Genomic DNA, 60,948 nt, shown 5'->3' on the forward strand with positions numbered 1-60,948 from the left:
TATCACTTCTTAAGATAAAAAATGCAAATAGTTTCATTAAAAAAAGATTCAGCCAATTAGTTATACCTATTCATCACTCTAGATCTTTAGATGCTGAACATGATTAACTGAATTTTTTTCTCGCATGCTTTATGTCTCCCTTCCGTGGCTCATATTCCTCCCGGCAAACTAACCGTTGCTAAAAGAAGAGATCTAACTCAGTGGCACAGAACAGGCTGTGTTAAAGTGCCTGGTTTTGGGTCTCTGGGCATACCCATTACTAAATGGGTATTTCTAGAAGCAGCACAATCTGTCTCAGTCTGTTGCTATGCTTTACGTCTCAGAAATCAAAAAGTGCTGATCTTACCTTTTCCTTGACCAGCTCGATTTCTGAATGTTAAGTAAATATCTTTACCTTGATAAGTGGAAGAGATCCCATTTTATGTATAAAACAAATGTAGGAAATAGGCCTAGAAGAGATCTCTTGGTTTATCAAGCCCATATTGTGCTTCCTACCTCCAGCCAACATCATATGTAATGTTAATTATAACTAGATCCATCTAGAAAAAAAAGGTATGTAAGGGTCAAAAGGCCCCAGAAGCTGGGGTAAGAACCCCAAAGCTTCACATATTAACCCATGTATACAATTTCAAGAAGATATTTGGAGACAAATATTCATTTTTATTGACTTTCCTGTGTGTGAGTGTTAGTATTCATAATACTAGGACTCTCCAGCTAACTGCTTGGTCTTGATCCATACCCTAACTGGGTCCACCCTGCACAACAGAGGAAGGCTCCTGCCCTCTGAGAAAGTGAAGAACCCCAACATCTATTTGCATGAGGGATGAGCAGAGATGAAGTATGTTTGCATTTGTATCTTCTTTTAGACAGCCATTAATTGTGGATCACTTGACCTTATAACTTCAACTTTCTTTTACTGGAATATAATATCTGTAATTACTATTAATGCAGCACTAAAAAGGTTTCTGGGGTAAGTGGAACGAAAGGTTTTGAATGTCTTGACTGTTTATTTTTTCCTGTAAAATGTCTGGCAAAATTCGGGGGTGGTATGACACAAGATCAGAGGTTTTTTTGAAGCCTTTGCTCTGTCTAAAGATGAAAAGCAAATGGGACAGAAACTCTTCTCAATTTCAGCTTTATGCTGACATAGAGACCAAGAAAAAAATAATCCAGCAGCTCCAGCAGTCACAGCAGCACTGCTGAGTGTTGCACAGTGGAAGGGGTTTTCTAGCACTGCCTTTCATTTTTAGTCAAACCAGCTTTCTACAGCTGGAGTAGGGGAGAAGACTGTGATCCCTATGTTTCATATGGAGGTTAACACTGGCTATGATGTCAGCTTTGGGCTACACTTCAGCTGTTTTGAAGCTGGGAGCCTTCTAGATCCATTCTCAGAGCTGAATAAGATTTAGGGAGCCCACAAAGTGGGAAAAGCTTCCTGAACACCTGACACTCTCCTAGAAGTCTTATTTCACCCTGGCATATGCAGCATACATACACACATATGTACATACTTACATATGCAGTACTCAATGCTCTCAGCTTGTCCTGGAAAAAAAAAAAAAAATCTTTATTTCTGTAAGATGCCATTAAGAATTTTTTGGGGAAAAGTTTTATTTTTCCTTTGTTTAATCCAAAGAGTTGCTGAGCACAGAGAATTTGCCCTTAACCTGAATTTCCTCAAAGGTGCTGAAGTAAAGTAAGGGAAGAAGTATACTTTAAACTCCCTTATCTCTCCATCCTGCAAGTTATAATTGTTGTGGATCTTTTTAATCACATTAATTCCTTTGTCTGCACAGAGATTGAAAATTATTAACTGATAATTATTATGTCTTTTTACGTTTTAATTGAAAAGTTAACTGCCATGGGTAAGTGCCAAGTACCATCTGAATGCTATACACTTTCACATCCCCTGGCTTACGCAAAACAAAGCCAATCAAAGAGTCAAAACTCACAACATTCTTCAGACTTCGAAAGGTTTAGGGAAGTCGGTTTAATCTGAGAATGCTGTTCGTTTTTTTTGCACCAGAGTTAAGGACACATCTTTCAAACGTCTTCAGCCGGACCGAAGAATCGACACTTATATTTGGGTGGGTTGGGTTTTTTTTGTAGGACAGATGACTCACACTGCACAAGAAGTCATGTCATGTAACTCTCATGAGAAAAAACTCTGTTTTTCCAAATTATATTGGTTATTTTTGTTGCACTGGCAGCTATAGGATTTTGTTGGAATCACTGACTCATTCCTCTTGCATGGGAACAAAGGTTAGATTGTAACAAAGGCCCTAAGGCCCAGATCTCCAAAGGTATTTTGTCTCTTAACTACCAAAACCTATTAGCTTCTTCATTAGAAAGTAGAAAGGCATACTAATGGGAGTTCAGCCTGTGGAAACTGTCTTTTTTCTGCATTTTACATGTTTTACTTGGGCAAATTGGCTGATATGTATCGTATGACCAGACATACATCCTACAGTGTCTAGGGCTATGCTTGTTAAATCTATTACTATCAAAGAGCAAACCAAAGGCTATAATTACAGCATATTTTCTGTAATTTAGGTCATGTTCCACATCCCCTTCTATTTTCCAGCATTCAAAGGCGCGGGTCTTTCTGAAATGAAAGCTTCCTGTTTGAAATCCACATTGTTTATTTCAGCTGCAATGCAGGCTTCTTTTTCTCCCTTTTTTTTTTTTTTTTTTCCAGAAGCTTATGTGAAATTGTTCCTTCTCTTTAAAAATTCATAGAGTGCAAAGCCAGCAAGAGGCATAAGTTTCATTTCTCTTCGGCGAACCGATCTCAAGTGCTGGGAAATTTCAGTTTTTGCAGTGACAGTCAAAATTAAAATATATTTGACGAAAGGGGGTGGCTCTGCCCTGATGGAATATGGAACACCTTTCAAGACAACCGTGTTTTCATTTTGTTCTTTTTCAGTTTGATTTGATTAGAGTTAAATTTTGACTGAAAAATATAACCACCTAAGCAGTCATCTTCCTCTGCATTCCGCATTACCGTGTCTTCTGGAGGGATTCTGCTGCTAACCGTACTTTTAACAAAGCCACTTCACTTCATGGACACCTGCAATAGAGCGATCTAAAGTAAAGCAAGACCATGCACTTGTGTGTTATTGCCGGTTACAAAGGGTGATCATACAAATAGCTCTTTCATTACATAAGTGCAACACATGGTTCTTCAATTAATGGACTACATAGTCTTGCAGAGCAGAGCTGTCTTCAGTCCCTTTAGATGGATGAAACTCTTTGGAAGCCTGTGAACCTTTCTGCTTCAGTATCCAGCTCAGATGCTCTCTCCTCTCTGCTAAGTCTTTCAGTTAAGTGGGAGTAAAAGGCAGTAAAATTGCAGTCATATGCCAGCAGACAAGATTGAACACATACTGAGTGCAGACATGATGAATAAGGAGGTGGTATTTTAATAGTCAATTTTCAAGATATAACAGCTCTTGAAAATAGATTAGCTTAGAACATTTTCTCTATTTAGAAGTGTCACTACTTATCTGTGCACTTAAGTAAAATTGAGCTTTGAGGCACCTAAAGGATAGGTCAGAAAGGCTGCCAGTGAAGGGATACCTCAAAACTAAAACCTGGTGCTACGAGACAGCATAAATGACACGCTGTAAATATAATAAATATCAATAAGATCTTTCTGAAAATTCAAGTTACTGTTGCATTTACAGAACTCAAGATATGTGAAGTTAAGCTGGCTCATAAATGGAAACATCAGAGCTCAGGTTTCACCCAAGATGAGGACATATCTATGCATCTCTGTGTGTATACATTCAAGAGATAGTAAATTCAGTAGGTCCACTCAGAGAAGTGGGTGAAGCAGATAGCATTTCAGCCCACAGCTGATATCTAGATTGTTTTGGTTGGCTATGGAATCTTTCTCCAGTTTATGATATGCAAACCTGGGAGGGAGCTGATAAGACTGGTTCTGAAGGAAAGAGAGAGAAAGAACAGATGTATCTCTGCAGGTCAAGGGCTTTCACTGGGGAGAGAGGAGTCGGTGCTCACTCAGGAGCCTGTCTGAGGGCAGCTTACGTGGCTTATACTGCTACTGCAGGCTACAATATATGCAAGTTGTCCTCAGAGTAGAAAGTCATTACATGGAGGGCACTGCCATTGCCATGAGCACTATTGCTCTGGAAGAAGAGATCATGCCTGGTGCTGTATTTGAAAAGGGTGGCAACCTGGCTATGAACTCAAATTTAACATAGGACCTGGAGAAGGGAGGGATTTCCACCATCCTCTTTTCCCACTAGGTGGGAATTCCAGCTCATTCCTCAAAAATGCCAGCTCACATAAATCATACCTACAGGTACTGAACTGGGACCACAGGGATGTCATGCAGTGGGTGATACTGAGGACATGGGACTAAATGGCAGTGGACTCTGGGCTTCGCCAGACACAGCTCAGTCTGCTTTCTAGTGTGCCTGTCTTGAAAGCTATGAACTCCTCAAAACAGGTCAGAAAAGAAGAACACTGTATGTTCCCCTGCTGAATCTAGTGCAAAGAGCCTTCACTGCCAACATGCTTCTCTGTGCACAGTGGCATGCACAGGCTGAATTATCACCATGTGAGTTTCTTCTTGAATTTGACACATTTATTTTGATAAGGAAGAGCGAGCCCAATACGACTCCTATCAGTGTCAGTGGGAACGGAAAAGATTTTCTCAGCTGTCTGTATTGTTTACCATATGATTATAGGGCCTTTAGTCAGAAATACCCCTTTAATGATTTGTGTTAGCATTGTGCTTTGTATCCATAAGCTGACACACTGTTGCACTCCTGTCAGAATAAAAATCTTAGTTCATTGTACCCATAATTACTTTTCACTGGAAAAAGTTGTCATATAATACATAGCTTCTTCAGGGGCTAAACTCCATCATAGTCACTTTGGACCCTTGCACTGTATTGTCCTGAAGCTACTCGCACAGTGAACTCTTACCATGCCTATTGCCCATTTGGTTCACTCACAAAAGAGCTGGGATAATGAGTATCTCTTTTAAAAATGCCAGATGCTGGTGGAGGTCCTGGGAATAATAGCATGATGAAAGACTACCAAAGATGGCGTTTTAAATGAGGTTTTCTCCCTCCTTTGTTATCACTAGTAACCTGGAGAAGTCTCAGAAAAGCCCCAAAGTGGGGTGTGGGGAGAACCTTGTTCAGACTTCAAACATTCATAACAACTAGAGTCCCTGCAATGTCGAGATCCCCATTTGTGAATGTCAGGACTCATACTTAACCTATACCTATTAATCACACAACCAGGCAATCCATGTGTTTAGTGGGATGATTCTTCTTTAGCCACCTCATGTTGTGAACTCATTTTTAAAGAAACTATTTGTATCTGCAAATGTGGCACTAGCTCAGGTTAAAGAAGATAAAATACTAGTCACATAATGTCACAAACTGCAAATATGACGCTGTATTTAATAGGGCAAAAGAAAGTCCTCTGCTTGCTGCTGAAACAATGCTGCGTGGGTTCACACAATGCAGCCACCCCTCCGCTTCCTTGCAAGACTGGCATCCCAGATATCCTTACTCAAAATCAAGACCATGAAAGTTACAGTGGCTAATTTAGACTAGTAATCACATCAGTGTCTGAGAAGAACTGCTGCACTGACTTTTACCTTGTCAGGAACCAGCAAATTTCCCCAGAACAAGGATAAATCATGATTTAGCATTTTACTCTTGCCCAGAAGCCAGGGCAACAAGTTTCTGAGCTGATACAATAACGTGTTTATCAGTTCAAGCAGAAGGGTATGAATGGATTTACAAAGGTAGGAAGGTCAGCTCTTGCCAACCTGGGAGCCCAGAAGAGATAAAAGGCAGGGCTCTTCCTTTTTCCTCAGATAAGTAGTGAATCAACTGCACCACTCTGCTTAGTGTCACCTGCAAACTTCCTGAAGGTGCCGTCAATCCCACTGTCTAGGTTGTTAATGAAGATATTAGATAGTATTGGTCCCAGTACAGAAACCTGAAGGATACCACTCTTTACTGGCTTCCACCTGGACATCAAGACATTGACTGTTACTCTTCCGATGTGGCTGTCCAGCCAATTTCTTATGCAACAGTCCATCTGCCAAACCTATATTTCTCTGATTTAACCGCAGTAATAATATGGGGGACCATATAAAAGGCCTTTCATAAGTCCAGGTAGATGACATGTGTAGCTCTTCCCTTGCCCATTGATGAAGCCACTCCATTGTAGAAGGCCACTAGATTAGTCAGGCATGATTTGCCCTGGTGAAGCCATGTTGGCTGTCTCTAATCACCTTCCCTGTGTTTTGACATATCTTCCAGGAGGATCTGTTCCATGATCTTACTGGACACTGAGGTGAGGCTGATCCTGGGTCTGTAGTTCCCAGCATCCTCCTTTTTACCCTTTTGAATCATGTGTGTGATATTTCTTATTCTCCAGTCACAGGGGACTTTGCCTGACTGCCAATTGCCTCAGTACCCTGGGATGCACCTTGTCAGGCGCCATGAACTTGTCTGTTCAGGTTCTTCAGGTGGTCTCTCACCTGAACTTTATTTTCAACATGAGAGACTTCATTCCCCCAGTCTCTGCATTGAGGTTCAGGGGTTTGACAGATGTGGGAAAAGAAATGAAACTAACGCAAGAGAACCATTGAAAACTGATGAAAACGTGTTGAGTAGCTCAGCCTTCTCCATGTTGGTTGTCACCAGCTTTCCTGTTTTGTTTACCAGACGCATAAATTTTCTTTTATCTATTTTTTGGCCAATGTACCTGTGGAAGCCCTTCTTACTATTCTTCACATCCCTTGCCAAATTCAGTTCCAGCTGTGCCTCAGGTTCTTCAGCCCCATCTCTACCTATCTGGGCAGCATCCCTATATTCTTCCCAGGACACATATCCCTGGTTCCACTGCCTGTGGAGCCTCCTTATCCTCAGGTGGAGGACCCCGGCCCAGGCCTTCTGGTGATAAGCGCCGGAAGGAGCATGGCCCAGGCATTCAGGCAGGAGCAGACTGAAAGCTGTGGCGGTGGTGACTGCAATGGGAGAGGTCCATGTGCTCCTCTGTTACTGAGCATCTGCAGGACCCATCCCTGGCAGTGTTCAAGGCCAGGTTTGGATGAGGCTTTGAGCAACCTAGACCAATGGAAGGTGTCCCTGCCCATGGCAGGGGTTGGAACTGGATGATCTTTAAGTTCCATTCCAATCCCAACCACGGTGGTAGGGGAAGGTGGTAGGGGAAGATGAAGCTGCAGTGACTGTGCCTCTGTGACGCAGAGGGGAAAGGCAGTTTCCAGAAAAGCCTCACAAAATTTATTTCACTGTCTCTGCTAAGATTGGCCCTGAATATAGATTTTGTTGAAGAGAAGAGGCTGCTGCAAGGTAGTCTCTGGAAGCGGAAGGGTTTGGCAAGCTTCTTGGGCTCTCCAAAATAATGCGTTAACTTTTTTATTGATTCGAGAAAAATTTGAGGAAGTTAAATGCATTCCCAGACCAAATTGAATCTATATTTCTTCACGGATAACATGAGTCAGAGCATCTGAATTTGTACTGCCCAATATAGTAACCGTGCTCCATCAAAAGAGGGATGCTGGAGTAGAACAGTGCACTTTCCAAAGTTCTGTTTTAATTACTCTCTCAGAAAAATGATCAAAAAGAAAGACTCTTTCCTGTATATCTGTGACAGCAGATGGATGAAGAACAGAAGAGGCAGTGAGACTTGTGTGACAACCTGCTGAGCCCTCAGCAACACCGAGCAGCCCCAGGTGGTAAAGACAGCTGTGGAACTTTGACAATTTAACCTAACGCACTGGAGGGAAGGGATGCCATCCATAGGGACTTGGACACACTTCAGAGATGGGCCAGTGACCCCATGAAGTTCAACAAGGAACTTTGAGCATCCAGGTTTAGTGGGAGGTGTCCCTGCCCATGGCAGGGGGGTTGGAACCAGATGATGTTTAAGGTCCCTTCCAACCCAAACCAGCCTATGATCCTGTGACTCTAAGATTCTATGATCCACACGCATTAAGTCGCGCTTTCAAGCCCCCTCCAGCACACAGTTTGAAGGGTGCCTAAGCTGACAGCCGAGCTCCTGGTCTGTCTGTCCCAGGGACGGCTGCTCTCCCCTCCACCCCCCGAGGGGAGCGCTGTTGGTGCCGGCCTCCCGGGAAAAGCGCCGGTCCCTCTCCTTGTAACCGCTGTGTTCTGAGGTCGAGACGGGTAAAGCGGCGGCGGGGTCCGCGCTGTGCGGGGTAGGGAGCGCCGGGGCCCGGGTACCCGCTGCCGCCCGCAGGGAGCCGCCGCCGCCGCCAGGGGGCGCGGCGCTCTCTCGGATGGGGGAGCCGGGGCGGGGTGGTGGCGAGGGGACGCGTCGCGGGCGCGTCGCTGATTGGCTGGCGCGGGCCAGGCTGGTCGCGGGGCGCCGGTTCTTAACGCTCGGTGCGGGGCGGCGGGAGCGCTTTGCCGGTTGGGCTGTTGCGAGCCGGGCTGCCGCCGCCGCCGCTGCTGCGCGACATGAGCGAGGTGAGCCCCGCGGAGGGACCGGGGGTGCCTGTGGGGAGCGCTCGGCAGTGAGCGTCACCTTCCCTTTGGGAGAGCCCCTCGGGACGCGCTGCCCGGGCTGGGGGCCGGGTGAGCATCTGCTGTGCCTCACACGGGTCCCGGGCTGGGTGGGGAGTCGGAAACGTGTAGCTTCCGTTGAACCCTGCCCTCTGATAAGCATCCCTCCCCAGGTGCGTATGCCCCTTCAGAGCATAAAGCGAGGGGGTGTTTTGCCTTTTGAAGGACCATATGCACCAGTGCAGAATAATTAACCCCCCCTGCCAATTAATAATCTAAAGATGCTTTTAATGCTTTCCTGTGCAGAAGGAAGGATTTAATAAGTTGTGTTAAAGTTATCTGCTAGAGCTCATGGAAAAAAAATGCCCTGTTTGTAGTTAGATGCTGATGTAAACTTTATAAATAGTGTTCTGGGAAGGATTACAATTAAGGAAAAAATGTAAATAGTGCCAGCCATGTAAGGATCACTCATACTCTCATAAAGGAATAAGCTGAGAACTTTCACTTGTGCTCTGTGGGTTGTTTCTTCTTTCTTTCTTTCTTTTTTTTTCCCTGTGGAGAAGTTATGTGGGGCACCGCAGAATTCTTGTGAACAGTGTTGTCATGCATGATGGCTACCTGACAGCACGGTCAATCAGCTGCCAGGCAGGTTCAGCTGGTAGATCTCACAATCTCCAGTGCGTCTCTTCCGTTAGGAATCAGTAGAGATGCCTGTAACTGTGCCTTACCCAGCACCTGTTATTCAGAGGCTACTTTCTCTTATAAAAGGCCTGCTACTTCATTAATGAATGGGTATCCCTTTCTTAGCAGCAAGAGTAAAATTAAGAGCAACACCAAAGAAGCTCTAACTAGCTGTTGTGCTGGTGTTAAGATCAGCTGTATTTTTAGATGGGGTGTAAACTTGGATAAAAAGCAGTGTATGGGGATTTATGAGGACAAGCTTGCATCCTGGCTTGCAGGTCAGGCCAGATGGGGAGAGAAGAGGAAATCATCATTGTGTTTTTTTTTTTGGTGCTTGAGGGGATCAGGCTGTCTAGGTGTAGTGCATCAGGCTGTCCGTGACCTCTCCTTGGCTGCTGCCTGTATTTACATCAACTGGATAGAGTGCATGCATTGTGGGGTTGTTTTTTGCAGTCTCTGCCCCCTTGGCTTCCAGGCTAGCTGAAGTATTGTGTGAGATGAAATACTGCTGTTCTACTTCTTAAGATAGCATTCAGGGAAAAATCTTCTAGTGAGGAGTAGTGAATAGGTGATATAGATATACTTACTATAACTGTGCAGAGCACTTTTTTGTTACAGCCTTGTACTGGGTTGGATTTACTCAGCAAGTACCCCTTAATGGTTTGAATTGGGTTGCTTGCCTTTTGGGTTTTATAAGTCTCAATGAACATCAAGGTCATCCCTAATACCAGCATAGAGGTTCTCTATTTGCAATATGTTTCCCTTTGGCTCAGAGCACTATACCTAGCAAACCCTCGGAGCTGGAAAATGTCTCTTTCTCTGGCATAGCACTAAGCCCTGCATGTATGACACTTAGCACTGCACTTGGTGTCTTCAGTGCTGCTGTCATTCAACTGATGATATCGGAGAGTGTATCTCTCACAGCTCCAATGAAGAAAAGCTTTCTTGCTGTTACTTTGCCTGTCAGCGATGCTCAAAAGACTGTTCTTTTTCCAAAAGGCAGATTAAAGCAAGTGGACCACCCCAAGCCACCTCACTGTAAAAGACTGTCAAAAAAGGAGGAAAAAAAAAAGATTAGCAGAATGCAAGCTCCTTAAATATCTGTTTGTAATATTTGGATGGGTATCTTGGTGTATTTCACATGTAATGCTGTAACTGAAAAATATTTGTTTTCTTTGTTTTATTCTGCTGGAAAATATGAGGGCAGAGTGATTGACAAGAGGCTCAACTACAGCCATTAAAAGATTATCCCAATAGAATGGTGTTGGGAGGGTGAGGAGGTTTTTTGCTGTATGTTAACGCTTGTCAGGATTTGAGTGGAGCTTGAAATGTTGCACAAATCTCTGAAGAGAGCTTTCATGTCCCTCAAGTTATTTGCTGAGACTTTGCATGGATTCTTAGTTTGCTGCTCCAAGCAAAATTAACTTATTTCCTGTTTATGGGCAGTGATTACCAGTCTGGTGATGGAGAAAGCTGAACAGAAGCAGCTGTTATTCTGACTGTAATACTTTTATATTTTGTAGCAGCTAACTTATTTTTTCATCAGGAAGGATAAAGACATTTTCTACAGAAAACCTTTACGCTTCTTCCCCTGCAATATTTGCCTTAGAATGTGTTTAAGATGCCCTGTCTCTGGGCAAAAGTCTGGCCCTGTAACTAGTCACAGGGAGCTTGTGGTATAAGACTTTACCTAATACCACTGTGAAACATGATTAGCGCTTTCTGCAGCTTGGTTTCAGTGCAGGTAGATCTCTTAGCTGTATGGGGATCTTCTCCATAAAGTCACTGTATGCCAAAATGAAATTCTAGGTGTCAAAGTAGCTTTGAAAAATCTGTCCTCAAATAACTAAGGAGCCTTTTCTTTAGGTCTTTAGGTGGTTTTGGTTATTTTAATGAGTCTACAGAGAAGAGCCGCACTGAAAAATATCAGCTACTACCACAGTGAGCACCCATGAGATGCACTCCTTCCGTTGAAGATCTCTGGTCACATAGGGTAAACTGGGAGAAGTAGTGTTGGTTAATGGGCTCACAGACCAATGCCAAATCGCTGCTCACAGTCAGTTTAGCTCTAGACCTGCAACTGGCATAAACTTGATACACCACAGGGAATCCTGTCATCAGTCATTTAAGTATGTGATGTTGCAGATGATGTCGGGTCATGGTGACAGTAGGGCACAAAGGTTCACAGGAAATGTTTTGGCACACAAACATTTTTACAACATTCACTGCCCCTCTTGCCTCCTGTGTTGAATGATTCTGGCTGTCATCAGGAAACAATATGGTGTTGCACCCCTGGTTCAGGGATGAAGCACAGGTGTCAGGAGTTGGACCTTAAAATAGCATTAGCATCGGTTGCCTTGTTGGATGCATTTATTTACTTTTGGTCTTAAGGATCAGAGCGGTACCGCTGGCATAGGGAAGGAGCTGAGCTTTAACAGGTGCCTGATTTTGAGAGAGCCACCGGCCCACGTGCCTGATGCACCTGTGACTTAAGAGCTTGCGTTGGAAGAGCATTACGCAGAGTGAAGTGCTGTGCTGATTGCCAGGGTGCTGATGTGCACCACTTAAGGCAGAGTTTGAGCCAGCAGCTTTGTATATTTGAAGAGCAGCCTAGGTACCAGACGGTAGCAAGAATATTCTATCTTTCATCTAAAATAGGTGTCAAGCAACCAGGCATGTGGAATTTGTAAGACGGGAGAGAGCTGTTAGGGCTTGATTCCATAGTGTGCTTAGGTCTCTTAGCTGGTGACTTAATCTCTGTCTGAATGCAGGGTTTTGGTCAGGCTTTGAATAAAGAACACCAGGTCTTGTTTCCTGGGGCTGCAGCAAGCTTTCCCTTTGCCATATATTGTTTCCGGGCTCTTGGATCCTGCCGCAATTGCTGCGTTGTGTCCACCTTCTGAAGGATCATGAAGCTTGTTCGTTTGCCCTGTAATAGTGGTGCACAGAGCACACGTCATGTGCTCATCCAGTTAGCTCTCCACTGCAGCCTGGAGTACTGAATCTTTGTCCTGGAGCTGAGATCAGCTTCAGTGGGAGATACTTAGCTAGTCAACTTGGTGAAGATGGAAGCTTCACTGGAAAGCTGACATAATATAACAAAGGCGTCTTTCTGAAAATTGAGCTTCACCAGTCCTTGAGGTGTGTGTGCAAGATACCAATCATCAAGGCAGTCTCTGCTGTGGCTGTTCTCGAAACCAGTAGTACCACCTGGCCTTTTCATTTGGGCATGCCCCTAAGCTAGAAGAGTAACCGTGAGTGTCCTCTTCCTTCAAGATTGAGGGAAGAACCTGGAACATGCCTCTATGACTCTGGGCATGTGTGCCCAACGGGAGCCTGTTGGAGAAGGAGAGGCACATGTTAGAGCATGTAACATTAGATATATGTAGAGGCTTCTGTCTGAAACTGTAGCTGCTTTAGGTAGTTAAATAGGAAAACTGGTGCTCTTTCATGAGCTGCTCTCCTGAGTTCAGTTGGAACCATACCACTGGAACTGTATTTCAGGTTTTAGAACCAGATGTATCTAAACACTGAAGGGAGGATTGTACACCGATAATCCTGGTAGCACTAAACCAACTGGTGTTTGCTGGGGAAACACATGCTCTGTTTGCTTGGAGGAGCTCCTGTTCTCCTGTGTCGTGCTTGCAGCTCTGGGGGTGTGTCTGAGTCAGCCAGTCATCTTGAGTGGTGGAGGGGCCCTTCTGGATGCACTTTTCAGGTACTGCTGTGGTCCCCAACTGTTAGTTATTGGCCTCACAGAGGCTGTACCCACAATAAGCTCAAAACTGTACAGATCTAAGAAGTGCAGCAAGAACATGGCAGGGTGGAGGAGGAAATTTTGCAGCTGTTACAGGATGGGGGTGGGACAGCTAAGGCACATGAACATCAATTTTTAATTTTAGCCCACATCTATTTATTAGCTGAGTGGTAAATTGCAGCTCAAAACAGAAGGAGAAAAGGAGAATAATAAGTTTTAAATTGGTCACTTTGCCTACTCCTTTCAACAGTGTGGTTTCAGTGGGATCAAGCATCTTCTAAAACAGCATTTAGAAGTGATGCTGGAAATTGATTTTCATTTGGTGAAACTGGCAGATGTGCCTTTTAGAAGTGCATGGGCTTTCTTGCAATGTTTAGAATGCCAGAAGATTCAAACACCACGACACTTTAATAAAAGATGGTTAGTTTTAATTGTATGCTGCAGATGTCATGCTTCCCTGCAAAAGAGTAACTTAAAGCAAAATATCTGCATTTGTAAAATGGGAAACTTCCATCCTTCCTACTGCTGCACTTGATAATAGGATATCATTTCAGGTTGTAAAAGTGTATTATTTTCTAGTCCTGTTGGTGAGCTTATAAGAGTTATTTTCCAAGAGTTTCTACATTAACTAGGTCATGTTAATGATGAAATTTGGTGTATGGTAGCAATTAACTTCAACAGGAACAGTGGTGGCCTGTAATGGGTCATCAAATGTTGCTGGGTGTTTTTTATTAATTTGACTAAAATATTTGATTTCCTGGCCACTCTTTGCTATTGTCTTCCTTGCTTTTTTTCCTAGGGATGACTTGGGAAATGTCTTGGTGCTCACGTTTTACCTCTTTACTGTAACTTTGCCACAGAAAGTAATAGAGTGCCTAGGGCTGGATGCCGTGTACGTAAATCATGAGACACCTGCTTCTTGGCCAAAGAGGCTTGGGAGAAGGAGGCTGCATGCATCAGAGGAAAGCTATGCTTTTCTTTATCCTGTCAGTTGCAGGAGCCTTAAATTCACTGAGCTGTGTAATGCTTTCTTCTCTGCAAGGCAGAGGATCTTCTGATGAAGATGAATAACATACATTCTAACTCTTAAGAGGTGTTCTGTTTCATTTTCTTTGGTTGTTTGGACATTTGGTTTCTAAATAAAGAAATCCCATGGTAGATAGGTAGAAACTAGATTTAACAATAACTAAAAAGTCCTTTTCCCCCTTCTTCCTCTACTTTTAATCAAGAAAAGTAAGTTTTAATTTCTGTTATGGAAGGAGATGGAAGAGACGGACTATATAGGCTACCTTTCTGTTAATAGGAAAATAAATGACAATCTTGACAGAATAAGCTTGGAGCAGGCAAATTGCAGAAGAGTTGCAGTTGTGAAACTTATGAGTAATGACAGGATTTGAGGTCACAATTTAACTCCACTCTCCATGTCTGCTCTGATACCAGACTAGCCTGCTTACAGGGAAACTGGGAAAGTGTCACATACGCCAGATCTTTGCTGTTCTCTCATCTGATCAATTTATACAAAGGGGGATATAGCCCTATTTTATGCACTAACATGGAATCTGGAAGAAGCACAAGTTTAGTCAGAGAAGAAATTGTCTGCCTACATGCCTTGAATATTAGTTACAGCTGAACTGCCTTTTCTGTTAAAGGGAAAAGTATCATTTTACAGCCAGTGAATGTTCTTACATTACACAGTGAGTACTGTGACAGTAGACAGACTGATGGTAGAGATCTCTTATTAAGGCTGGAAGTAAGAAACAAAAGGGAAGGGTGGGAGGGAGAACCCCCTGCAACTATGAAAGGTTGTGCCCTTCTGTCTGATTTTGGAGACTTCAAGGATACTTGGACAGAGATGAAAAGCTAGTGAGAAGGGTGGCACCAGATACGAGGGCTTCAGATATACTAGTGTGTGAAGAGACAGAGAACTAGCTGTTACACTGTATGCGAGTGTATATTTATTGTGTTTAACATGGAGTCTTAGTGTCGAAATGCCTGACAAAATGGTGGCTGCATGGTCACTAGCCATATTTGCAGTTCCTTTGATGGCAGGTTTCATTCTAGCTGTGCTCTGGAGCCAGCTGTGGGATAGTGCTAGCAGGACTAGAAAGTAGTTAGTAGGTCTAGTTGAACCAGACGGTAGGACTGGAGAAACCTGAATCAAATGTTCAGGTTATAACTGTTTCAACTCGGAAGGTCATGTTGAATCACAGCACAATGCACATCTCCTAAAAATGAAGGAGAAGAGGGGAGACCTGTAAGGATCCTTGTTAGCTGTACAGACTGGTCAAGATGAGTTTGTAGAGACTTTAAGTGCACCTTTTCTGGGAATGATGGAGCATTGTTTAGAAATGTCCAAGCTAGCACTGGCTAGGGCTATCCCTGGAAATAGGACAGTGTTATGCTAAAGCTTGTTAAGCTTGACAGGAGTTAGCAGGCTCTTCTGGAGTGAGTCACCGAGACATCTGGAGCAGTCCTGTCAAGTCATCGTCTCCTATAGAAACTACTAGGAATTGCACATGAGAAGCAGTTTTTCCACAGAAAGAGCCTCAGTTTTGTAGGGGGTGGAGGAGAACTTTCAAGGAAACTAAGGACCTACTCAGCTTCAAAATCACTGGGCAGAGTGCTGGAAAGCAGACAGTACCCATTGCTAATGCCTAGGTGACTTGCATCTCCATGAGTCCTCTGTGACCTGAAAAATAAGCCTTGCTATCCAGCTGATATCACTAGTCTGGGTGCCTGGCTGTCCATTTGCCTTGGTGATGCTTTGTTCTTTACGAATCTGACACTAGAGGGATAGGAAGATATTGAAATTGTAGTTGGCAGCACTCTGACTAGAGAAGATACATTTCAAGGGAAAGGGTATCAAGATCATGAAAACTCCTAAGTCAGTGCAAGAGTGTAAGCAAGCAGATGAGGCAGAAATTAATATATCTGAGGACATCTTTGATTTTTTGAGGGTTTTGGTGATGCTTGACCTTTTCCTAGTAACACTCATGATAAGAAGGAAGATCAGTGATTTGTGAGAATGCTTTTATAGGCACCACCGCACTTTCACACAAAAGGTTTGGCTTTAATGAATTGGTATTTCTGTTCCAGATTTGGTCAACTGATCCATCCCAGGCGGGTGCCACTATGCACACACTAGTGTATCTTTGTTCCTCTGCTGAAGAGCTGTGTGTGATTCAGCAAAGCCCTCAGAAAGTGGTAGGGTGAGGTTAGGTTTGATCAGGGGAAAGAGTGCTCCCTTCTACTAGGGCACGAGAGAGTTGAGCTTTTCAAGTACCAGGTGGACTTCCCTGTAAAAGAGACCAAACAATGTGAGTACAAACTTCATCAGGTAGGTCCAATGTAATCTGGTGATGGAGAGAAGCCTGCCTGAGATGAACGGGAGTGTAATGCCCAGCTAAATGCGAAAACACATTTGAAAACGCTAAAGTCCAAGGTTGGACTTTAAGGTTGGACAAGGTCGGGTGGGGCAGTAAGGGAGAGGTACAGAGGCAGAAAAATAATTCTCGTGAAAAATCACAAGTTTGTCTTTGATTTGAATTTTAGGACTTTTCATTCTTGAGCTTGAATGTTTCCAGTGATGGGATTCTTGCTGTCTCTTTCTCTTGTAAAAAATATGCTGCTTTCAAATTCCCAGGGTTAAACTATTTTTTGTTTTAAAATACCGAGTACTCTGGATGCTGACTCTCAAGCATATAATTTTTACACTAATTTAGATACTCTGAAGAGTGACTTCTATATGAAATTAAGAGATAGTATGTGGTGTTCAAGAAAGAAATCTGAATGATGTTCAACTCTGGTTCCTTGAATTCCAAACGCGTACAATGTGAAGTAAAGCAAGAGGGGAATACAAACTGCTACAAATTAGAAGTGTTAACTTGATAGGGAAGGAGGAGGAAGAGCATACTAAGTAATAGGGGATGCCTAGACAGGCAGCCTTCTGCAGATAACATGGTTGAAAAAGAAGACATGCGACTTCTTAACTGCCTCATATGTACCCCTGCTCCACTGTGATCTGATGGATATACATTCACCACTGGAAAAGAGAGCAAACACATTGTTGGCCTGACACACTTTAAAATGCTTGTGCCAGCAACACATATGTGCTGCAATTTAAGCAGGACAGCCAAATGCCTAAGGCAGGCCAGCTTCATGCCAATTTTAATTTGCCAGTCACACTTGGCTAGCTATCACTTCTTTCCTTCAGCATATTTTGCAAGCTACTGGACAGAACTAACACCCAAGCCAAGCTGAAAGAACCTCTGAAGTTAGATTACAGGAGATCCTCTATTTCACAGGGCTCTTATAGAGCAGTACTTTGCTTGGACTAACAGCTTGGTGCATTTCTATCCTGGAGTTGGACTAATGTGATGGATCTTCAGGTAAACAGTGGTAGCAAAAGATTTAGCATTAATTTTGTAAAGAACAAAAAAACCCCACCACAAAACAAACAAAAAAACCCACACAAAAACCCACACAAAAGCCCCCCAAAATCCCCAAACCACAGAAAAAAACAAACAAACGAATATAAAAAGCCGACAAAAACCCCCAAACAACCAAGTTGCAGATTATCTGAATTCCAGCAATATTTTGTGGTCATGCCATGTAAGTCTTTAATAGATGTTTTTGTCTAGCTGCAATGTGTCAGGCAGTACTCAGCTGGATCTAAGTGGCTCTGCTTTCTGCATGGAACTTCTAAAGAATCTATTTTCTCTCTAGTTACAGGATGGGTATGTTAGAGTATTAACAAAATGAATGCATGACTTTTCTGGAGGAGCACATTATACTTTTCTTAAATGGCATTGCATGATGGCTTGCCCTGTTCATGTGAATAAGTTACATATGTGAGGCACATAAAGCAGAATGGAGCCTGATACATAATAGACAGAAGAACTGACTGATGACTACTTGGAGTGGAGAAACTTGCAAGCTTTCACTGAATTCAAATTGAAAAACAGATCTGTGGAGGGAAAGTGTTTGAAACAACGGAGGGGAGCTCTTGCTGAATCTGCTTGACCACATTTCCCTGGACTTGTTCTACAGCTAGGGCACTGCAGGAACTGTAGAGCGTTTAGTCTTAGGCCAGGTAACCTTGTGGGTCTGTCCCAGGGCCGAGGACCCTGGGAGATACAGACAGCTGCTCAGTGCAGACTGCTTTCTTATCTTCTATGCCACTATTAACAGTGAAAACTGATAGTGGCATTGATTTTGACTGGCATCTACAAGGTCCTGGGAGCTTCTGACTTGCAGAAATCTCTGTGTTTTGGGGGCTAGCTCTTTGACAGAGCTAGTGACCTGGCTTTTCTTCTGCTTGCTGTGTGTGAGTGTATTTGATTGCTGTCCCTCATTTGTGGTAATCAAGGTGACCTTGTGCATCACCCTGTCCATCTTCCTTTTTAGTATGGCATGGTTGTTTCTGATTGCTTGGCTGCTGTTTGCACTCCTAGTGCCAGGTCAGCTTTGCACTGAACTGCATCACACTTCAAAGAAAGCAGCTCCCCTAAAGTCTCAGGGGGTGATTTCTGATAGAGGTTTGAACTATACAGCGCAAATCCTCTGTCAAGCAAGGCCCCATTTCGAGGCAGCTTCAGCAGCGGATTCAGGGTTTTCCTTGCATGAATCTCCTTATGGCACAGAGCCAGGGATAACAGGTTTGAGTCATCCCTCTGTGCAGTCCCTGGGCAGGATGTGTTGCCAAAGCTGCAGCATGCAGTCAGTCCAGTGATTCCCCTGCTACTGGAATAGCCCTAAAGAACCTGTCATAACGACAGATGACTGGGGGGCTGCCCAGTGTTGCTCTCTGTGACCAGACTGTCTGCCCAGGGGTCTGAGTCATAGAATAGCTGATGCATAAACATCCTTGCCACTCAGTCTTTCTCTTGTCTTGAAAATCAGATGCTTTGCCCTAGGGTGAAGGCAGAAAGTTTCTTTGCATAGCAACTTGAAACTGCTATAATTAATACCTTTTAGAAACCTAGCTGTCCAGTGCAGCTTAACAGACTGCAATAACATCTGTTATCTGCTGAAGTATGTAGGGAAATAAGAAGAAAATGAGAACAATTTTTTTAAATTGTATAACTGGAAATAAACAAAAACACCAATGAAAAGAGTGGCAGAATTTTTGCAATCTGGGAAGAAGCAGTCTGTTTTAATAATGACAGCAAATATGATCAGATATGCAGCAATTTGTCAGTGCAGACTTTTGCCATTAATAACCCAAGCTGTCCCTTGAAGACAGCCTCTAACTCAATTACAGCTGGGTTTATAGCTCAGCAAATTAAATTACCCTAAACTTCAGAAGGGTTTGGAAGAATGAAATAAAATTTTTGTTACAAAAACACTATCTGTAATCTGCCACATTCTGTCTAGGCAAGGATCCTGACCTCCTGATTGGCTGAGGGAACTCTTCCTATCAGGGGATGTTAATATTGAAGAATACCCAAGATACTGTCTGAATTCAGATGCTTTTCCCAGATCCCCAGGGTTCTGATTTGCTCCTAATAGAATCCCTGGCAGCATTCAAGGCCAGGCTGGACAGAGCCTTGAATGATGTGGTCTAGTGTGTGGCCCCCCTGCCCATGGCAGGGGGGTTGGAACTAGATGATCTTAAGGTCCTTTCCACCCCTAACTATTCTATGATTCTATGATTAACTGTCTTTATTGCCTTTACAAGTGGCCATGGCTTATAATCCACCCCTAACTATTCTATGATTCTATGATTAACTGCCTTTATTGCCTTTACAAGTGGCCATGGCTTATAATTTAGGCGGCATGGATGTACCTGTGTTGCTTCACATTTTGCTCTCTTGCAGAGTAAATATTGCTTAAAGGCAATCACACAACACCAAGAGTTACCTCATGGTAGGAAGCACTGACTTGCTCTGATTTTTCAGTTCCCATAACAAAATTGCAGGGCATCCTCTCCATGGTAGTCTGTTGATTGTTCCTTTGTCCTGGTATGACTGTGGATCAGAGACATCAAATGTGTTACTGATATGATCAACAGAAACAATTAAACTACGTATCTCTTTTTAGCTGGATCATTTCAATGTTTTCAACACAGCTCTGTTGAAGGGTTATTTTTAACTTGAATAATTTTAGTGCTCGTATTTTTTGCATGACCTTGCGAACAATTGTATCCAAACAAATGAGGCCTTGGGGATGGAAAGGTGTGGCTGGATTGGGCTAGGCTGGGAAGTAGGAGTTCTTAGGGCTGATTTCCTGCCTAAAAATGCCCTTTCTGAAATGATAGTGCCAAGTCTGATGCTACCAATAGATAAGAAATAATAGGAGAAAAAAGGAAGAGACCAGCTTAACCTCAGTCATTTTTCATTTATGAAATCTAGCTTAATCAATTTTTATGTAATTGAATTATTCCTTTTGGGTTACCTTGATAATTCCTTTTATCAATTTTCAGTGTAATTAAGATATGGGCTATATCGCTCATCTCCAAAGGAGAGCTGAGGTAATTTTTTGGCAAGTGGTGTGAGAAGGCTTATTCTGTAGTTCATCTTACCCTCTTTGCCCTTTGCTATGCAAAACCTAACATGCAGTTTAAAGAAATTTGAGCACCATACTGAGGTTCCAACTCTGCTCATAAGAGTGATTCTGCTGAATTGAAGACAGCTACTTGTCCACATATGAGTTACCCAGTAAATAAGCCTTGCAGGATCAAATCCTCCATTTCCTGTGGAAAGAGGGATTACTTCTCATGGCTGGCATGGTAATTAACAGGATTTGGGAAATACATTCTTGCAGCTGCTTTCAAAATTAACTTCAAAGATTCCATTAATCCCTGCCTTGAAAAAAAAAAAGTAATTACAATGTCTTTGGAGAAATATCTGCTTAATAATGTTTTAATTCAAAATATGCTAATAACCTAAATATTAAGCAAGCTACTGTTTGTGCTAATTACGTTGATTACGTTTGGTGCTGGTGTAAATATTCTGTTTAGAACATTATATTGGATCTGAGCACAAAATCAGCAGGTTCTCACTGTTGAATTTATAAATTACAGCCCATCATTGGTGAAAGTGGGACACTGGGAAAGCTCTTCTCTGTACTATTAGAATATATAAAAACAGCACTGTAAGTGGGTTCTTGCATCTCAGGTAGTGATTCTCTGCCCATTTGCATTAGGTGCCTCCTGATTTAACTTTAAAGTGTGCTGGGTGCTGAAGCTTGCTCTGTGTACACTCAGAAGTGCCTATTGTGAGGACTTTCCTCAAGCCAAAAGCTCTGTCTGGATGAAAGTGAGCAAATTGCACCTCCTGAGTTGAAGCAAATACCCTATTTCTGTGATCAATCCTCTTAAGGCATTCTGCCCATGGGGTGTAGTATGCATTGTTTTTATAGACACATAAATGCGTTTTACATGGACAATGACCACATTGCAAACAAAATAACCTAGAAGCAGGGACTGCAGTGCTGTCTGTCTTTCAACTACTCTGAGAAGCCCCAGCTACAATGTTACTCCTTCCATTTCCATTGCTTTTTCTGTGCCTGGTTGTCCAGTGGATCAACAGGAGGGCCATGGCCTTCTACCAGCATGCCTTCCTCTACTGTCTTATGGGAGTTCTGAGTTCACCCTGTGTAAACAATATCTAAACCTTCATGCCCTCCTTCCTGGGGAAGTGCAGCAACCAGTACATAAGCAGTCAACCTCGTAAACAGTCTGCTTTTCACACAGTCTGCAACGTGTATGGACAGCTATACGTTGAATATAGTGCTTTCCTTCTGTGTGAAAGTAATGTTTGAGATTTAATTTGCACCATGTAATTTGCACAGTGTAAATGACTGTCAAAGATGCAAGGATATGAATGCTGAGGTTCAGCTTCTATCCTTTATAGAAACATGAAAGGATGTTGTAAAGATACTGGATCTTGCCCATACCATTGCAACAGCAAGAGCCAGACACTGATCCACAGTGTCTAGAAGCAAAATCTTCCGTAGTTGTTCACAGCCTTGATAATTTCTGATAAATATTATGTGGTTTCTAGGACGATAGTGTGTATGTGTGTACATACTTAATATGCCTTCAGCAACTACAAAAGCCATAGAAAAACAGTGTTGGTCACTGCCAACTTTTAGCCACTTCAGTCTGAATCCTATCATTTCATCTCAGTCCACCTGCGGAGTTTTAATTTATTAAAATAGCTATAGCAGAGCCATAATGAAATTAAGTAGAATCGAGAGCTAATGAAGTAGAACACTGATTGACCCATGAAGATAATTATAGACATTGTCAAAATGCCAGAGATTGTTTCATTTTGACAGCCAGTATTGGAAGGTGGATCCTGGCACTCTTGCTCTGGCAATATTATGCTGCCTGGCAATGCAGGATAGGCAGAAAACTGCCTGTATAAAGGAGCATGCAGAGAAGGTGCTACATAGATGAGAGTAGAGGCCGTATTCTAAAAAAAAGTGAGATTCTAGGGTGAGAGCAGCCGGGGAAAAGTGGTGTTCTCCAGAAAGCTACTTCTACCAGAAATGTAAGCTTAGCCGTAACCAGGAGTGTACTCGTTTGTACTGAAATATATGTTGATAAATGTATCTGGATGTCACAGAAGTTGGTATGGGATTTGCCATCTGGCTGTATTGCAGACCAGTTCTAAGACAACTTATAATAGGAGGGAATGAGTGAAACAGCAGAACCTGTGTGTGGCTCTTCAGCAGTACACTTTTTTCTTTCAGCTGTTCGTCTTCATGCTTTTTGCTGTATAATACCAAAAAACATAGTGGTGCTAAAACTGAGGCCAGGTATCCCTGCAGCATCAGTAAACAGAAGTCTTTCTGTCATAGCAGCGTACCTTCTCCTGCTCTTTATCTTAAACATTATAATATATTTTATATGTCCTATTACCAGGTTATCTACTGTGTTGTGGTTAAGAGTAATGTTTTCTGTACTTAACTATGTGAAATGACGAATGCTGTTGTTTCAAGTCAATACATAACATTGGCAAGAGGTTGTCAAACATAAAGAAACAGAAATCTCTAGTAAAGAAGAGTTTAACCTAGTTGGTCAAGTTGAAATCATGAGTTCTACAGAGACTATCCATTCATTCCAAGTCACACAGCTGCCTGGTTCTTGCTCCTACTGATAGTTTGGATCTTCATTTACTTTCTGACATACAGCTTTTGTTCTTTGCTAGACTGTGAAAGAAAGGCAATTGCAAAATTCCCATTGATTTCAGTTTGCTCACGATATCACCTCATTGCATAACTAATGTCAAGTGGCATGTACGCATAAGGTACTGGGCTACTGGCAGTAGCTGATGGTTTCTTCAGTACCCACTGCTTGTCTATAAAGTGTTATATAAATCTTGAGGCTTTTTCATGGCTTGCTTCATTTTTTTTTTTTTTTTGTGGTTTGTTTGAACAGAAAGTTTACACCTAGTGTCTAAAAAAAAAAAAAAAAAGGCATGGAAAAATCTGGGTTCTTAGAACCAATAAATTTGATTATAATATGCCTGGACAGGAGGTATACAGGAAAGGAGGCTGTGTGAAGTATATAGTCCTGCATTTCATAGAATCATAGAATAGTTAAGGTTGGAAAGGACCTTATGATCATCTAGTTCCAACCCCCCTGCCATGGGCAGGAACACTTCACACTAAACCATCTCACCCAAGGCTCTGTCCAACCTGGCCTTCAACATCGCCAGGGACGGAGCATTCACAACTTCCCTGGGCAATCGATTCCAGTGCCTCACCACCCTTACAGTAAAGAACTTCTTCCTTATATCCAATCTAAACTTCCCCTGTTTAACTCTGAACCCATTACCCCTTGTCCTGTCACTACAGTCCCTGATGAAAAGTCCCTCCCCAGCATCGCTATAGCAGCCTCCTTTCAGATACTGAAAGGCTGCTATGAGGTCTCCACGCAGCCTTCTCTTCTCCAGGCTGAACAGCCCCAACTTCCTCAGCCTATCTTCATACGGGAGGTGCTCCAGTCCCCTGATCATCCTCATGGCCCTCCTCTGGACTTGTTCCAACAGTTCCATGTCCTTTTTCTGTTGAGGACACCAGAACTGCACACAATACTCCAGGTGAGGTCTCACAAGAGCAGAGCAGAGATCACCTCCTTCGACCTGCTGGTCATGCTCCTTTTAATGCAGCCCAGGATACAGAGCTCCTGTAAGTCTCAGGACTCCTTTAAGTCTGTCCTCTTTCATAAGTCTTCTGTGTTTTTAATCTTTAGCTTACAGGAAGTGTGCATGCTAATGTAATTCCTCAAAATTCCACTATAGATAAACTAAATATGCAATGAGTATTGAAGCAGTAATGGTTATATGCTAAGTATGCTTTTGGATACACCTATGCCTGTAGTCCAATGAACCTCATTGTAATAAGTAAAGGCTGGCCTGCAAGAAGTTTTTCTTATGTTGTTCCTGGATATAGTCAACCTTAATTGTCCTTATTTGAGGAACTCTGCAAGAAGAATTTAGTGCTAAAAAGCAGCAGAAATTGCTGGTTTGCCTGCTGTTGACTAGGAAGCTTTCCTTACATGGAAAATATGGAAAGTCCTTAAGCAGGTATTTACAATGGCATTTTTATCTGCAGAGAGCTTACAAGTTTCTAAAATGTAGTTCTTGGTACATTTTTCATTTTAAGGCTAAAGCAGCTAAACTCTTAAAGCAAAAGACTATGAAAAAATAAGGTGCTTATGAAACAGTTTAGTTTGAGTCAATTCACATCTCTTATGGAGAAAATTTTGTATAGAGAGCAGATGGTGGTGCAGAATAAAGGTTTGTTTGGCACACAGCTGGCTGACCCACAGCCATTTTTGTGCTGCATAGTACCAATGTATATTTCCTTTTGTCAAAGCCTAGGGATGGACCTAGTAGCAAAACAAGGCTTAAGAAAAGCTTAGGATATGTACAGACTTCACTGCTGTTCCTCTTGTCAGTGAGTACAGAACATCCTAATAACGTTTCAAATGTGTCAGTTAAATTATTTTTTCATCCTGAGTCAAGTCTACACTGACTGTCTGCTGTTCACTTCACGAAAACTTTCACTGTTTCTATGCTTTTAATTCTGCTCTTGGATATTCTTTCTTTCTTTGATGTAGAAACAATATGCTTTTGAAAATCTGCAGCTGCTGCTTTACTGAGATACAGCCCCGCTGTACATTGTTAGCCCTGCACTGAGATGAAGCAGCAGAATAATGTTATTACTGTAAGGGCCTGTTTGTCAAAGAACTTTCTGGCAGTTTCATGTCCCTCATCTTGGGCTTTCTGTGGCTCACTGGAAGAACAAAACAACCCCTGTGCCCCTGAAAATTCTGTAATCACCATGTAGCTACAATCCTGAACACTGAGGTGCTAATTGGAAGCATAACTGAAAAGGTCAGGCTATTTCAAGACAAGAATATAAGATTAAAGGCAAAAATCAGGCTTGGGGGTGAAGGAGGGGCTAGAAGAGTCGCTAGAAAAGCTGGTGCAGTGCTTTAACATTCTTCTTGAAAAGTCCTCTGAGCTACAAAGTCACTTTTGACCTTAGTTTTTATACCTAGGGGACTAACTTGTTATAGTTTTCATACCATGTTAACTAGCTGCTGTGTATAGCACTGAGAATTTAACAGAAAAAATAAACCTCTTTTCTTACTGGGATTTTGGGCATATAGCAGTAGCCCTTTTTCCTTCCTCTTCTGACAAATTGGGAGCAATGGATTTTTGGAGATGTTTTCAATGATGTGCCTTTGGTGTTCTGTAAAACCACAGAGTATAAAAAAATTAATATAGCCCCAAGCAGTCATAAACTGTTTGCTTTTATGCAACATAGCAACAAAGCTGTTTATCCTGTTTTATTGTATAATCATTATGGTTTTGCACTCATGCTCATTTTGGCTCTGGTGTTTGTTCCTTGATGTCTAGTGGAAGGTTTATTCAATGGTGCTTTCATAGTGCTTGCCTTACAAAACACTAGGGAATTTTAGAAGCAATCTTTTGAATAAGGGAAGCTAGCTGCAAGTTACAGGAACCAGAGTTAGACTGCTTTCATATTTTAAACTATTGTCAATAACTTGGAGACTTTACCAGGTTTTTGGAGGGCTGTCCACCTCTGCTTGAAAATGCTCCTAGTAAATCCTCCTCATGTTTAGACCTCTTGTTCTCTCAATGTTAGAAAGCTAACATTTTTTTTGCAGTCTGTGGTAGCGTCTTGAAAGTTGGCGAAAGAAGCAAGAGGTTCCAGCTTCTAATAATACCGGTGTCTTTAAAAAATAGCTTTAAAATGTAGCTCCACTGAATACGCTGAAATAAAAGACTAAATCCTTTGCAGGTGGATGATCGCATTGTACATGGCGTTTTCATAAGCTTCAGTATGTTATTAATGAGAAACTGATCGTCACTTTCAAATCTACAGCACACACTTGGAAAGACAGCAGAGTGTTTATAGATCAGAATATGTATATAGCTGAAGGAAAGGCTATCAGAAGCTTGTTTGGCAGATTTTCAGGATTTAGTCTGTGTATGCCACTGATCAAATGAATGGCTGTAGAATACTTAGTCTGATTTCAGACTTAAAGAAAGAAAATTTGACCTTATGAATAGAAAAACCTTCATTGATCAAAGCCAAGTTTTCTATTAGCTTTCTTTGATAACTTTCTCCTCTCCCTGAGGGGAGATCATGAGACAAGAAATAAATGTGTGGATTCATATTCCAGCTCTTCATCAATAGTAGACCAAACCTGACAGGTATAGCCTAGGGAGGAAAGAGAAGCTTTCATAAAGGCTAAGTAGCACAGCCTGAAAGACTCAAGAAATAAGATGACTTGAAAAGCACTTAAAAATAAACAGAGAAGGAAAAAGCAATATAGTTACTATTTTTATAGACGAGAAAATTCCAGTATTTTGGGGCTTTTTGGGGAAGCCCCAGTAAATTAACCCTAAAATCTATTTTCAAATGTGGATTGAAATTTAAATACAGAAATATTAACTAAATTTTATTGATTTCTGGCTGTTGGAAAGTTATGCTTTTGTAAAAGTTGTTCATCCCTTTAGAATCCCTATCTTTGTTATCGACCAAGTTTTCTCTTCTGTCATAAGTCTGAGGTTTCAGGGAGAAACAAAATATATTTCCATTGTATGGGGGGATTGCAGTTGTAGTTATAGACTCAGAGCTGTTTTCTCCAGGGATGCTCTGTCTCATTGCACAAAGTGAGAGATGAGGCAGAGCTGGTAGAGAGAGATGCACTGAAGCTTGCCACAGAGAAGATGAAAAACCCACCACTGGCATGTGGATGCACTATAGACCATACGTGGCTCTTTTGTATTCTCCTGAGAGGTTTGAAGAGCTTTCTCTTCCCCTCTGATTTCTATAATAAGAGCTAAGAATACACATGAAGGTTTCGTACTTACATCATTATTGGCTCCATACACAAAGTGCCCTGAAAATACCACTGCTGTGAGAGATGATGGACAGAAATCCCAGCAGTAGAGAAGATTTCAACTGTGGTTTGCAGTGCTACTGTAGCTTTTAAGTTTCCTGATGTATGAGGATGTGCTGCTGCTGGCTGAATGCAGCTGGGTTTATTCACTGCATTTAATAATCCTAGTTTTTTCACATGTACAACCCTAGATGATTTATTCTTTAGTCTTTCAGTAATACATACCTATATGATTTTTTTTTTTTTTTGCGTAAGAAATGTGGTTTGCCGTACTTAAAGTACCTTGCTTCCAACAGTGAGGTGACTTCTCTGGAGGATGCAGCATGGTTTGTATAAAGTGATGATTCCTAAGGTAGAAAGTTACCTAGTAGCTGAACTACATTTATACAACCCTAATGCTGTGAATAGTTACTTGGACTGCACTGGAGTAGCCATATGTTACTTACAGTGACTTAAATCAGTTTTTCATGGAAAATCATGAGGCTATTCCTTGGACAGAGTGAACTGAAATGGCAAAGTTCTACCTCCACTTTTGGCTAAAATGAAAAGATGAGTCATCTGGCCAGAGTCAGGTCAGGAGAATCATGGAAATAGAGGCATAGCAGGGACCTGAAGAGATGTCCTGCTGTAGCACATACTTTCACAGTGCTGGAAACCTGGTTAAGCACATCCCATCATTGGCATGTGATAATTATATACAGTTGCAGGCATGGTTATACAACTCTAAGTATTACTAAGCATTTCTATTCTGACTGGTAGTGTTTCAAAGCAACATTGCATGACTGTCCAAGGTATTGAAGAGAAATCAGGCTGTAACTGCTCATAACTCCAAGGGGAAAAATGCACATTCAAGTTTGTTCTAATCACTTGTTTGCTTTTTTTTTTCCCCCTACAACAGAGACAAGGAACCGGAGCTACAAATGGAAAAGAGAAGACATCTGCTGAGAATGGTGAGGGTAGACTGTATTTCTTGATGGTGACTATTAAGTTAAATTGGCAAAAATTAGTCTTTAATGTAACAATAGACATTAGGTAGCAATGGCCTTGGGTTTTTTTTTTTTTTTGTCTTTTGAATGTGTTTGAAAAACTAGAAGGGCTTCAGTGGGATTATTTTCTTTATATTTGTATGTTCAAATCATCTACTAAAGCAGAGGCCAGATTCTAAGCGTGTACTGTAGTAAACCAAAGGACTCCGCAGAAGTCAGTGCACATACGAATGAGGCTAGAACAAGATAATGTTAGGAACAAAGAACACCAAAATACTAGGTTAAGTATTATTAACAGTTGCTATAATGAATGTGAAAGGTGAACAAAAGTAAACTAATTACAATTAATTACTGAAAAGCAGGAAGAATGTAAGCCTCTTCTCTGAAACCCAAGGGTTTTCCAAGAGGGGAGATTTGAGCAGTTATTTTGGCCTTTACACGTTGGTCTGAACGGAATTTTGGGGCTCTTTGAGGCAACTTATCTTAAAACATTAAGAAGCTTCTTTATGCCTAGTTTTTCCTAATATGGAGAGGTGACTTTCCCATAAGGGCTGTTTGCATAACGCTACAGTAAATGAAATCTGTAGATGTTGTTCCCAGTATGATAAAACACAAATTAGAGTGGGAAAAAAAGAAATAAATATTTTGGCTTGTTATAGTGTCTTGAATTAGTGGGAACAAATGTACCCTGACAGCAAAGTCATTTGCGTTCTCAAGTTAACAGGAAAGGAAAGCAAGCAAAATTATGTCAGCCATTTGGGTAGCAGGGGAAGCATGTTTTTCTCTTTGCTGTTTGAGCACATTATGAACTGAGCTCATTTGCCTTGAATTTCTTCCCAAATAAAATTGTCCTGTTGTCAAGTTTAGCTTAGATTTACTGATCCTGCAGCATTCTTAAATTTTTTTTTTATTTTTTTATTTTCTTAATGGGAATTTTGAGTGAGAAAGGGATGCATCATTAATTCAGAAATATATACGATTCTAGTTGTAGCATAGTTTTAGGTATCATATGAACAGGCAGATGTGCAGTTAATCTTGGACAACTAGATGCCAATTATTTTTAGTAATGAAATTATAACAACAAACCTGTCACCTATGTATAATAGAGGAGCAGTAGGGGAGATGGAATAGTGTCCTCTGATCTCCCCAGTCCCTATGCTTGCATGAAAATAGAGCAGAATCAGAACTTTGAACCAGAGATTGAATTCTAGATCAAAGAAGCAGAAATGTATAGTCTTTTATTTCCTTATTAGCTTTGTGCAGTTAGAACTCAAGCAGGAGTGATTTATTCCTCTGAAAACTGGGGTGTTCTGTAAACCGACATACACAATATAAGTCCTGTTACATGGTTGGTTTTTTGGTTTTGTTTTTTTTTTGGCTAGAGGTCTGCAACATGTCCATGCCTTAAATTTTCCTTGTGGCTTTCCTGTCCTATCAGCTGCCTCATTAGGTATTTGTTTCCCTGTCAAAAGAAACTTTCCTTCCTGTTAAAATGGGGAGAGGAGGAAGAAATGACAACCCTTTTCATCTTTAAAAAAAAAAAAATCATGCTGTGAAAACATTTGCAGAGGCAAGGCAATCTGGTCATTGTCCTTGCTCTTGATTAAAAGATGAAGAAAAAATACTGAAAAACAGCTGAGCATCTTTGCTGTTAAGACTAATTTCAGAGTGTTTTTAATTCACACAGTGGAGATGCTGCTATGGGTCAAGTTCTGGTGTTTTGGGTTTTTTTTTTCTTTCTTTGGATAGAAAATGAATTTTGAGCCTGTCTCTAGGCTAGTTCAAAACAGGAGAAAATAGAACTAACCGTAGCAGTCGGCATTCTCCCTCTTTGAAGACATGCACGGTGTTGCTGTCACTGCAAAGCATTTGGGGAACTTCAGTCTCTGAAGATTCCTTTTATAGTAGTGATAGTTTTGGTAGACACTTATGAATGCATGTTCTTGTTTGACCTTCATTAGATAGTAGCATGATGTCCTTAGTTGCATTTAGTTCCTACTGCCACAGCTGTGGTTTCTCTTAGCTGGCTTTCCTTGTAGTGGAGGATTTTATCACACACAAAATTCAGGCTCGGTCCCAATGCCTACTGCCTTGTTCTAGCACCCTTGCTTTTTGGCTCAGGGGGATGAGCTGTGGAAAAGAATGAGCTTCAGAAAAGCCAGTAGTGTGGAGCAGCGATGTGCTGCAGTGTAGGAGTTTGTGATCATAGGAGAAGAAAATCTCATACACAAGCTGTACTGGTTGTCATGTTGATGAATGGACTGTTGTACCTACATGGAACTTCATTCATCAACAGTTGTCTTTCCTCAGCTGCCTTCTTGAATAGATTTCCAGACTGCTAGGTGGTAAGGTGTAGGGGACAAAGCTGCCTCTTCTCTTTCAGAGCACTGGTCATTAACAGACAGGATTGCTCTCCACTATGTTTTGTACAATATATACCACTGTATCTTCTTGGGGTTTTATGCAGCAGCAGGCCTGGTAGTTCTTGAAGCTGTATCAGTATTATAAATACTGTATGCCAACAAAAATATTATTGGGACTAAATTACATAAGCTAGTTTTCCTGGGTGAAAGGACTAGTTTTAAAGAAACACAATCCTAATAATTAGCAGTAATACTGTGCATACAGAAACACCTATCTAAAAACAAGTTGTATGTAGGAGCCATGTAACTGTAGCTGCCATGACCTCATTGGGTCTTGGAGAACCTCAGTCTACCTGAAAGCTGAGCCATGTTTATTTGTGTATGCGATAACAAACTTAACTTGTAAACTCTATTATATAATACTGTTCTCTGCTGTAGAAAATCCAAAGGGAAGACAGAAGAACTATCCCCATGCACATCCTCCTATATGTATCTGACTTGGTCTAATAGAGTCAGTGGGATAAGAAGCTGTAATTTCCTTTTTACTTACTTTTTTTTAATCAAGTCTATTGTGCTTGCAAGTGCATCCTAAATGAAAACAGGATGTTCCTACCTTACTGTTCTTATTACCTTGGCAATGTCACAAGGTTCCTTTGTAGGTTAACACTTGTCACTTCTCATTTTGTTTCACATTACCCTGTGTTGTTTTCTTTTTCTATGTAATTTGCAAGCTGGTATCATACAATCTACTCTTTATAGACTAGCACAACTGGCAGGGAAATAATTGCACGAGAACCAATTATTTCTATCTTCAAATTTAGAATCGCTCTTTTCCTATTAATAGATCTCTCCCTTTCTTCTGAAAGTACGTAAGGCATGTGATTATTAATTGATATTTGTTAATAATTTTCTTGTAATAGCAGATTTATCTTTTAGCAATATGAATATTTATAATACCAAAATACATGCTTTCATGTGATGAATTTTTTAACTTCCTGGGTATGAGTGAAATGAAAATGAATAGGTTTGCATGAATTTACATATCATGGTGGATTAGGCATACACAGTCACAGCAAGATGGCCAGTTGTACTGGAGGTGAAACAATTTTCAGTTTCTACTTATTCGTAAGCATTTGTCTTGTCAGTGGTTTCTGCTTTGGGGTGATCTAAAAACAATAAGTAAATGCTCTGCATTTTCTTCTCTCTGTACAGTATGCCATGGGATGCCTCTACATAAGGATAAAAATAGTAGAGTTAAATTCTTATCCTTACACCTAAAATGGAGTAACCTAAAGTCACTTAAATCAGAATGCTTTTTGAAAGCACCGACTGTAATGGTAAAGAACTGTAAAACAATCATGCATGGTAGAATAGAGATACCTCTCTAGTAAGCTTTCCCAGTAGAGGGATATGCATCTTGCAGTGTTATCAACAGTTCATTTACCCATCTCATCTACTCAAGGAATTTGTGAAATTCTGCACTCTGTGCACACTGCACTCAGGAATAAAGAATCTTGCTTGGTCTGACAGTGAATGATCATCTTAATAGTTATTTGTGTAGAGTGCTTAGCTTAATAGAGCTTTAATTCCTGGCAAGAGGCCAGGATCATTATTGTAAGATGGTCTAATATAAATATCTGTTTAAGAACTTGAAATGAATTTTCCACTAATATTCTCCAAGACTAGGTAAAAATATACTGGGTTTGGGAGCAGCCCAACAAATAAACTTGTGGAAAAAAATTTTGGAAAGGGAGGGAACACATGAGGCCAACTTGTATAAATACTCAAAAGATCTCATGGAACATGATTTGCTGTATCTGCCCAGGTCTAGAGGTCATTTTCCTTAGTTACAGGAAAGGGCAGTGACTGAGCTATAGCAATGCAATGCCTCGTGTTTTGTCTTTTGCCACATAAGCAATGTTTTGTGGTAAAGATAAAATAGGTCTTGCAAACAACTGCTGAATCAATATAAAACCAACAACAACAACAAAAAAAATCCCAAACACAGACAGCCACCCCCAAAGCAAACACAAAACCCACCCTTTCAGACTGCTTCTCTCTGATACTGGATCCATACTGCACTAATCAGAAGTTAGAATGGGGAGTACTATGGGAAACTACTCAACACTGAGTTTTCCTGGGTAGTAGATTGTGTTGGGAGGAAATTTACTTGTCCTCTTGTTTCTTTTCATTGTGGTGTTTGCTAAAATTCTCATGTTCCTTGAAAGTGGTATTTCACAGAACACAGTCTCCAAGTCAGTAATGCAGTGTGTCTCTCCTCTTCTTCCAGTCTATATCCAGTGCCAAATTGTGTCCTATCTCAAACAATGACTCTAGTACTAGTGGGGATTTAAGAGTAAGATGAGAATTTTTGCTTTATCTCATTCCCTATCTCTTAAAATAGGAAGTCTGTCTCAGCAATGTTCCTAGATGTAACCATCAAATAACACTTTCACAAAGCCAAAGTACAAAAGTGTTTGAACCTACAGCATAGTTACCTAAGTTGTATTTGCTCATATATAGATCGCTCAGGTGTAAAAGAAAGAAGGTGTAAAAAAATCCTTTGTGAGCTCAACACCATGATCTGTAATTGAATGTTTCAGATGAGAGACAGGGGAAAAATTCTAAGTAAAGAGTTCTAGACAAACACCATCTTAAGGCATAGCTCTACATGGCAAAAACAGTACAGGCAGCCTTATCTGCTGAGTTTTGTTTCAGGCACTTTCTTGGGGACAACCACACATAAACGCATAACCAACACAAGTATATCTCAGGTTCTCTCCTGGCCTGTATCCCTTCCTTGGCCCAGGCTGGCCTGTTTGTCAGGGTGTCTGTTCATATCTTCAGGCTGCAAGCATGTCTCAGCAAAAGACAGATCTAGCCTTTAATAATAAGGCTCTCCGATTGTTCACAGATGTTCCTTAGAGACGATACTGAAAGGAAGAGAGGGGAGTTATACATGAACTTCATTTCTTCTCCCAGGTGAATTTCCATTTCTTGGGGCCAGAGGATAAGTTCTCTCCAGAGGAATAATGTATGCTTATTTATTTAGGGCAGTGATGACAATGAAGGATTGCTCCAAAAAACTTTGTATTAACAGCTTTTGATGTTTATCCAGCAACAAAAACTTCTAAAGCAATAATTTTTGCATGTTTGGGATAGACACCTTCTGCACTGAAACTTCACCTTCCCCCACGTGTCTGTACGCATGCAGTAGCAATCTGGTTTCGTGGAGAAGATCCTCTGGTAGAGTTTAAAGTAATGAATATACCTAATCTAAATTGAAGTCATAGTTGTAAGAGAGCAGATGCTGTTCTTATTTTTGTTACCTGACAAGTCTGGTTTGATACTGTGCATTACTGCTGCACTTCATCTGGTACTGAGAATTGTAAATGCTTAGGCAGAAGCATCTCTACTAAAAAAAAAAGAAAACCAAACCCCACAACCCAGCACTGTATTAAAAGCTTCATCAATTAGCAGAGCCAGTAGTGCTCATGTAGTCTGGCTAATGTCCTGTCTTTGGAATTCCCCACAAGTTTTCATTTTGTGTATCATTTATAACTACTCTCAACACTACCAAATAAGTCCATCTACTGACAGGGTATAGCATTATGCTCATGAAGGATGTCTGTGTATGTTGATATAATGTCAATTAATCAGCTTTTTCTCACATGTTGTTTCACTTTTTGTTTTGCGGTTGTTTTCCTCCCTGAGACTGCTCTGGAGAGGGAAAGAGAGGTTTCCTATCTGATGAAAAAGTACCAGAAGAGCAAATTAAATGCAGAAGTCCCATAGGGTAAAAGAAAACGAGGGCAGCACAGCCATAGAATAATGATGTCAGCTTTTAAAATTCACTTTTTAAGGACCTAAATATGAAATTATTTCAAAATATATTTAGCCCTTAGAAGAAAAGGTACCAAAACTATCTGGCATCTTTGAGATGGAGAAGCCTTCACACTTAACACTCCTGCTACAAGTGAATCTGCCTAGGTACTTATATGGTCCTCACCACCATAGTAACTGAGTGTCTTCCAAGTATTTAAAAATAGAGATCACAATAACAATTTTTTCCCCAACGCATCTCTTTCCAGGTTGCTACAGGAATAACTTGATTAATTTATGCATCTTTGTTTTGCACACAGTGCCTGCATGCAACTTGGGAAACTTGTCTGCTGGCAAAAGATTACTGTATTGTCAGGAAAACCAGGTTCAGTGAGAACAAAGAGACTGAGTGAAATTGCCTGGAAGAATGGAGTCTGTAAAATTAAAGGTAGAAAGAGCACTGCTGAAGTCTTGACACCCGAGCTTCTTCAGGATACCCACAAGGATCCTGACTTACTCCTTTGTCCTTGTTTTTTAATATGTATATTAATGTGTATATATATTATACCTATAATACATATAATATATGTATTAATGCATATATTTGCATTGATTGTGGCTTGTATAATTTATTACCAGTCAGAGTAGGATGATGAGAAATAAAACCAAATCTTAAAAGTGCACCCTCCCCCATCTCCCTTCTTCCCCAGCTCAATTCTACTCCTGAATTTTCTACCTCCTTCTCACCAAGAGTACAGGGTGATGGGGAATGAGGGCTGTAGTCTGTTCTTCACGTACTGTCTCTGCTGCTCTTTCCTCCTGGAGCACCACCTTCTCCTTCTTCACTGACCTTGGTGTCTGCAGAGATTTTCCCTCTCACATATTCTCGCTTCCCTCCAGATTCACTCGCTGTCTCACAGCTTCCCACCCTCCCCCCCACTCCTAAGTCTGTTATCCCAGAGGTGCAACCACTGTTGGTGCTGGGCTTAGCCTTGGCCAATGGCAGGTCTGTCTTAGAGTTAGCTGGCATTGGCTCTATTGGATACAGGGGAAGCTTCAAGAAGCCACTTCTGTAGGCTCCTAGCTACCAGAAACTTGCCATGCAATCCCGATATGGAGTCCTAATAATTTTTGAGAAGCTGGTCTGTAACGATCAGGCTAGGTCATTGGGGGGGTGGAAGAGTCAGTTGTAAATTAAGAAAATAATAATAAAGCTCTGGCGATACTGGTGGGTTTTTTTCTTTTTGATGACTCATATCTATGCTGGTGCTCCCATCAAGTGTTAATGAGGAAAGGCAGAACTGAAATTATGCCTTTGACAAGTGCCATCTTTTTTTTGGAAATCAGTCTAATTATCAGTGTGCTGCCTAACTATGCACCAGGGAGAACGAGACTTCTTTCCATGGCACATAGCTGACATGCACTGGCTCACTTCCACAAATGTGCACTCGTTTGAAAATGTGCTGTCATCAATACTCTGGGAAAGAGGAATGTTTAGTTCTGCTTTCCTGCTGGTAGGAACCCAAATGAAGGACCCAGGTCAAGCCAGTCCCCAGATAATGCTGATAAACCCAATGTCACCTTTCAAATGAATCCATCCCTATGTTATCAAGGATGGTTTGGGTCTGTATCAGGAGTAGATTCAGTGGCATATGTAAGCTAGTGTAGTTACACTGGAAGTCCGTGGAGCTGGACTGACTTGCACAAGTTGCAGATCTTTCTCTACATGTTTCTGGACACTAACAGTAGATAATTAAAAGGCTACAAGAGGTAGGTGTAGCTCAGCAGCATCTTTTTTAATTTAGTAAAAATGAAAAATGAACGGGGAGCACAATCAATGCACAGCAGTGGTTACCAGGGTTTACTGTTGTGGAAACATGACTTTTCTTTTTGACTCTACACGCTATCTGCTTTACTTCATGCGGTAGACTGCTGTTATTTTTCTTTTCCGGAAGACTTGGTTTTGCAAACAAAATGAAAATACTTTTCCACTTAAAAGTTCCTTGTCTGTTAGCAATTTGTTAAATGATTAATCATTTTTTTTCTGAAGTTTTTAAGATTTTAATTTCTAATACACAGCTGTCTTAATGCACTTAGCTTGATGCTCCAAAATTAGCTTGTAATTTGATGTTATCAAGCTCCCTTGTGTAAGCAGGCACCAGAATTTAGAACAGCGGGAGCGTTACAGACGTGATTAAAATTTGGTCCTTAGCCAAACTAGTGACCAGTTAAAGCTTCAAAAAAAGAATTAGATGCTACAGCATGAACCAGCACAACACCACACTTTCAGTCCCAGTGCTCAGAGCTTATTTCACAACCTTATGTAACGTGCCTACGTCGGCCATGCAATGTAAGAAAAGGGCGTCTCAAAGTGGGACTTTGGCCCATGTGTGTCTCAAGTTCCTATGATGAACAGGAGCTATTAGGATTAATAAGAGTAAATTCTGTCCCTGTCTATCGATTAGGGGTAAAATTCTTCTTGCTTGGCTATATCGGTGTACATCTTCGTGAGATACCTAAAGCTTTGCTTCTTGTCAACAGAGAGAAATGTATTCTCTTGTGACATACTTATCAGAATGAGCCTCTTTGGAGTGCCTGGTCTTTATAGACCCTAATCTGATGTTGGCATAAAATGACTTCTGATTTGCTTGTCTCTATCAAGGCTGAGGAATTTGTGGGTAATACTAAAATAAAAGGTATACAATATAAAATAAAAGGTATGCAATATCAAAAATATACAGAGCCTGTATATCTATAATTAAATGGATGCTCAACAGGATTTTTCAGAATTTCATTTTTGGACCTGAGCATTTAATTTCTCCTTAATCCAAATCTCAAGAAACTGTATCCTTATTTAGATTGGTATGATCCTGGACACCTCATGTCAGCTCTTCCAGTGATACTTCTCTATGGAAATCTGAATGTGAAAATATCCAGATAGTTGCTGGCTTGAGGTCTTCATTAGCTACGATAATGGATGTGACAAAAGCATTTGCTTTGGTCCAGCACGCTTAGTTCATTTTTTCCCCAGCCTACAGTGGGTTACAAATAAGAATGACTGAGAAAAATACATATTTTCCAAGGAGGAATTCTCAAGAAAAGAAGAAACTTGGATAGCACTGGATATGGAAAAAGCTTTTCAAGAGTCACAGTGGAAATAAGGGCAGGGTGCTCTGGCAGCTCCTGGTCATTTTGTGGGTAGCCCAGAGACTGGAACTTGGCTCTCAGCACTTCTCTAGGGTCTCACAGTAACATTAGTTAATCATGGTTGATGAATGAGTACTCTAACTGTATTCTGAGTATCTCATCTTTCATTCTAATTTATACCTAAAGCCCTCTGAGACTGCTGTTGACTCAGGTTGGGGGAAGAATTAATTATATGTTAGTTTTTAGTGAAACATGGGCACTCCTCAGTGACCAATTTTCTAGCTCCTCTAGGAGCTGCCAACAAAAAATGGACATGTACAAATTCATTCATTAGCACAAACTAATTAAAATCCAGGCTAATAGCCAGGAAAAATAATACATTATTGCTGGGATGCTGGAATTCATTGTGTGTGTACTAACCTAACACTAACTATCCTTACTCCACAGTTTCTAATCTAAGTTACACATTTCATACTGATAGGTAGACAGCTAAGAGTTGGCCTTTGGATTGCTAATGGCATTTTCACTCTATGTCTTTTCTACTGGCATAGGGTCCCCAGAAGTGCTATTTTTTGAGAATGTGTTGCAACGACTCTTTCGAACACAATGTGTAGGACAGAGTACCTCACCTGTATATCTTTAGTTTCATTGTATGGTGGTGGTGCATTAACTTCCAATGCGTTGTGACTTGAGCATTCTGTAGTTTGAAGCTTAGATTAGCCTTCATCAGTTATTTCTTTTTCTTTTGTAGGTTTTTCTTAAGGGCTTGTTCTCTTCATTCTACCTGCTTTATATAGGCACTGTTTTCTCTAGCCAAACCATGCTGCACTGTTGTATGTAAATGTTTTTTACTAATAATTTTCTATTTCAGTGTTCATAAAATAATTTTATTAACATTAGAATCGGTAGCACCTTATGAATGTGGGGCTGAGGTCCCTATAGACACTGCAGAGAGCTTCTGACCCAAGTTTCTGAGAGGAAGCAAGAATTAGCTATAGAGAAAATTCTGGTCTGGATTCTCTGATTTGTTGCAGACATAGTGCAGCTAAACAGAAGGGTAGGAGGGAAGAGATTAAAAAAGCTTGAAGATATGTTTATTTTTCTGGCCTCGGACTGATTTTACTGAGTTGAATGTGGGTTATCAGGTGTGGTACCTTTAAGAAAAGATGTTGATGCACATGTAATACCAGACCTTGGTTACATTTAGGCCTCATCTTGGGGTATGATGGGAGTGCATACACCCTCATCCTGGCTTATACAAATGGCTGTTTATCAGCACAGATTGGAATCAGTTACTCCCCTTCTTTTTTTACTTCAAACAACCAGGGTTCAGAACCCACAAAGAGAAGGCTGTCTAGACAGAGCTGAGGCAGCTGGATTCAAGGCTGTTCGGCATCCTGAAGCAACTACCTCTTGGTCTAGCAGCGGGCAGACTAATTACTAGCAGACAGTGCAAAGCACAGCTGTATTATCATCTCATCTAATGATTTTGTTCATAAAGCAGACAGCTGTATTTTTCACTAGCAAAAATTTATCAGTGGCTTTTACAATCAACTATTCATAACTAAACTCTGTATCTCTGGTGAGGTCTGCCTCTGGGAGGCAAACACACATTGTATCACCTAGGAGAAGCTGGGGAAACAATCATTCCAGGTTTCTTTCAGCCAAGAAGGTAAGAAACAAATGTAAGATATAAGGTTTTGGAACTTTTTGTCAATGTGTCATAGATGCTGTCAGCAGAGGGCACAGACCCAGGCTTTGACAATCAGTCATGACTCATCATTCAGTCCACCAGCACCACTTTGTCTCATTTCAGACAAACTTAAGAGTTCAGTTTAAGTTCCTTTCTCTGTAAATTCAAGAGAAAGAAATATCTCTGTTAGATTCCAGTGGAAAGAAATCTGGATATTAAGGATCCATATACAACATATGGGTCCATATACAATATATGGATCCTGCATATGCTTAGCACACTGACAAGTAGGCCCAGTTACTGTGCCAGGAGCAAGACTTGGAGTTGTTCTGCCCATGTCCAGGAGGTTTGATGGACTTAGTCTGCAGTGACTGTTGGATCTCTTTGGAACTGTGACCCTATGCCAGAGAAAAGTGTCCCAACTGTTGTTTAAGTATTTATGGTTTTTAAATGAGGGACCACATAAATAACAAACAGAAGACTGAGTCATGAGATGGAGGAGATCTCTCAGCTAAAAGCAATTCCATTATGGAAGAATATCAAAAAGAAACTTTAATTTTTAGCTATTATCTCCATTCCTCCCATGCCACGGGCAGACCTTGTGAAGAATGCACTCTAGAGGCTATTCTCAGATGCAGCAGTCTTTATTCATCATAAGAATATTACTGTTGCTAACAGCATGTTCTTTATTATGTAGTGGACTGGTTGAGGCTCAGAATGATTTGGAATTAGAATACTTACATTTTTCCTTTTATTAGTTCTTTTTTCTTGCAGTAGAAGATGCTGCACACACACACAATCGGTGAAGAAAGCTCCATCAAGGTATACTAGTGCTTGTTTGTAGTTTCTACCCCATCTATCTGTGGGAGCTTGTAACTCCCACTCCATTTGGTTCTAAGTTTCAGGTTTTAATGAACCTAAATGTAAGCGCATCCACAACTGCCATTGTTTTTGGAGATGCAAAGATCCTCAGGAAGTTGTTTTCCTCTGCAAAGTATAAATAAATCCAAATTTACTTGGAACTTGTCATGGAAAGGTTTTACGACTGCCGTAAATCTGAGCCTTGTTTCAAACTTCATGCAACTCAGGTTATCACAATAATTTTCTATGCCTGTAAGTAGTTTTCTCCAGGATTATGTGGTACCACAAAGCATATTTAGGGATGCATCTCTTGATTGAACTTGCAGAATAGAAACTAGCATCTAATTAACCTAAGCTAAAATAGAGAGCAGCTCCTTCTGTTCTGCTGTGTGTTTGTGAGGTTTTGTGCGTAGCAGCAAAAGGCTGAGTCCAACTTCCACTTTTGTTCATCACAGCTTAACATTTCAGTATAATTGCTGAGATAGTGAGTGATCCAGCTTAGAACTGCCAGCCTTTTCTTCCAGTGTCAGGGATACCATTTGTTGCTGTAAGTGATGCTGTCTGGATGTGACAAAACACTTTACAAGCTTGACCAAGTGTGCCACAAAAGAAAACAAAAAGCAATGTTGACTTTCAGTTCAGGCAGTTCCAAAAAAGATGTTCCATCCCCCCAGTGGCTTGTTTCAGGAGCAAGTCTGATTGATTTGCTAAAAAAAAAAAAAAAATGTTCTGGTTGTTGCTAGTCAGAAGAGGTTGCACAGATTGAGGTAAACAGCAGAAAACAGAGACTCAGATCCTCAGTTTGTGCAAATTGCCATAGCTGTTCTGCCAGTGATTTCTGCTGGTTTACGCAAGGCCAAAGAAGCTTTTAACAAGTCATTGTATAGGTAAACAGTTTTCTGCAAGTGAGACCCCTTACTCTCACAGGCAGCGAGTGTCCCCATGAGAGTGGGCTGAAGCACATGATACAGTGGGATGCTCTGTAGTGATTTGAAGCTACTGGTCCTCTCTGCCAGGCAGGCCAGGCTGCTACAATGGGTCAGGTTTGTTATTCCTTACTTTCTTCCGATCTTCATAAAAACTGATGTTTTCCTTTCATTTTTCCACAAGCAGTTTCTTTTCTGACTTGCTTTCTGTCTCCTGCATGCTGTGTTTCTGTCTCACTTTTTATTCTTTCTCCTCCCCCAGAGAATTTCATGTCTCTTCAGCACAGCTAAGTCAAGCGCTACTTCTCCCTCTAACTGCCTGATTTTGTCTCCTCTTATTTTCCCAGGCAAAGTTCCAGTCTAGGATTTTAGTAAAGAATATGCATTCACCAAAAGAAAGTTACTGATTAATGCTCTGATCTGTAGTCATGGTTGACCCTCACCTAAAGTCTCTCATTTCTCTCCAGTTTCACAAAATGTTTATTGTTCCCCAGACTAGATTAAAGCAAGGTCCAAGTGAGTAGGGAGCAAATAAATATCTGGAGGGAGAGCACCACATCTAAGAAAGAGACAAAACAATCTTTAAAATAGCGTGATTGGAAACAAGTAGGCTTAATTGTTCCCTCTGCCTTATTAGCCTGGGACAGAAGGAAGAAGTAAATATTGTATTTCCTAAGTAAAAGAGAAGAAAAAATATTTAATTGGTTCTGCTTACATTCAGGTCTAAAATTTGAGCAGTGAAGAAAATGAGGTGGATTTTAATGCAGCAGGGACTAGTGCTGAGGGGTGCGGTATACTGCCCATTCTGCATATGCCAACGCTTGTGATGTCAGTTAGGGGTTTCAATCCTAACTTAAATCCTTCATTGCACTAACCCAGCTTGTATTTCCTGATGCAGAGGAAAAACATTAAATTTCTAGTCCTTCTTCTAAGATGCTAACCCTGAAAGCTCATGGGGCTTTTTAATCCTCAGTAATAGGGGAAGGAAAAATTAATCTATCTCGATTAGAAAACATGGGCTGGAAAAAATCATCTGAGGTTGGTCAACCATGTGTGTCATCTAAGATGCTGTTTCTCATCAGCTTTATTGACAATCTAACATGTCTGTAAATCCAAACAGAACTTAAGTTCCTGTCAAAGCTTAAGTTCACACAGGGGAAAATGTTTCCTAGAGAAGTTTTAAATGCTCAGCAGGATTAAGTGCTAGAGAAACGCTCAAACACAGAATGTGTAAGGGAGAGTTTTGATTAATTTTTGTCCTCCATGTAATCATTATAAATGACTCAACTATTATTTTTTTCTGAAGTTAAACTTCAGGAAATCATTGACAAATCTCAAAACAACAGCAAAGGAATAGTCACAGTCTGGTTTGGACCCCTTTTAAAGATTTTTCAGCTATCCATAACTTTTATTTCATTTAGTTTACATTCTTTTACTTATATAAACTTATTTTATTTATTACTATCTGGACTGGTGGCAAGACCAACTAACAGAGCTGCTGAACTCCGCTGGGAAAAGCTCCCTTTTAGGTTGTACACAGGCTTGCCAAAATCCAATTGCTTAGGCTCAAATTTGTCATGTTGATTGCTTGCCTCAAGCAGAATTATTTTGGAAGGGTTCAGCAAAGTCATTCCAGTATGAGGCTTGAACAAAATGCTAGCATGTCTAGCAATTAAAAATAATTTCTGGTGGCCTTGGTTTTGACTGTTTTGAGCTTTTGTCATTTTCAACAGAAACGTAAGATTTGCCATCTGGAATTTGACTTTTCTATCTTCAAAATTGGCCAAGTTATAAATGTTTAGAAAGACAAGTCTTATGTTTGCATGTGTTCAGTGTAGCAGTTAATTATTTTTTTTTAATAAAAACTCAACATCACTGAGCCAAATGGTAAGCACTCAACTAAACCAACACTGTTTTTGCAAGACTTAAGGAAATTATAGTTTTCATTAATTGCTGTTACATGCTTCTGTAACCTATGCTTTTGGATGGGAACTGAAGCTAGGCGCATGGTAGTGCCCTTCCTGTGTTCCTAGAACATCTCAATTGTAGGAGGAAATGTGCCTCCTTCCTTAGAAACAGATGGTCACAGAAACTGGAGCAGGGAGGTCGAAGGATGGAACGACAAAGCAGTTCAGTAAGTCTCATCAGGAAACTAGATGCCCAGAGTATTAGGGAGGGCTTGATAAATTTGAATGGGAACTGGGACTGGGAGTATGAACTGGGATGTGAGAATTGGAGAAGGCAGCTAGTTTGGTCAAGGGCTAGGGTGGAATTCTGAGGCTAGGGGGATGTCCTGGTACAGTTTTGAGGACTAGAACTAGCCAAATAAGGAAACAGAATTGTTAAGGTCTACTGGGAACCATGATGAGGATCTAGGCTGGGGAAGAGATGGTGCTGGCCCAGAGTTCATACAGATGAGGTGGAACAGAAATAGCCACCACATCTGAAGGCATCAATGAGCAATCAAGGTCCCCAGCCTGCAGGTCCATACCTTTCATTGTTTCATTGTTTCTTTCCTGTCAGCCATATGAAACCCACTAACAAAATATGCAACTCATCCCATTTTCTGCTGATTCAAGTAGAGGACAGCAGCCTACTATCACTATCAGTTACTTCATTAAAACACGATGTCTATGTGGTGGATCTAACAGTTCCAAGCAGTCGTGCTGAGGACCCATGTGGTTATCCATATGTTTCAGCAGAATGTAATTTTTTTCTTTAAATCAAGGACACAGTGTGCTCCTAAGACTATGAAAGTTGCACTGTCAAGAATTTGAAACAGGGGTTTCTGGAATTAAAGATGTCTGTGCAAAATTATCTGAATTGATTGCAAGTTGGTATCACTGTAAGTTTCTCATGTGCTAACTTATTCATGCTCGACTTGGCAACATTAATATTTTTTTTTTAAGATAGTTTATGTGTGAAATAAACATACAACTGAAGAGGGAGGGAAACCTTTATTCCCTGGCCTCACTTGGATTTTCATGTCAATTAGACTATCTGGCACTGGGCTTAATAACTCCCTAATTGCAATTGCAGCACTTAGCTAAATCAATGCCCACTCTTCCTGATAAAATTGTTTTTAAATAGCTATTGTTAAAAAGCACCAGGTGAAAACTTAGTGAGGTGAAAACAAAGATAGAATTAATAGGAGCCCTTCTTTTCTTCCAGACAACCTCACATTAATAAAGCTTTTTGTTGTTTTGTTTGTTTTAAAGAGTTTTTACATTTTTTGCATTTAAACTATTTCATATTTAAAAGCAAACCACTCACAACATCTTTGAGTTTCAGGGAGATATTGTAAATTTGCAAGGGTACAAAACATTTACTATCAATTTGTAGCAAAGAATTTATTTTAGAATCTTGCTGAGCTTTACTGCACTAGCACTTCCTGGTTCATTGCCTGGAAGCTGTATGGTGGTTTTATTGTAATTGTGCTTGAGATGAAGGATCAACACCTACTCCTAATTTTTTAATTAAAAAACCCCAAACAAACAAAAAACTAGCGAACAAATGAATGAACATGTGTAGTGACCACCTGTCAAAATCCCTGCGCAGCTTTATGCCATTTCTCTGTTTCACTGTCTCTGTAAGTCTTTCCACCACAAGGCAGAGATCTATGGAGAGACAAAGCCAGTCACAGACTTCCAGGACAACATATTGTATATGGATCACCACTGCTTTCCTGTTCTCTTATTCCTCTGTCTCGAGGCCATGTATATTGCAAAGGTGAACGGGGCTGCACTAAGAATGGGGTGGTCATGCATGAACGCTATTAGGTGGGATTACTAAGCCAAGGAGGTGATCCTGGACCAGGATGGAGGGTGAGAAAAAAGAGGACAGTCTCTTCCAGAGAAGGAGGAGGTCAGGAATGCTCCAGGTGGCAAAAGTAATTTGTTACAGCTCTGAGGGCTGGAAGGCAGCTTGAGTGGTGGGCTGGTGCAATACTTCATAGCCACCACTTCCATTGGCAACTCAGAAATGCACCACACTTCAAGGATGAGCAACCTTTCTTTGTGTCCTCAGTGTACTACTGTGTGGGTCTGTTAAGTACACCATCTGTCAGGGTAATGAGACCATTTTCCCTTCCCTGCTCCATAACCTCCTGATAAAAAGCTAGGAATATGGGCCTGCTTTTTCCTCCCTTCACTAGGACTTTTTTTGAAAACTATGCTTGTTTTTTGTCAACATCCAAGAAAAAAAAAAAAAAAAAAAATAAAAGATGTGTAGGTGGGATTAATCAATACATATAAAAAGGTGGATGCTCCTTCTCCTTGCTGCACACTTGAGAATAAACCAAATACAGCCCAGCCTTAATGATCTACACTTTAATCAGATGCTTGTCAGAACGTATAAATGCATTCTTATGGGAGAGCAGCATCTCCATCATTTATGTGAAATAGTATCAAGTTCAAACGAGGATGTTGCTGAGTCAGTGCCTGGAACCTAGAAGATTTGGAATTTTATTTTTTTATGAGATGGGGAAAAGGAAAAAAAAAACATAGTAGAAGCAGGATCTTAAGTACTGTCTAGTGCCTTTGGTGCCTGACCTTGCTCATTAATCTCTGCTACTTTGAAAAGACTTGGAAAATTACATTAACCTATACCATCAGTCCTCACTCAATAAATACAGAAACTGAAGTCAGGGACAAGAAATCCCACAGAGCCTTGGTATTGACTTGTTAGAATTCCAGGCTTTAGCTTCACAGTACAGTAACTGTCTATAAGTAATGAACAAACTGCTGAGAAGGACACTTTGCCCTTCTGGATTCATTCCCCACTCTTTTAAAGAGAATCTATTCATTACAACTTTTTACTCTCTTATGCTAAACAGTAAATTGTCCTATGTGCCAATAAGCTCCTTCCTATTACTCCATGAGAGGAAATTTGTGGAAGAGCAAAGCTATATTCACATGCTGTCTCAGAGCCAATACTTGTATTAATCTTAGCTTCAGTTTCTACAGTAGGAGAGGGGAAAGGAAGAAAAAGAAGTCAGGGATGGATGGGGAAGGGTGTTGTATTTCTTCCAGTAACGAATGCTGAAGCAGTAACTTGTGTGCTTTGGCATTTAAAGAACACGTGTGTACACTTGTCCTGCAAAATCAGAATTTTCTATTGAGTGCGCATCAACTAAGATTTCAGTGTAGAAGCCATGTCTTCTCCTTAACCACAGGTGCTGCACAGGACTCAGGAAGGAAGAAGAGGGGACTCATGTTGGGAGCTGTACTAGGAGAAAAAAATGATGTTTTTCTGTGCAGTTCATGCAGATTGTAATCTCATGTCAATGATTCTTGCTTTGGATCAGCAGTGAGAAGCACGGTTAACAATACCTTTTAAAACGTACTTGCCTTGTCCAGCACGGGCAGTACATCTGACTCACCCATTTTATTTTTTCTCCTTCATGAAGTCTCAGTCCTACCATCAAGTAATGGGTGCCTTTGACACATGCTAGGTACAGCAAGGTTCTTTTGAACATCTCCACTCTTCAGCAGAATGGTAGCAGCCATCACCTGGCTCCTTACTGCTAAATAGCAGAGCAGAGACTTGGTGTTTCCAGTAGTTTACAAATTTAGTTATAGTTTTCTCAGCAGCTGTCATTTGTCTGCTGGTTCATATATTGATAATGGTTTCTGTGGTGTTAACTGTAATTTCTTATTAGGGAAATATAAGAAATATTACTGATGTACACTTAAAAAAAAAAAAAAAATAGGCTTCTGAGCATGAAATCATCTCGCCATAGCATGCAGACACACATACATGCACAAAAATTCACTATCCTTGAAATAAATTGAAAGGATGCTAAGAGGTGCTGATACAGATTTTTTGTCTGTTCAGCCATATATCTATAAAAAGAAAAATGTATGCAGACTGTTCAGTCAGCTCCTGAGGGAGCATGAGAGGATCCAGATCAGCTGCACAACTGGCAGCTTCACTGGCAACCTCAGCAGAGGGAGCGAATGTTAGTTTTGATCCTCTGTTGGAGGTGTTCTCTCCTTGCTAGCAATGGGATGGAAGCACACAAATGGAATAGTGTAAGAAGGTATGTCTCTATTTTATTTTCTTCCTTCCTGAAGCAAATAAGATATTCTAGCTGCTACCATGTCAATATAGTACCTTTCATAAGGGCTAAATAACTGATTTGATGAAAAAGAATTTAACATGAAATAGCAGGTGTGTTCATATGAAATTCTACAATGTGTACTTTAGGCATCACTCAGGCTCAGGGGACGTTATTCATTTGGATATGTATCAATATCATTGACAGTGGGATAGAATGCACCCTCAGCAAGTTTGGAGACACCAAGCTTTGTGGTGTGGTTGACATGCTGGAAGGAATAGATACCATCCAGACATTGACAGATGCCTTGAGAGATAGGCCAGTGCAAACCTCATGAAGTTCAACAAGGCCAAGTGCAAGGTCCTGCACATGGGTCAGGGCAATCCCAAGCACAGATAGAGGGTGAACGCCCCATCCCTGGAAGTTTCCAAGGCCAGGTTGGATGGGAGTGGAAGGTGTCCCTGCCCATGGCAGAGGGGTTGGAACTAGATGAGCTTTAAGGTCTCTTCCAACACAAACCATTCTATGATTCTGTGATCTACATCTGAAGTAGTCACCCTGACCTCCCTTTATAGCTAATAGAGAGCTAGCTTGTATAGGAAAGGGATTCTAGGGTGAGATTCATGTTATCCTAAAATGTCTGCCTAAAGTAGGTCAGATGAATTGCATCTCCTCAGAGTGTCTATTTTTCTCCATTGATTTCTTTCTAAAGAGAGCTGCTGATGAGCTCTGATGCAAACACATGCTGGTAATTTTCTTTTTGCTGTTGGACTTGATGATCTTAAAGATCGTTGTCAACCTAAGTGATTCTATGATTCTGTGATTCTCAGGTTAAATGAATTTGTCTCAGGAATTTTTTTTTTCCTAGAGTCCAGTTTTTAAATGTTCAGCCTAATGAGCATCTGCACAACATGTAACATGGCTTTCCAAATGGCTGTTGGGCAAGACAGCCTGGAATACACTAACACCCTCAAGCACATTATTCCTTCTCATCCTCTTTCAGAGCCATATTGCCACAGGATCTTCATTTGTCTCCCTCCTTACTGCTATTTCAGTGCTAGCATGCATTCTCCTGAGGTGCTCCTCTCTTCCTAATAAAGTCAGGCAAACCAGCCTGCAGGGGAAATAAATGTATCATGTGGCTTTTTGTGTTCAATGGAGGCATGGTAAACTCAAATTAATGATTCTGTTCGGATAACTGCCCAAGCATGTTTGAATAACAGCCCAAACAAAGGAAAACAGAGGAAATTTCCTAGAACCCTCCTGCAATAGAATTTCTTTGCTTTATGAGGGAAATCTCCATCTGCTTTTAGGAGTCAGAGACATGAAAATTTTGTACCTTTTGTGAGAAAATTTCTCTATAAAGAGCATACAGTAAGACTACTGGCCAGACTGCATCAATCCAGCACTGCGTCTGGTTGCATTTGTGGATGCTGATGCACAAGTTATAAAGCAAATTGATGCAGGAGCACGTAAGATCTTCTGGGGGGCTAAGTCTCAGTATGTGATGTCCATCAGATTATGCTGGTCTCTGCTCAGACTGTGACTGAACTACCTTGGAGCTGCTCTAGAAGCCTAGGTTTTATATCCATCACATCTCTGGGGCTCAGCTGATGGGATTTGTTTGGTTTTGTGGAGGGGCGGCAAACTTCCTTTTGCCAAATACACTTCCAGAAGAATTTCTTAGAACACAATTGTTCATGTCAGCCTGTGGGCTGGATCAGGTATCCTGTGGCAATTTTATTATGTCTCCAAAGGACTCCAGATGCTTCCTTGAGCATTTTTAACCTTACAAACTCCAATTCTGTCTGTAAGGCTTTGAGAATCGTCTCCACAAGCACACCCAAATTGGCATGTATTGCAAGATATTAAAAAAACATGATATATATCTGTATTAAAGCACTGCTTTTTTCATGGAGGTATTGTGCCAAAGTAATTAACCTATTACCAGCACAGAACAGTGACTATTTTCATGCAAATAAAGGTTGCAGTGTTTGAATATAAGAAGTTGTTTGTTTCTTGCATTTATGCTGTAAAGTAAATGCTTCTTACAGAGAACTTTCTTGGATGCCATGGGATAAGGCATAGAAGATGCTGAAAATACAAGCGCTTTGCTTCAGAGTGTAATGTTGAATGGCAAAGGTCAGTGCATGTACCTTATACTGTCCGCTGCCATGAGTGTGGTTAAATACTTTGCAATTAGAACCTGGTGGTGGATTTTGCAAGAGGAGACTCTCTCCTCACTGTGAAGCTTTCCAAGCTCTCATATAGCAGTTTTTATTAAAGTTACTGTGAAAACTTAAAATAGCGTTCTCATTAGTTGCTAACAGACCTCTGCTGGTATACAATGACGTCTAGAAACTGCACTTATTTTCCACTTTGAAGATGAGCAAGGCAGTATCTCACTCTTCATTTTCTTCATTTTGTGTGTGAAGAGAAACACCTTCTGACTCCATACCACAATTCTTTTGATTGACTTCTCTCCTTTTTTTGATTGACAGGTTTTCCTCTGTAACCTATGCCACCTTCTCCAGCTCATCTCACTTTAGCAGTGCGTGGATTTGAGCCCACTTTTCTGCTTCTTCTGTGTGGCATATTGTGATCACTGCCATTTATCTGGGCTTATTCCCTAGCTACTCTTATAAATTGCAAAGGGTGGGGTGGGGGTGGGGGGGAGCATTCTTGGAAAGCGAGGCCCGTTATGCAGCACAAAAGGGAGGCAATACCACAATGGAAGATGAGCACCTCTTTTTTGTGTTTTCCTTACAGGGGCTCTCAGGTACTGTTGGTTGTCACACAATTAGAGCAAATGCCAACTCATTTTCAGTCAGTTTCCTAGCAGTCTAGGGCTATGAAGAGTTTTGAAGTGCTAGAGGCTACATCTCTATTAGAAATGGCTTGAATCAATTAGTCTAAAAGCTCTTTCATGCAAAAACCTAGGGTTTTCTCATCCACTCTGCCTGCAAGGTAGGTCCTGGCCAGGCTATGCAACCACAACAGCGAGGCAGTACCTGGCAGAGGGCTAGCCAGAGCAGTCCCAGCCATGACAGCATCTGTGCTGACTATTACATGCTCCAGAGAAGCTGTGGATGGTGCCTGAGGTATACGGTGGCCTTGGGTAGTGTGCTGGTGTAGCCGCAGCCCAGGAGGTAGCCTTGAGGAAGTTCTGTAGTTATTTTAAACTGTATTGCTGAAGTCACTTTTGCAAGGGTCATAGTACTGAGGGGCAGTGGAGGGGGAGAATTTATTGTTCTGCATTTGTAACCGCATTAGGGTTCCCAGCTATGACTTGGAGCGCCTGAATGCTACCATAATAGGAAAGCAACTGATCATATATTAATCAAGCAGTTGACTAGCAAGTCAAGAGGGCGGCTTGCTTCGTGCACTGTTGAAATGCAGTTCTTTCCACAGTAGAACAGCAAAGCTGTTTAAAGGCACAGTATTTACCGAGGAAGTGAGAACTGGAAATTGTACAGGAAATTAAAAACACATCGTAACAATTCTCATTTAAAACTTGGCTGGGACATTGGGGTTCGTAGGCTTGCAGCTGCAGAAAGACTCCCATAACTTTGGAATGAATTTGTGAGGATCATGGCACTCTGTCTCGGAGCAGAGGACTTAATGCTGTGTGTTAGCCCTGCTGGTGTGGTATCATTCTACAGTAACTGAGGGACATGATGTGCCAGCACTTGATCCCAAACACCATTTTCTTTTAGCTCCCAGAAGCTTCCATTGCATTTGCCAGTCAGCCTATCACTCTTCAGATGCAGCTTTTTAGCTATTATGAGATGAGATGGTAAAGCTAAGATGGTCATTTTAATTTCTTGTGTTCCCAGTTAAACTTCCGCAAAGTTTGATCTCCACCTGGGGATGTGAATTATCACAAGAAGCCTCTAGTTTCATGCCCAGAACACCTCATAGATCCTAATAAGCAATTAGGTACCTATCTATGCATCAGTTATGCATTTGTGAACCATTTAGAAGTCTGTGTTATATTAATAATTTTGAAGATGGGGAATGGTTGCTTAAATAATATTAGCATTTTAAGGAAAAGCAGTATTTGTATTAATTGTTGAACAAAATCAATCCGTTTGTAGTTAGATACAAATTATTTGAAAATACAATTTTTGCAAAGCGAATTTTTTTACTGTTCCTTCCAGTTTCATTGTTACCCCACACATGATTTTGTGCTACTTTATTTGTCTAGTATTAGAAATAGTATTGCTGTTCTCCAGCATTATTACAACCGGGAAAAAAATGATTAATCTGTCACTTCAAATGCCTCATGCTGCAATAACATTTTTAAAATCATACAAAACAACCACTATTTTCTACAGCAAAACTAATGTTTTAAATTCGAGATAAGCCCACTGCATTGCAAAGGTAAAGGTCAATTTGAAGAAGAAAGGATTCTTGTTGCCTAATGAAGTCTTCTTCTTTATACCAAATTGCAATTTACAGTTGGATTGAAAGATGCTAATTCTTTTCTGGCTTGCTTTGAGTGATATTAAGGGGCCAGTTGGTGCAGTTCAGATGAAAACAGCTGTTACATTTAATCTGATCACTAATGATAACCTTTATTTCCCTTCACGCTGTGCTTTTGAAGTTACAGGAGACTGCTGAGCTCCAGGGTTTGCTCTTCAGCTTCAGAGATGGTTGCTGTGTGGACTTTAGAACTTCTTCAGTGCCTACCACCTTCAAATAACTGACCATGGCAAATGAGCACCCTTGTATAAACCCATAACCTCCCACAGTACTGGATGCCTGCCTACTAACACTCAAACACAACAGTCAGCCTTTGACTTTGGAAGGTGGCCCTTTAATGTCTGAGTTCATTATGGAGTAAAGAAGCAAGAACAAATGTACTGATGTAGTCCTTGTTACAAAATAAGTATCATCTCACCCTGCAGCATTTTTAATGAGAAACTATTTTGTTGTTCATAAACTAATTAGAGAAAAATTCTGTCCTTAAAGTAGCTAAACATTTCAGTTGGATAAAACAGTCAGATAGTGATACCCCATTGTGCAGGTATGGATAGGAAAGACTAAAAGACAGTATTTCTGTCTTGCACAGTCCCTTGGTTACTGCTAAGAAGACTGAAGGGATTGTGCCTCTTGTGTTTGAGGAGATGATGCAGTCACAAGACTGTCACATTGAGGTAATTCCAGAAAGGCCCGGTACTGCATTAGCATTATGCTAGCATGTTGGTAAACCAAGTAATTACAAGACTCTCAAGAATTCAGGTCTTTTGCAGATGGCCATCAAACTGAGATTAGCCAGTAATAGCACAAGAACTAGTGGTTTTAAATTACTCTTACTAATCTTGGAAGGTTAGACCAAAATTTCATGGAGTTTTGTGTTGTGACATCAGAAACATGCATATGAGAAAAGCAATGCCCAGGACATTTGTGCCTAGACACTAACTCAGGAAACAGACAGAACTAACAGAAAGGCCAATAATATCTTGATACAGTAAAGTCATTCTAGCGAATGGGAATATTGCATCACACCAGCAGTATCACACAGGTCTGTCCCTCAACATGGATAGGTACCAAGAAGTTTTCGTCAGTCCACTGTGCTATAACAGGCTCCTCAAACAACTGATTCTCTTGGATCATTCCATCCCTGGAAGGGTGCCGAGGCAAAGTCCTCAGAGCAGCCTGTCTCCCCAGACCACAGCTGCAAACTGGTGTATACTAAGATAGTAAGGTTGCAAAACCAGGGCAATGCTCAGGGCTCTCGTGGTGCTTGGTCCTGATACCACAGAAAGCAATAAACTGTGGGTGCTGAACTGGTGATCTCAGAGAAGCCTCTACTCGACATTTTATTCAGCAGAAAAAAAGTCTATGAAACAAATAAAAGGAGGCAAGGTCAGGTTAAGGCTATCTTCTGCATGCCAATACTACCTTCCTTTCTTCTCCTGGGTTTAGGCAATGCCCGCTCCCCCAATATTGCCATCTTTTAAGCTGCCTTGTGAAGTGAGAATCTGCTGGGGAGTGGCAGAGTGACTAAAAGAAAGGCTCAGAGCCACCCTGCTGACTAATATGGCCTTGGCAGTGACTGAAGAGTTTTTATTGAGAAGTAGACTGCCTCCTTTCTTCAGCCATAAGGTCAGTCATGGTGTTATTTTCTCTCACCTTGCACAGCAGAAGTCTGAATTGACTTCCCTAGAGGAAGATGAGACCCTGTCTTTTACTTGCTCAGCCCTCACTTAAATACAGAGGGGGGAAGAACGACCACTTCAGGTCTCGGCTTTCAAAATTGGTACTTACTTGTAAGGAGTTAAATCTGGCCTCCATACATCTAAGCACCCATATGTTTTGTCTAGATGGCTGGCTGCTTTGTGGAGTCTAGTCAGACTAAATGACTCTTCCTGTCAGATAAAGATTAAGATAATGCTCCACATGAATGTCAACATCCATGAAATTCCTGCCCATTTTGGTCCTCTTTAATTAGGGACCGTTCTGCCTCATTGGACAGACTGGTGTAATAGCTTAGGATCAGAGTAGCATGAAGATTGTCACAGCTTGAATAATCATTTGAACAGTGGGAGGTAATGATCCTGCCTGAGGCAAAATACTGCTTCTGGCACGTTATGGGGCACTGTGATTCTGTCCCAAACTTACTTTAGTCATTTTCCAAATGCTGCAGTTTAGCCCCTGAAAACTGCAGTATTTTCACGAGTATATTCCTTCTCCAGTACAGTCCTGTAATTCCTGTTGGATGTGGGCCAAGTCAGCAGGGGTGGAAGATAGCACTTAAGACAAGAAATGCCAGTTAGAGGCTCCATTCATGCTGAATGTTTTTCCAGAAGGTGACAAGCAGTCTCTGTATCATCTAGAGGATGGAGACATTCTGAGAATAAAGCATGAGTCCTCTTTTCCCCCATGTCCATCCCACCAGCTTTTGCCCTTCCTAGGACACTTTTAGGAAAGACTAGTCTGTTTAGCCTGTGTTTGAAGGTCACAAAAAAAGCCTTAGGCTTTTGGCCCATTGGAATAAGCAGTGCTTTCTTTTTTTCAGTGTTGTCACAGTTCATTTTACTTTATAGTTGAAAAGTAAATGAAAGAAATAGCTGAAGGCATATTTGTGGATAATTACATTTGCACCACATTTCTTGAGAGTTTGCTGGGTAGATTGGTGTGTAAGATTTGATTGTTTTCTTTGTAACAAGCAGCTTAGTTATCCATCCAGTGTTTGCAATGGATTATGAGGCACTGTAGCAGGTTATGGAGACAGCATTCTAATGTTTCTTCTGGAAATGGAATAAATAGATCTTTTTCAATTTCAAGGATGTGAAATGTGCTTTCAGGATATTAGATGTGCAAAGCAGATAATTAGATGCTGTTTCAGGCTCTCCTGCTAGGAAGGCTATTGCATATACTGAAGTAAAATCTGCAACCTGCAAGTTGTCTCAGTCTTTAGTCCTGCAAAGTAGTCTGTAGCATCAAGACCGATGCTGGGTCATGGGTGCTCCTTATGATGGTGGGACTCATCAAGCAGTTGCTGTTGTGGTCCAAGGAGTTTGATCCACCACAACTCAGAATTGCTTGAATTGGCACACGACCAGAGTCAATCCACATTAAACATGTGATTTTGAAAAACTCACAGAACGGCAGAATTGTTACAGGGTTGTAAGAGACCTCTGGGGATCATCTGGTCCAACCCCTCTGCCAAGGAAGGGCCACCCAGAGCAGGTTACACAGGAATGTGTGCACAAGGGTTCTGATTGTCTCCAGAAAGGGAGACTCCACCACCCTCCTGGTCAGCCTGTAAACTCATCAGATCCTAAACTTCTTGTGGCCAGCCCGTGACTGTTGGTGTTGAATTGTTCTAGTTACCTCTTCTGCTAGTCGTGATCAGAACCCAGCAGGGACAGGTATTGACTCCCTTGGCTTGTCATGGCATGTTTGGAAGAGTGGGAGTCACTTTCTAGGAGAGGGAATTTGGACTAAGTATGAAGGAGTCTTTCAGGGAAAGCCTTGAAACAGCTAAGCGTAGTGAAAAAGATTAGGGGGTTTATTTTTTATGGTGCTAATGAAACAAAATCCTCACAGAAAGTGGAGAGTGCAGGCCAGTGCTTATCAACCCTTTTTGATTTCTGAATCCCTCAATATCACAAGTAGCTTATGAATTGAAGTTTGCTGCCAACATTCTTCTTCCTACTCGTTTCCTCATGCAGGTCTGTGGTACTCAAGGAATCCTGAGATACACATATGGAAGAAGTCTGCACATTAGAAAGCACAGATACCAACAAAAGCGTGTGTGTGTGACTGAGGATGGGGAAAGAATCCAGATCTACTTTTATTGCTATATAAAGGTAGTTTAGAAGAAGGTAGCTTATTATCAGACATAATGGTTGGCCTCCACCAGTAGGAATGAAAAAAGCAAGTCCAAGAGTAAGGCCTGTGTGAGTGTTTGTCTATGCTCTGGCCTGCTGAGAGTGAAAATTTCCTGGATTTTCAGATTGCTTCCAAGCTAGCGATCCCTTGTGAAAAGAGAGCTGGAAGTGAGAGACAGTGAATGAAAGAGGGACATTTCTATAGACTTGCTTTCAGTTCTCTGTGTAACTTTCATTATTTGAGCATTCAAACTTAAAGCTTGCATATTTGAAATATACAAATGACTACTGACAGGTAAAAGCTTGCATGGCGTAGGTGCATATAAAGTAGGAAGGGTGCAAAAGACTTTCAATGTTGGTGTAGTGAGGGCATATCTAGTCTGTGCTGGTCCTGAACACTGACTGGGTTTTCACTGTAATTAACTGGGTCAAATCTTAATTCACAGAATTATAGTATCATAGAATGGTTTAGTTTGAAAGGGACATTAAAGATCACTTAGTTCCAACACCCCTGCCATGGGGGATAGGAACTCGTGCTCTTCATTCTAACTAACCAGTAAAACAAAACAGTGTAGTCAACAGGGTGTAATCTATTTTAAATCATTAGGCTATTTTTAGTAAAGCAACTCAAGGTAAAAGCTGAAATCTTTCTCCCTTTGCATAGACAAAGCCAAAGAAGGCACACTACTTAATTCTCTCTCCAGACTGACAATCCATCTTTTAAAGTATGTGTGTTATGACAGTTGTGACATCAACAGAAAATGTTTTGGGGAGAACTCTGAGAAAATCCACTCCCAAAATTTAGGAAATACCCTATCCAACTCTTTTCAGTTAAATACAGGACTTACTTAAAGTCTTTAAGCAAATATGTCTGTGTATTTCTATATATGTATTTATAAATATTCTCTCTATATATTCCAATTTGGATATTCTGTACATATATATCAAGAGAAAGAAAACACAGGTATGTCATATATATACATGATATACATATTGTTTTATAATGCACATTATGCATATATGTGTAATTATATATATATTTCTATACCAACTATAAGCTAATAATGAATTCCTTTATTGCCCATGTAAATGTTACGGCCTATCTGAGCACTTCTGATTTCTTAATCTACAAGTCTGAATCATGGCTGAAAACTTCTCATCCTACCATTTCTCCTTAGTGATGGGAAAAAGAGAGATACAGAAAGAGCTCATAAGGAATTTTAGTTTTGGTTTCTACAAAAATGCATTGAAAATAAAAGGAAGTCAGATCTTAAGATACTGTAAATTATTGTAGTAGAATTGATTTTAAGGCAGTGATGATGATTCAAATCAACCAAAGATTAATTGGCCTGGAAATTTTGGAGAAAAATTATACTAAATACTGGGTTTTCTTAAGTCTCTAAAATCTTAATGTAAGATTGCTGAGTCACTACTGCAAGTTAACACACTGCTAATACCTGGCTGTAATAGGAAATGAGTTGCACAAGCCAGATTTCAGGAGGTATGAAACGAATTGTGTCCACTCATTCATTCATCAGTTTTTCCTTATTGGCATTTCCAAGGGACAGTGACTTATATACTGAAAAGCTAGTATGGATGTTGTTTTCTACTGTTAAGACTGACAGCTGTGTCTAGTGAGTGGCTAGGGAGGAACCTAAAACTCAGAATGTTACAACAAAAATGAAAATCATCAAACAATGAGAAGACATTTGCCTCATCAATTTCAAAGCTGATTAAATGCTTATTATTAATATAGACATTTGAATGAAATATTTCTCCATAAGAAATAATGGTGTTTCTCCATAAGTGATGCTCTTCTCTTTAGAATAAATGAATAGGACCCTATTAATAGAGGAGAGATCCTGACATATGGACAAGGGAAACAGGTTGTATTTTCTTATTACTGATACCACAAAGTGGTTGCTATTAGAGCTGGCTGATCAAGCTGTTGATTTTTTTTTTTTTCACTCAGATATTTCAAATCAAAAGTCTATATTTACATAGAATTTTCTGACTGAAAAATTTTATCTTTTTTTTTGCAGAACGATTTGTTCCCTTTAACCCATAAATACCAAATCAAAATCAGCCCCACAAAGTACCAACCAAATGGTACTAAGTGATTTTGAAAATTATAATTCTTTTTGAAATTTGATTAAGAAAATAATCTGTTTCTTTGCTGTGTGCGCAGCAATGTGGAGAAGGTGGTATCTGGCCTTAGGAAAATTTTCATAAAGCCTTGTGTTATAGCTATTATTTAGGAGCTGGTACAGAAATTTCTGTTTCTTTAACAAGTCACTCAAAGTTTCAGTAGATAACAAAGGCTTTAGTGGGAGATTTTCTGAAACTCAGAAATTCAGTTTTCTGCTTGTCTGTGTCAACAACTTGTAGTATAAGGAAGTAATTTTCAACCTTCACCTCCCTTTCCCCATAAAAATTAAAGCAGTAATTTTATTACTGTAATTAAGGTGGTTGTTGTTGCTTGAATAGTTAACACAAGCTGCGCAGATTCTAGGATTTAATGGCTGTGGAAGTGGATGTAATGTTGGTACAATTCATTTTCTTCCATAAAATCTTTGCTTTGATAACCTACCTTTTCTTTACACTGCATAGTCAAAGTTCTGGTAAGCTTGCAAGCTGTTCTTTACCTCCAGACTGTCTCTTTCTTCTTACATTTTCATCTTTCTTCTTAAGTGTTCTTCTAAGTAAAATATTCAGTGAGCTTTTAATTTATGTTAACATAGCTGCATCTATTTCGTTATTGTATTTAAAATAAAATCAGTATAAAATATGCCAAAACCTTCCCTTTAAGTATTTGCCTAGTTTAAAATGGATTCTGGTCATGCAAAATGGACACAAAAATCAAGTTCTGAATAAATTCTGGGTTAAAACTTAAACAGGCAAAGTTTAGACTGGATATAAGGAGGAAATTCTTTCCTGTCAGGGTGGTGAGGGACTGGAATGGGTTGCCCAGGGAGGTTGTGAATGCTCCATCCGTGGCTGTGTTCAAGGCCAGGTTGGACGAAGCCTTGGGTGAGATGGTTTATTGTGAGGTGTCCCTGCCCATGGCAGGGGGGTTGGAACTAGATGATCTTGAGGTCCTTTCCAACCCTAACTATTCTATGATTCTAACAAGAACAAGTAAAGGCAAGAAATATTGCAAGATTCATAATAAGCTCATGTAATGGTGTCTGTGCTTTCTAGTGGAAAGGAAAGGGTGACTGGGGACAAAGTTTATTTGCACTTTAAAATACATTGAAAGCATTTCCCTTGATTTACATTAACAGTACTTGGGGAGGAGCATCCCAGAGGTAGTAATCTCAAGAAAAAAAAGCAAAGTGGTTCAAAATGGGTGAATGCCCTCAGCTGTTTTAAGCAGAGCTGTCTGCACACTCCTGGCATGATGTTAATGACAAGAATTATGTAAGTGACTTTAACAAACAAGATTCTAGAGGACAGAAACTCAGCGGTATGACGAGGTCAGTGGAGTAAATATGTGTTCTGACTTCATTAGTCCAGGTAGATTAAGGTTATCTTTGCAATGAGGCAGGAGTTTTCCCAGGCCTGCACTTTTAACACAAAAGTGGGTGAAGTAAATTCAGCAAAGTCAGCTGGGTTGTCAGTGTGGAGACTGAATGCAGTTGAATGAAAAGATGAGGACTTCTACTAAAGGAGGGCAAAAAGCCAAGGATTGAGGATGAAGGGCTACAACAGAACCTGGAGAGATGTGAGAGAAGCAGCACAGCGATGGAGAGATTGGACGTAAATGATTCAAAGAGGAAGTGGTATGTGTTGAAAGGAATGAGGCAGGAAATAAGTGCAAGGATGGATATTTGCCTTCGCAAGTATTATCTCTTCCTCTAATGCAGGAGGATTGATAGGAACAGGGTCTTAATCCCTATTTTAAAAAATTTTAAGGTGCCTTTTGGAGTAAATAGAAAAATATGAATAGCTTCCACCACAGGAGGGTTACTCTGTTTGCTCCCTGGGCACGAGAGGATTTGCTTGGACATCAGGGTGGTGCATATGTTCCACATCATCATGGCTGTGTCAGTGAAGGAGAGAGGGGCAGGGTTTTTCACTTGTGCTAGCGAGTGATAATCACTGTTTGAAAAAACTGTTGATGTTTCCTTTTGTTTTCTTTGAGCAGATGGGCAGAAGAAGGTTCAAGAGGAATTTGACATAGACATGGACGCGCCAGAGACAGAGCGGGCGGCTGTGGCGATACAGTCCCAGTTCAGAAAGTTCCAGAAGAAAAAAGCGGGGTCCCAGTCTTAGTAGCTACCTCACAGCTTAAAACAAAGTAATCTGAAATGATTTATCAAGAAAATCAGAAATAACACAAAGATGCATGTACAGAAATTATCAATATTTAAACCCCCATTGGCAGATAACAAACCGTAAACTTGTGTGTGACTTCATCCCAGATGTTTCACGCCCATTATCCTCTGTAACTCACCACTTTACTTGATGTTGTAATAAAAAGTTAGGGTGAAGTAATGAAAGTGTCTGCCTCCATCTGTCTATTCGTATTAATCCCACAACCACAGCGTTACAAATGAGCCCAGCCCAGATGCCTGTTTTCCTCTTCACGTAAAGCTTGGAGACATAAGCAACACCGTATGTTACAAGGTTTTTGCTGACGGATGAGAGCATGCATCTCAGCCCAGCTTACCTCGTTTGGAGAATTCCAGCTGCCAGCCAAATGTGACAATGAAATTACTTCCTCGTAATGAGCTGAAAGTAAAAAGTTGCAGACAGAAGCTGGCATGAGGGGAAGAGGTGTAGGAAGCACTGAGCAGTCTATTTTTGTCTAGTGGTTACGCCAGTAAAGTGGCTTAAGTGGGGAAATTGTCCCTGTCCTTCTTCTTTGCATGGTAACGTTCAGAATTACCCAGCTTGGACCATATTGACTGTTACGGAAAACCAGAAATCAGACACAAAATACAAAACCCAATGCCAGAAACCTTCGGAAAGTTGTGGGTTTTTTTTGTTTTGTTTTGTGGTTTTTTTTTGTTTGTTTTTTAACTTGTAAAAATAGAAATTGACCCTCCAAATGCTGACACAGCTTTTCACTGTCTACATAATCAACAGCTATTTCTATGCCATCTCTTCATCTTATTTTCAGTTTTTGATGAGTAAATCATAACAGACTCCCTGTATCCATTTGTTCTGGATTCAACATTATATGAGCCCTCATTTTATCACTGTATTAGCCCAGTTTCTAATTAACAAAATGCATCAACAACAATGTCTTTCTTATATTGGGAAGCATTTCTATTTTCTCCCTGTTTTAAAACAGGAACAGACCACTTTCAGACTAAATCTAAGTAAAGATCTTGCCTGGCTTCAGACCTGATTGGGAATTAGCTGCTTG

The 60,948-nt window shown here is 40.7% G+C and overlaps 1 protein-coding gene across 2 annotated transcripts; it reads left to right on the forward strand.

Annotated features, from left to right (window-relative positions):
- The first annotated feature begins 8,387 nt into the window (after window positions 1–8,387).
- PCP4 (Purkinje cell protein 4) lies at window positions 8,388–60,076 on the forward strand. Of its 2 annotated transcripts, XM_065676985.1 has the most exons (4): window positions 8,388–8,510; window positions 28,275–28,326; window positions 34,868–34,995; window positions 59,722–60,076. In XM_065676985.1, exons 3-4 carry the CDS (start codon window positions 34,875–34,877, stop codon window positions 59,847–59,849), a joined length of 249 nt encoding a protein of 82 aa, XP_065533057.1. In that variant the 5' UTR covers window positions 8,388–8,510; window positions 28,275–28,326; window positions 34,868–34,874; the 3' UTR covers window positions 59,850–60,076. The 2 variants fall into 2 exon arrangements, with proteins under 2 accessions (XP_065533057.1, XP_065533058.1); XM_065676986.1 differs by lacking the exon at window positions 34,868–34,995.
- Window positions 60,077–60,948: the final 872 nt, after the last annotated feature.

The sequence above is a fragment of the Lathamus discolor genome, chromosome 4 (assembly GCF_037157495.1).
Source record: "Lathamus discolor isolate bLatDis1 chromosome 4, bLatDis1.hap1, whole genome shotgun sequence".
NCBI classification, from domain to species: Eukaryota; Metazoa; Chordata; class Aves; order Psittaciformes; family Psittacidae; genus Lathamus; species Lathamus discolor.

Coding starts and splice junctions, on each gene's coding strand:
- PCP4 (XM_065676985.1), top strand. CDS start 34,875: ATGCAACTTGGGAAACTTGTCTGCTGGCAAAAGATTACTGTATTGTCA. Junction 34,996..59,721: donor TGGAGTCTGTAAAATTAAAG/GTAGAAAGAGCA, acceptor TTCTTTGAGCAG/ATGGGCAGAAGAAGGTTCAA.